General features: G+C 40.3%; 1 protein-coding gene across 1 annotated transcript; it reads left to right on the top strand.

Annotated features, from left to right (window-relative positions):
• The first annotated feature begins 33506 nt into the window (after window positions 1–33506).
• LOC132816072 (DNA-directed RNA polymerase II subunit RPB1-like) lies at window positions 33507–70681 on the top strand. Its single transcript, XM_060825501.1, has 4 exons — window positions 33507–33613; window positions 61331–61410; window positions 65938–66501; window positions 70284–70681. Exons 1-4 carry the CDS (start codon window positions 33589–33591, stop codon window positions 70335–70337), a joined length of 723 nt encoding a protein of 240 aa, XP_060681484.1. The 5' UTR covers window positions 33507–33588; the 3' UTR covers window positions 70338–70681.
• Window positions 70682–70965: the final 284 nt, after the last annotated feature.

Here is a 70965-nt window from a genome sequence, read left to right as displayed (position 1 = left end):
ACCTACACTCTTGTGTATATGTGTGAGGGAACATCTGTGACCAGAGTGCATGATGGGAATTACCAGAGTCTGTCTTCACCCATGGTGCCCTAAGTAACTGGAGAATACTGAAGTGTACACAGCAAATAATTTTAATCTTTCATTTGTATTGCTCAGCAATTTCTGTTCTTAATCTTTTATCACTGTATAAATTTTCTATTCTTATATTTTATAAATGTTCATTATCCTGTCCACTTCTAGCTTTTTATGGTAAAACCTTGTGTTGTGCCAGTAAACATTGTTTCTGCTATTAAAGAGTTGCTTCATTGACAGGGAAACATTCACTGCTATAAACTAGTCCAACGAGTTAGAGCAGGATTTATTTTTGCATGCTTAGGGAGTCCAGGATATTTACATTGTGGAAGCTCAGAAGTACCTGTATTTGCCTTTGGACTGATGGGGTGTGATCCATTGTATTCTAATTTAATAAAAACACTCTTACACATAGTGTTTTCTGTTCAGGAATTTAGGATAGTTTATAAATTTTGGAATTTACAAATTGTGTCATGCCTTATTTTAAGTATGTACTGTAGTTTGGTTAAAAATTGAGGGGGAATACAACATTAAAAGAGCCTTGCTGTAAATGTGTCTTTATTTTATAATGAAGATTTAATCATTTGCACCTATTGCTAATGAGATATTTTGTATCGATTGTGAGTTAATTTAACATTAACACTTAGTTTGGGAATCATTCTGACACCACTAGAGACCTGTACAGTGCGGTGACCTCAAAACACCATTTGAATTACTTTGTATAAATCCTGACCTAATTCAGGATTTAGATGTATTCAATGTATGAGACAAAACAATGTTCCAAAGTCACCCTTTAATTACCTACAAAGAGTTTGTCTCCAATTTCTGCTTAACTTTTGCTCAGTCATCAGATATGCAAGTAGATAGAAGACTTTCCTGCTGGGCAAGCCTGTCAAAACCTATTATGCACAAAACTAAGGTGTAACTGATGACAGGTAGGTTAGCCGATTACTTTGCAAATATCTGATCATTTATTCACGTAGGGACCGTGATGTCACACCATACGGTGCCCACTGATTAGGTCTTTTGCAACCATTTAATGTGTTCCTTGTGTGCTTTCTTCATGCTGATCATTAACAAGGAACAGCATGCAATGAAACAAGGCACACTTGGGCAGCATTTATTGTGAGAGGCATCACAGTACGTCATCATTAAATTCTTGTTTTCTATGGACAAAGTCTTACTTTGGCAACACAGTATTTCCCGCTCTCCCTCACTTTCAAATAAAAGGCAACCACTGCATATCCTGCAAGATTCCCATCCTTTGTCTGTACATTACAATACAAATTATGGTTACCTCGGTAAAGATGTCAGCAGCAATTAACTGCGTCCTTTCCTGTGTCATATTAGCCTTCATCAACACAAATCATTGGTAAATTCCAAGGATCCTACAATGAACTTGCTTTTTCTCAATGTCTTTATCCTCGCAAACTTTCTAAGAACTGCAAGTATGACAGGCAGTTAACTCCTCATTTTTAATAGGAGGCTTATGGAATTGAAATGGCAACCCCAACTCAAACAACAGCTTGCTGCTCACAGCGAGATGATTCTGGTGACAACCTTGGAGCAGAGTGCAGAACAACGTAGGGTTGTAACCCATATACCTGAAGTGTGAGCCAGAAAATAGAGACTTGGCAGTCATTTGAAAGATCACCGAGTTGAAATTAAACTCTTTTTTTCTCTCTACAGTATTTGTTTGATCTGCTGAGTTTTTCCAGCCTTTTTTGATCTTATTTCATATTTCCACCATCCGCAGTACTTTATTTTTGTACCTGGCATGTGCTAACATGCTGAGAGATAATACTATCAGATGGATGGCATCTGTCCTTTGCTATTCCATTAAGACTTGGGGCCCTAAATTACATGGGCAATCATAAGGCAATATAGCAATATGGGAAACATGGCATTAATTAAAAAATGAGATCCTCAACATCAAGAGCAAACACTCATCTGATTTGGTTCATAGGATTTGAATGGCCTGATATCCTAAATTAATCCAGTCCCATTTGCCAGCATTTGGTCATATCCCTCTAAACCCTTACTACTCATTGACCCATCCAGATGGTTTTTAAATGTTGTAATTGTATCTGCCTCCACACTCCCTCTGGGGGGAACTTGTTCCATGCACACACCACCTTATGTCTGAAAAGTTGCCCATTAGGTCCCTGTTACCCAATTGTAAAATCTTATTCCTGGGGCTTGGATACAGGCCATTCAGCCCTGCTTGGAGTGTTCAGGGATTCTGTATCCTTGCTGTTGGTGAGTGGAGATTTGGTCCTGCAGATCCAGTGCAATCAGTTTGGGGTTTAGCAGGAAGGCAGTCAGGGAGTTACTTAGTATCGGGGTTCTAATCATTGTTCATTGAGGCTGCCGTTCTAAATCTGTTAGGATGGTGGACCACAGTCAGTCCTGGGGATCCATTCACTGAAATAAAGGATACCTTTGCTGTGATAGGAAAGTTAATTGTGGGGATTGGAGGCAGCAAGGATTACAGTTGTGAAGGGGGCCAACACAACATTTAATGGTGGGACAGCACAAAAAGGCTTGAGGTACTGCAGGAGGATCATTGACAACCTATCTTCAACTGGAGGACAGTGCAAAACAGTGTTTGATATAACCAAGAAGTTTGCCAAGTATCTCCGACAAACTTGCTACTGCTCCTGTGTCAGCTTGTGCTTTTTTATGAAGTTATTAATGGCCATCATCATGGGGCCTCTCCTGCCTGAGACTGAGCAGATGCCTAATGTACAGCAGTTCTCTAACTAACGGCATCCTGAACGTCACTTCCTAGACCTGCAATGGAGATGTCTACTGATGTCTTCATTACAATACGCTCCTGAGTCTAATGTAGCTAATTTTTATCACCAAGGTGTCAGTATGTGAGCTGATGAAGTCTGCAGAAAATAGCATGTCAGTGCTTTCTCTAAGAAGTCTGGACTTCTCCTTCAGAAGTTGAGGAGGAGATATTGGCTGGAGGGGCTACATTTCAGGGTGGAGACTGTGCAGATCCACGGGTGTATGCACAAAACAAGGGAGAGAATGAGTGGCAAAATAGGGATAGAGTCTTGGTCATGTTAAGAACACACTCACAGTGGTCATAATGGCAAAGCAACCTACCACTTGTCAATCGTTGATGGGTCATAGAGGTCTTGGTATCATCTCATGAGCCAGCATGGCCCTCTGTCATGAAAGCAAGATTCTCTCCTCATGTAGGATGAGGAGATTTCACTGCCCATCTTGGCCCTCTTTGCCCTATTGGCAACTATTTTCTCCTAGAATGAAATGAGAGTGAGATGAGTTAAGTGACATGAAAGTGGATGAAACAGCTCATGGTGCTCTTGTAGGTGGAGGGAATGATGATGAGGCATCCTAAGTGAGTGAGTAGTAAAGAGAGAGGGCAGAAATAATTATTAGTCTGGGAATTGGGTGGATGAGACTCATTGAGGGAAGTTATAGCATGCAAAAGATTTAGATTCCTGGAAGAGAATTAAAATTGGAGGTAAACAGTGTAGGTGCTACTAAGTCTCCAAAAAATATATATTTACTTGCTGTCTTCTTGGTATAGAGGTTTTGCTGTAGACAAAGATATTGAAGCAATGTACAGAGACACATTATCAATTAGGAAGCTAAGTATTTGCTCCTTTCTAGCCAAATTATGCCTAGTCTGATGCAGATCTATGCTGTCTGAACAGCCATTTTACAAGGTACATTTTATATTTTAATGAGTTACGTCCACTTTACACTGATTCTACACTAATGGCTACATTATTAAGAGTACAAAAGCAAAAAACAACTGACACGTTTTTGTATATTTACTTTTCCAATCAGAAATCACTTTTCATCGATGTAAAGGTGATACAATTCACTTCATAAAAATTTGAAAGCTATGTTTTATTTAGAAAAATCGTGTTGTAATGCTTAAGGGATTCAGCGTGAATTCTATGTAATCCATAAATAACTTCCAGGGGTAATCAGTGTACTTTACAATTCATTTACAGGTAGATTATTATTTCAGCACTGCAATAATCAGCATAACGTGAATGGTTGTGAATGAATGATAAGGTCTGTAGTGTAATCTGTGAGTATAATCAGTTTGTACTCTAGTTCAAACAGAAAGCAATAACTGAACTTTGAATCATGTTTTCACAGGGTCTGATCTCTGAACTCAGTCATTTGCTCACTCTCTGCTAATTTGTGATTTATGTAAATCACAATAGTAATAAAACTAGCATGCCATCGGCTAAAGTGCAAATTAAATTGCATGCTGTGCAAAAATGTTGCAATGTCATCATTTCTAAATTATAGCCATAGTGTGACTTCCATGAAAAAAACTGAGTAGAAGGGAAATTATTGCCCACATCATCATGAGCAAAAAAAATTGACTCATGTTCAGCAAGATGTCCAACTTGAGCAAACTGCATATAAATTCTTGTATTTTCATTATACCAAATATAATTGGCATTATATTAAAATATATAACTTTTTTTCAACGTTTTTCAAATAATGCAAAAGTTGAAAAAGAAATCTTTTGCATAGTGTGCTTGTCAATCACGCAACCTTTTTTGGAAGCGATTCCACAATCTTAGCGAGAAACAATTCTCACAAGGCAAACATTTCAGGCAATTACAGGATCACACAAATTTTCATAGATCAAAATTACAGGCTGACACCTGCCATTTCCTTGGGATTGACCATTCTAAAACCAGTATTGCATCCCAACATCATATGCAACATTGAAAAGGTTTTGTTAAGAGGGTTGTTGCAAAGACCACTAGGAATAATTTTACCTGCCAGTGAAAACAGAGAGACCTATCCACCAATATCCCCCACCATTCTTAGTGAGTAGTTGATGAAGTGAAGTCATCATGGTCCTCCTCTAAGAAAGCAATTCAGAGTTTATTGATGTAATTGAGTTCAAATTTTAACTAGGGAAATCATCATGTGATTTTTAATCTCCCCACTAGCTCCAGACCAACGGTTCTTCAAGAGTTATCTCCACAGGAGAAATCTCTAAACCAAGAAGACAGTAAAGCAGGTGGTACAAATGATATTTTTTGGAGATTTAGTAACACCTACAGTGTTTGCCTCCCACCTACATTCTCTTTCAGGAGTCTGAGTCATTAACTTGCTGAGTCCAAAGGAAAGAATAGAGGGTTGTAAGAGTAAATGGGCATCACTGTCTTGGGATGGAGGAGGTGGAAATATTCGTCTTTCTGGAAATTCACAGAAATATATGGCCAAGAGTGTAATTATTAACCACAAATACAGCACTGATATTGGGTCCAATTTTAACTTGACCTCAGCAAGGAAGCCATTAAGTCTTTCCTAAAATTCCTGGTCTCATTCCCCCCAGCTCCACCCCCATATGCCATGAGCATGATATAGAAATTGGATCAAAAACAATCAAGACAAGCCATTGTCTATTACCTTCTTTATACTCTTTGACAATCATGTGGATCAGGACTTTCACAATAGATTTAAGTGGTCATCCATATTATAGAGTCATAGAGATGTACAGCACAGAAGCAGACCCTGCAGTCCCACTCGTCCATGCCGACCAGATATCCCAACCCAATCTAGTCCCACTTGCCAGCACTTGGCCCATATCCTTCTAAACCCTTCCTATTCATATACCCATCCAAATGCTTTTTAAATGTTGTAATTGTACTAGCCTCCACCACTTCTTCTGCAGCTCATTCCATACACGTACCGCCATCTGTGTGAAAAAAAAATTGCCCTTTAGGTCTCTTTTATATCTTTCCCCTCTCACCCTAAACCTATGCCCTCTAGTTCTGGACTCCCCCACCCCAGTGAAGAGACTTTGTCTATTTATCCTCTCCATGCCCCTCATGATTTTATAAACCTCTGTAAGGTTACTCCTCAGCCTCCAAAGCTCCAGGGAAAACAGCCCCAGCTATTCAACCTCTCCCAATTGATCAAATCCTCCAATCCTGGCAACATCGTTGAAAATCTTTTCTGAACCCTTTCAACTTTCACAACATCCTTCCAATAGGAAGGAGACAAGAACTGCACACAATATTCCAGCAGTGGTCTAACCAATGTCCAGTACGGTCGCAGCATGACCTCCCAACTCCTATACTCAATATTCTGACCAATAAAAGAAAGCATACCAAACGCCCTCTTCACTATCCTACCTACGTGCGACTCCACTTTCAAGGAACTATGAACCTGCACTCTAGTGTCTCTTTGTTCAGCAACACTCCCCAGGACCTCACCACTAAGTGTATAAATCCAGCTAATGCTTGCTTTCCCAAAATGCAGCACCTCGTATTTATCTAAATTAAACTCCATCTGCCACTTCTCAGCCCATTGGCCCATCTGATCAAGATCCCAGTGTAATCTGAGGTAACCTTTTTCGCTGTCCACTACACCTCTAATTTTGGTGTCATCTACAAACTTACTAACTATACCTCTTACCTCGGTGGTGGGCAAGTTGTTGGAGGGAATCCTGAGGGACAGGATTATATGTCTTTGGAAAGGCAAGGACTGATTCGCGTAGTCAACATGGCTTTATACATGGGAAATCATATCTCACAAACCTGATTGAGTTTTTGAAGAAGTAACAAAGATTGATGAGGGCAGAGCAGTAGATGTGATCTACATGGACCTCAGTAAGGTGTTCAACAAGGTTCCCCATGGGAGATGATTAGCAAGGTTAGATCTCATGGAATACATGGAGAACTAGCCATTTGGATACAGAACTGGCTCAAAGGTAGAAGACAGACGGTGGTAGTGGAGGGTTGTTTTTCAGACTGGAGGCCTGTGACCAGTGGACTGGGACCTCTACATTTTGTCATTTACATAAGTCATTTGGATATGAGCATAAGAGGTACAGTTAGTAAGTTTGCAGATGACACCAAAATTGGAAGTGTAGTGGACAGCGAAGAGGGTTACCTCAGATTACAACAGGATCTGGACCAGATGGACCAATGGGCAGAGAAGTAGCAGATGGATTTTAATTCAGATAAATGTGAGGTGCTGCATTTTGGGAAAGCAAATCTTAGCAGGACGTATACACTTAATGGTAAGGTCCTAAGGAGTGTTGCTGAACAAAGAGACCTTGGAGTGCAGGCTCATACCTCCTTGAAAGTGGAATCGCAGGTAGATAGGATAGTGAAGAAGGCGTTTGGTATGCTTTCCTTTATTGGTCAGAGTATTGAGTACAGGAGTTGGGAGGTCATGTTGCGGCTGTACAGGACACTGGTTAGGCCACTGTTGGAATATTACATGCAATTCTGGTCTCCTTCCTATCAGAAAGATGTTGTGAAAGTTGAAAGGGTTCAGAAAAGATTTACAAGGATGTTATAGAGTCATAGAGTCATGGAGATGTACAGCATGGAAACAGACCCTTCAGTCCAACCCGTCCATGCCGACCAGATATCCCAACCCAATCTAGTCTTGCCTGCCAGCACCCGGCCCATATCCCTCCAAACCCTTCCTATTCATATATCCATCCAAATGCCTCTTAAATGTTGCAATTGTACCAGCCTCCACCACATCGTCTGGCAGCTCATTCCATACACATACCACCCTCTGCATGAAAAGTTTGCCCCTTAGGTCTCTTTTATATCTTTCCCCTCTCACCCTAAACCTATGCCCTCTAGTTCTGGACTCCCCGACCTCAGGGAAAAGACTTTGTCTATTTGTCCTATCCATGCCCCTCATAATTTTGTAAACCTCTTGCCAGGGTTGGAGGATTTGAACTACAGGGACAGGCTGAACAGGCTGGGGCTGTTTTCCCTGGAGTGTCAGAGGCTGAGGGGTGACCTTATAGAGGTTTACAATATTATGAAGGGCATGGAAAGGATAAATAAACCCCAGCACAGACCTTACTTATGTACTTGCTAGACTGATTCATGGATCAAAACCTGTTACAACTCTAACCTTTCCCAAGTCTGAGGAAAGGTCATTAACCATAAAAGGTAACTCTGTTTCTCTGTCATAACCAGCTAAATACTTCCAGATATTATTTCAAATTTTCAGTATCTGCAATATTTTGTTTTTTGATTAACAGTTATCTATCTTACATGGATAGTGGCTATTCAACATTAAGCACCTTCTATTTTCCTATAATCTAGAATATAAGTGTCATCAACAGAAATACAGAGTGGAGCTACAGAGTCACATAGCATCATGACCAAACTTGGGTCAATTTGAATCTGCCACACTTTATACAGTACTTTATGGCCATCACTCCTGGCTTAGCTAGAATAACCATTGCTATTACTATGCAACATCTTATTTTCTAAGAAACAGCGTTTGAGGAAAGGTCATTGGATCTTGAACATTAACTCTGATTTCTCTGCACAGATGCTACCAGACTTGTTGAGCTTTTCCAGCAATTTCTGTTTTTGTTTCTTCTTTTCCAAACGTGCTTTTTCTCGTGGCTGACTTGGTTTATTTCAATTGCAGCTAATACATTTTTCCTGGTTGCCGATGAGTTAACATACAACAGAGGACACTACAGCACAGTACAGGCTCTTTGGCCCTCAATGTTGTGTCAACCTGTGAAACCAATCTGAAGCTCATCTAATCTATACTATTTCATTCTCGTCCATATGCCTATCCAATGACAATTTAAATGCCCTTAAAGTTGATGAGTCCACTACTGTTGCAGGCAGTGCATTCCATGCCTCAACTACTCTCTGAATAAAGAAACAACCTCTGAATTTGTCCTATATCTATCACCACTCAATTTAAAGCGATGTCCCTTGTGCTAGCCATTGCCATCCAAGGAAAAAGGCTCTCACGGTCCAACCTATCTAACTCTCTGATTATCTTATATATTTCAATTAAGTTGCCTCTCAACCTCCTTCTCTCCTACGAAAATAGCCTCAATTTCCTCAGTCTTTCCTCATAAGATGTTCCCTTCATACCAGGCAACATCCTAGTAAATCTCCTGTGAAACTTTTCCAAAGCTTCTACATCCTTCTTATAATGCGGTGACCAGAATTATATGCAATAAAACTGTGGCCACACCAAAGTTTTGTACAGCTGCAGCATGACGTCATGGTTCTGAAACTCAATCTTTCTACCTAACACACCGCATGCCTTCTTAACAACCCTATCAACCTGGGTGGCAATTTTCATGGATATCGAGATCGCTCTGTTCATTCATACTACCAAGAATCTTATTATTAGCCGAGTACTCTGCATTCCTGTTACTTCTTCCAAGGTGAATCACTTCACACTTTTCCTCATTAAACTCCATTTGTCGCCTCTCAGCCCAGCTCTGCAGCTTATGTATGTCCCTCTGTAACCCACAACATCCTTCAACATGAGCCACAACTCTAATGACCTAAGTGTCATCTGCAAATTTATTAACCCATTCTTCTGTGCCCTCATCCAGGTCATTTATATAAATGACAAACAACAGTGGACCCAAAACAGATCCTTGCGGTACACCACTCGTATCTGAACTTCAGGATGAATATTTCCCATCAAAGACACCCTCTGACTCCTTTCACTGACTAATCTCTGATCCAAACTGTTGAATCAACCTCAATCCCATGCCTCCATATTTTGTGCAATAACCTATCTTGGGGAACCTTATCAAATGCCTTACTGAAATCTATATACACCACATCAATTGCTTTATTGTCATCCACCTGTTTGAACACCTTCTAAAAGAACTCAATAAGATTTGTGACCTACCCTTCACAAAACCCGTGTTGACTATCCCTAATCAACTTATTCCTTTCTAGATGATTATAAATCCTATCCCTTATAACCATTTCAATACTTTACCCACAACCGAAGTAAAGCTCACAGGTCTATAATTTCCAGATTTGTCTCTACTACCCTTCTTGAACAAGGGATCAACATTTGCTGTCCTCCAGTCTTCTGGCACTATTCCTGTAGACAATGACGATATAAAGATCGATGCCAAAGGCTCAGCAATCTTCTCCCTGGCTTCCCAGAGAATCCTAGGATAAATCCCATCCAGCCCAGGGGATTTATCTATTTTTACACTTGCCAGAATTGCTGACACATCCTCTTTGTGAACCTCAATCCCATCTAGTCTAGTTGCCTGTACCTCAGTATTCTTCTCGACAACATTGTCTTTTTCCCGTGTAAATATTGAAGAAAAGTATTCATTTTAACGCTTTCCCATCTCCTCTGACTCCACACACAACTTCCTACTACTGTCCTTGATTGGCCCTAATTTTACTATAGTCATTCTTTTATTCCTGATATACCGATAGAAAGCCTTAGGGTTTTCCTTGATCCTTGGCCTTGATCCAACAACTTCTCATGTCCCTTCTTGGCTCTTCTTAGTTCTCTCTTTAGGTCTTTCCTGGCTAACTTGTAACTCTCAAGCACCCTAAACGAACCATCACATCTCATCCGAACATAAGCCTTCTTCTTTTTCTTGACAAGAGATTCAACTCTCTTAGTAAACCATGGCTCCCGTGCTCGATAACTTCCTCCCTGACTGGTACATACTTATTAAGGTCCTACAGTAGCTGGTCCTTGAATAAGCTCTACATTTCAATCGTTAAATATGCTATTTGTCTAGAATGCCTTTTGCTGCCAATAAAGTAGACTTTGCACATTCCTCATCAGGGCTTTTTCTCCATTTTTTCTTTCATCCTTAGCTGAAAAATGTAATACTTTTTTTTCTACATCTAATTTGAAAAAGGATCCTTGTGTATCTACTTCATAATTTAGAAATCCAGTGTATATACCTCTTTTCATTTGGGTTAAGAGTTATTTTAATCAACCTATTCATAAATGCTCTGACACATACCCAGGACAGGTCAAACTTGAATCCAGGTGAACTGGCTTAGAATTAGGAACACAACTCTGCTGCAAGAGCCCTTCATTTGGACTGTTAAATAGCTTTTGCTGAGGTTCTACATTAGCAAATATGGTTCTCAACACTTGGTGGTGCTGCAGTACTAGAGAGAGTTGAATTTTGTTCAGATCAGGGACTCACCATTGGAAACTAATATAACAGTGCTTTAAATAGTTCCAATAAAGTAAACCGTAATGATGTACCAAGAACTGAATCAGAATTATTCAATAACCATGGATAGATACCACTAATGGCTGAAAGTAGATAGCTCAGGCTCAATTTTGTGGTCCTGATTCAAATCCACATGGAGCCAAGAAGGGGAGCAAAATGGTGGCCTGAGCATGACTCCAGAAGTCCTATATTTCCATCTCTGGCAGTTTTCAGTAATGCAGGAACAAGAGTGGTATACAAAACCCAAATGCCCAGATTCAAAATTTCAATATTTCTGAAATTTTCAGCGAGGCAGCTGTATTTTCAAAGACTTGGTAACTCACCCTTGGTGAGTGAAGCTGTGAACAATCAATTAGAGCCAATAAGACTCTAAAGCATGAATGAAAATTGTGTTTCTCTCAGGATTTACATGCATTTAGAAAGGCAAGAACTGATTAGGGCTAGCCAGCATAGCTATTGTGTCTCACTAACTTGATTGAGTTTTTTGAAGAAGCGGCAAAAAAGATTGATGATGGCAGAGTGGTGAACGTTGTCTATATGGACATCAGCAAGGCATTTGACAAGGTTCCACATGGTCGACTGGCTAGTAAAGTTAGATCACATGGAATCCAGCGGAAAATGGCCAAATGGATATAAAATTTGCTTGAAGATAGGAAACAGAGGATAATGTTATTCATGATTTCATTTTGTTTTTACCCTTTGATATTTGTGTGAAATACAGCTGTAAATAAAAGGATGTGGAATTCAGAAGCAAACACCTTATTGATATTCTAAGATCTTGACAGGAAAGTTATAGAGCTGACATTGCTACTACTTTATTCAATGCAATCACCACATAAAGCAAAAGACACAGTTATGAATACTGAAATTTTAAAGATCAATAATTATATAAATAAATTATATAATGCCAAATTGACTAATTAACTCAATCTCGTGTTCTCAAAAAGAGTCATACTAGACTCGAAACATTAACTCTGTTTTTCTCTCCAGATGCTGCCAGACCTGCTGATTTCCTCCAGCATTCTCTCTGTTTGTTTCAGATTTCCAACATCTGCAATATTATGCTTTTATTTGTGTTCTCAATCTTTGTCACAGCAACTGTACCTGCGTTTATCAATTCTGCATGATCAAACTGAAATTCAGTTCAATTTGGATACATTGTTTTACAGGTGGATGGGCTTCAAAGTGTAAATATATATTTCAACCCAATCTTTCACTTGCAAATTATACATGCTACTGAGGAATATTTTGGGCGGCACGGTGGCACAGTGGTTAGCACTGCTGCCTCACAGCGCCAGAGACTCGGGTTCAATTCCCACTCAGGCAACTGACTGTGTGGAGTTTGCACATTCTCCCCGTGTCTGCGTGGGTTTCCTCCGGGTGCTCCGGTTTCCTCCCACAGTCCAAAGATGTGCGGGTCAGGTGAATTGGCCATGCTAAATTGCCCATAGTGTTAGATAAGGGGTAAATGTAGGGGTATGGGTGGGTTGCGCTTCGGTGGGTCGGTGTGGACTTGTTGGGCTGAAGGGCCTGTTTCCTCACTGTAAGTAATCTAATTCTAATTTGCACCACTCAAGCAGGAGACAATAACCATCTCCCACAGGAAGTATCTGACCATCGCTCCTTGACATTCAATGGAATTGCTTTTGTTGAATCCCCGATTATCAAAAGCCTGATAGTTGCCGTTGACCAGAAGCTGAATTGGACCAGCCATATAAATGCCATGGCCACAGTGATAGCTCTGTGGTGAGTAACTTACCTCACATCTCCCCAGTGTCTACCCATGATCTACAAGGCCAAAGTCGGGAGTGTGAAGGGATACTTTCCACTTGCCTAAATAGGTACAGCTCCAATAAAACTCAAGAGGTTGAGGGTTGCTTTTTGGACTGGAGGCCTGAGATCAGCAGTATGCCACAGGGGCCGGTACTGGGTCCACTGCTATTATCATTTATATCATTGATTTGGCTGTGAACATAAGAGTAATGTTTAGTAAATTTGCAGATGACATTGAAATTGGAGCTGTATTGGACAGCCAAGAAGGTAATCTCAGAGTACAGCAGGACTTTGATCAGATGGGCCAATGGGTCGAAGAGTGGTAGATGGAGTTTAATTTAGATAAATATGAGGTGCTGAATTTTGTTAAGGCCAATCAGGGCAGGACTTATACACTTAATGGTAAGATCCTGGAGACTGTTGCCAAACAGAGAGACCTTGAAGTGCAAGTTTGTAATTCCTTGAAAGAGGAATCACAGGTAGACAGGATAGTGAAGAAAGCATTTGGTACGCCTTGCCCTTATTGGTCAGTGCATTGAGTATAGTAGTCAGGATGTCATGTCACTGCGCAGGACATTGGTTAGGTTACTTTTGGAATATTGCATTCAGTTCTGATCTCCCAGCTACAGAAAAGATGTTGTGAAACTTGAAAGAAATCAGAAAAATTTTACAAGGATGTTGCCAAGGTTGGATGGTTTGAGCTATAGGGAGAGGCTGAATATGCTGGGGCTATTCTCCCTGGAGTGTCAGAGGCTAAGGTGTAATCTTTCTAGAAGTTTATAAAGTCATGAGAGGCATCGATAAGGTGAACAGGCAAGGTCCTTTCCCCAGGGTAGGGGAGTCCAAAACTAAAGGGCATAGGTTTAAGGTGAAAGGTGAAAAATTTAACAGGGACCTAAGGGTCAATGTTTTGACATAGAGGGTAGTGCACATCTGGAACGAGCTGCCAGAGGAAGTGGTGGAGGCTGGTACAGTAACAACATTTAAGAGCCATCTAGATGGATACATGAATAGGAAGGGTTTAGAGGGATATGGGCCAAATTCTGGCAAATGGGAATAGATTAATTTAGGATATCTGGTTGGCATGGACGGGTTGGACAGAAGGGTTTGTTTCCGTGCTGTCCATCTCCATGACTCTAAGCTCAATACAATCCAGGATAAAGAAATCTGCTTGATAGATACCCCATCAACAATTATCAATATTCATTCCCTTAGCCACCCAAGCACAGTGAGATCAGTGTGTATCATCTATACAATGTGCAGCTGTAACTCATTAAGGGTCTTCTGACCTTACCTTCCATACCTCCAACCTCTATTACCTACAAGTTCAAGAGCAGCAGATACATGAAAACACAACCGCTATCATGTCTCTTGCCAAGTCAAACACCTTTCTGACTGTAACTTTATCACTGTTCTTTTATAGTTACTGGGTCATACTTGTTAACAGCATTGTGGCTGTACCTACAACTCAGGTACTGCAGCAGTTCAAGAAGACAGCTTACTTTCTCCAGGGTAATTAGGGATGGCCAGTAATGCACACATCACATGAATCATTTTTTAAAAATTCTCCATCTACTCAGGTCAAGAAATTCCACCATCTTTAAACACTTTAATATTTCAAAAAAGTGAAACTGAAGAATCCATTGGAAGGCTTCTTTTTTTTAGCAATGTTTAATAAATAGCTCTGCAAGTTTGTTGTGTGTATAAATGGCAAAATGGTACATTTATTTTAGGATGAATAAATAAATTTCGGGCAGTATTTTCCTCTCTCATTCAAAATTGTTTATATCAAGAGTTCATATCAAACATAATTGGGCACAGATTTGAAACGTGAATGTACTCCTTTCCTTGACCCAACTAGTTTTCATATTGCAATATTTCTTTAACTGTGCCTCACAAAAGGTCAGAGTGTTTCAATGCAATGCCTGATGCACAGCTAATAATCATTTTTAAGTTGATGCATCTGTCATACGTATCATTCCTTCTAGCATTCCACAGATAACTAACATACTGGAACAACAAACTAAACCTAAAATGTGAATGCTGGCCCCACCAGCATTGTTTATACCCCAAGAATGTTTAAAATTACTGCAATAACTTTTCCAAGTTTTCCAATAACTGGTGGTAACTTATTGTAACGTATTCTCCAACATATAGAAGAGGTTCCACTGCATTGGATTTTTTTCTGTACTCTTTCTTGGGATGTGTGTGTTGCTGGCAAAGACAGCATTTGTTGCCTATTCCCTCTTCTCCACGAACTGAGTGGTCGCATCAGCCATTTCAGAGAGCAATTAAAAGGCAACCATATTGTTTGTCTGGAGTCACATTTAGGCCAGACCAGCTAAAAATGGCATGTTTCTTTCCCTAAAGGACAATACTGAGCCAAATGGTATTTTTACAACAATCAATAATATTTGTCATGGTCACAATCACTGAGATCAGCTTTATAGCCGGGTTGTTTTCATTAATTGAATTCAAATTCAAAGCTTCTATTGCATAAGTTGAATCCATATCACCAGAATATTAGCCAAAAGCCACCGGTGAGTACAGTTTTTACAGTTTTAAAGTTCAAACATGCTCATGGGTTCATTTTAATCTCACACTGCTAACTGACAGAGCAGTGAACCTACACACTTACTGCCTTTGCTGATTGAATTCATCTATCGCTGGATATCAGAGTGCGTCTGGGAAAATTAACAAACAATGAAATTCACAACTAGTTGTGGAGGAACCTGTTTGAGAGATGTCACAGCACAAAAATAGGTAAGTGAATATTTTAAGCGAGGCCTTACAGTAAGTCTGCAGTAGTGAGTAAAGTGGGTTCTTTCTTGATTATATGTTTTATTGAGATATGTCTCTTGTTTAAAGTTAAAAACATAAGACGTAAGTATTAACTTAACCTGGAGCAGTGTTTTGGAAAGGAATAAGACAGTACTATTTTCTTGGTCTGTAGATTGAAAGGAGCAAATATTGCCCTAGTAGTAGAGTGATATGCTCTTCTTGTCGGATGTGGGATTTTAGAGAGAGTTTACTTGTTACTGAGGATTATATCTGCAATAAGTGCCTTTGGTTTCAAATTCTATCAGACCAAATAGATAGGTTGGAGAGACAGTTAGAGGCAATGACGAATTTACAAAAGCAAGGGGTTGTGTTGGATGGAAGTGATAGGAAGGGGGAAAAGTCGCAGATACAGTCACATAGATGGGTTAACTCCAGGAAAGGTAACAGAGGCAGGCAGGTAGTGCAGGAGTCTTCTGTGGCTATCCTCATTTCAACCAAGTATGCTGTTTTGGAAAATATAGGAGGTGATGGATTCTCAGGGGAATGTAGCACGAAAAGCCAAGTTTCTAGTATCGAGACAAGCTCTAATGCAATGAAGGGTACATGGGACTCCAAGAGATCAATTGTGTTAGGGGACTCTCTAGTCTGAGGTACAGATAGACGTTTCTATGACCAGCAGCAAAAAATCAGAATGGTGTGTTACTTCCCTCGTGCCAGGATCAAGGATGTTTCAGAGAGGATGCAGAATGCTCTCAAGGGGGAGAGGGGCCATCAGAAGGTCATTATATATATTGGAACCAATGGCATAGGAAGGGAAAGGGTTGAGATTCTGAAGGGAGATTATAAAGAGTTAGTAGGAATTTAAAAAGGAGGTCCTCGGAAGTAGTAATATCTGGATTACTCCTGTTGCTACAAGCTGGTGAGGGCAGGAATAGGAGGATAGAGTAGATGAATGCATGGCTGAGGAGCTGGTGTTTGGGAGAAGGATCATTGGAATCTCTTTTGGGGTAGAAGTGACATGTAAAAGAAGGACGGATTGCACCTAAATTGGAAGGGGACTAATATACTAGCAGGGAAATTTGCTCAAACTGCTCAGGAGGATTTAAACTAGTAAGGTGGGGGTGGGGAGGAATGGTGGTTGGGTGGTAGGTCCCAGGGAGATAGTGAGGAAAGAGATCAGTCTGACATTAGTACAGTTGTGAATAAAGGCGAGTCAAAAAGTGAGGACAGGCAGGCACAAAGCAGACAACAAGGTCGGACTGATAAATTAAACTGCATTTATTTCAATGCAAGAGGCCTCACAGGGAAGGCAGACGAACTCAGGGCATGGTTTGGAACATCAGACTGGGATATTAGAGCAATTACAGAAACATGGCTCAGGGATGGACAGGACTGCCAGTTTAATATTCCAGGATACAAATGCTACAGGAAGGATAGAAAAAGAGACAAGTGAGGAAGGGGAGTGACATTTTTGATAAGGGTAGCATTACAACTGTACTGAGGGAGGATATTCCTGAAAATACATCCAGGGAAGTTATTTGGGTGGAACTGAAAAATAAGAAAGGGATGATCACCTTATTGGGATTGTATTATAGACTCCCGAATAGTCAGAGGGAAATTGAGAAACAAACTTGTAAGGAGATCTCAGTTATCTGTAAGAATCATTGGGTGATTATGTTTGGGGGTTTTAACTTTCCAAACATAGACTGGGACTGCCATGGTGTTAAGGGTTTAGATGGAAAGGAATTTGTTAAGCGCATACAACAAAATTTTCTGATTCAGTATGTGGATGTACCTACTAGAGAAGGTGCAATATTTGACCAGCGAACATAATTCTATTAGATTTAAAATAATGATGGAAAAGGATAGACCAGATCTAAAAGTTGAAGTTCTAAATTGGAGAAAGGTCAATTTTGACAGCATTAGGCAAGAACTTTCAAAAGCTGATTGGGGGCAGATGTTTGCAGGTCACGGGATGGCTGGAAAATGCGAAGCCTTCAGAAATGAGATAACGAGAATCCGGAGACAGAATATTCCTGTTAGGGTGAAAAGAAAGGCTGGTAGGTATAGGGAATGCTGGACAACAAAATAAATTGAGTGTTTGTTTAAGAAAAAGAAGGAAGCATATGCCAGGCATAGACAGGATAGATCGAGTGAATCCTTAGAAGAGTAGAAAGGCAGTAGGAGTATATACTTAAGAGGGAAATCAGGAGGGCAAAAAGGGGCCATGAGACAGCTTTTGCAAATTGAGTTCATGAGAATCCAAAGGGTTTTTACAAATACATGAAGGACAAAAGGGTAACTAGGGAGAGACCAGCAAGCCTGATGTCGGTGGTGGGCAGGTTGTTGAAGGCAATCCTGAGGGACAGGGCGTATATGTATGTGGAAAGGCAAGGGCTGATTCAGGATAGTCAACGTGGCTTTGTGCATGGGAGATCATGTCTCACGAACTTGATTGTGTTTTTTGAAGAAGTAACAAAGAGGATTGATGAGGGCAGCTTGGGAGATGGGATCTATATGGACTTCAATAAGGCATTCAACAAGGTTCCCCATGGGAGACTGATTAGCAAGGTTTGATCTCATGGAATACAGGGAGAACTAGCCATTTGGATACAGAACTGGCTCAAAGGTAGAAGACCGAGGGTGATGGTGGAGGGTTGTTTTTCAGACTGGAGGCTTGTGACCAGTGGAGTGCCAAAGGGTTGGTGCTGGGTCCACTACTTGTCATCATTTATGTAAATATTTGGATGTGAGCGTAAGAGATATAGCTGGTAAGATTGCAGGTGACACTAAAATTGTTGGTGTAGTGGACAGCGAAGAAGGTTCCCACAGATTACAATGGGATCTTAATCGAATGGGCCAATGGGCTGAGAAGTAGCAGATGGAGTTTAATTTAGATAAATGCAAGGTGTTGCATTTTGGGAATGCAAATCTTAGCAGGACTTATACACTTAATGGTAAGGTCCTAGGGAGTGCTGAACAATGAAATCTTGGAGTGCAGTTTCATAGGTCCTTGAAAGCGGAGTCGCAGGTAGATAGGATAGTGAAGAAGACGTTTGGTATGCTTTCCTTTATTGGTCAGAGTATTGAGTACAGAAGTTGGGAGGTCATGTTGCAGCTGTACAGGACATTGGTTAGGCCACTGTTGGAGTATTGAGTGCAATTCTGATCTCCTTCCTATCGGAAACATGTTGTAAAACTTGAAAGGATTCAGAAAAGATTTACAAGGATGTTGCCAGGGTTAGAGGATCTGAGCTATAGGGAGAGGTTGGATAGGCTGGGGCTGTTTTCCCTGGAGCGTTGGAGGCTGAGGGATGACCTTATTGAGGTTTATAAAATTATCAGGGGCATGAATAGGATAAGTAGACAAGACCTTTTCTCTGCTGTGGGGGAGTCCAGAACTAGAAGGCATAGATTTAGGGTGAGAGGGGAAAAATATAAAAGAGACCTAAGGGGCAATGTTTTCATGCAGAGGTGGTACATGTATGGAATGTGCTGACAGAGGAAATGGTTGAGGCTGGTACAATTGCAACATTGAAAAGGCATCTGGATGGTTTTGTGAATAGGAAGGGTTTGGAGGGATGTGGGCCAGGTGCTGCCAGTGGGACTAGTTTGGGTTGGGATATCTGATTGGCATGGACAAGTTGGACTGAAGGGTCTGTTTCTGTGCTGTACATCTCTATGACTCTCTGATTCTATGACAATACCAGTCACACAGACAAAAGCCAGAAGCTTTGATAAAAATAGTGATTTCCAAAGGTAGAAGTGGTAACAGCACACATGTGACAATTAAAGCACCATCAGGACCATGCACCCTTGGAATTTTACAAGCCCAGAGCCATCCTCCACCTTTGCCTCATTCACTGGTGTGATGTTATTGATACTCAAGCAGCTCCTCTTCTAGAGTTGTGTAAATTGCCAAGCTGGGTTAGCCACTCTTGACCTTGCCCTGTCTTGGGCATGATGTGATCTTTTCTCCCTACCAATAAAAAGGGGCATTTTAATGAACACACTGTGGAAAAATCAAGCTTTCAATTGTGTGGCTAATATGTCCTTTGTCAGCAGTCAAAACTTCTCAATGGTCCTGGGGTTGCACTGGGACACCACAGAATCCTCAGTGCCTGGAATTGCATTACATCTGGTTCATGCCATCTTGGATACATGGCTAAGACATGAGGCAATCCCACATGAGATATGCATCACATCCTTACAACCTTACATCTAGGTCCATCTACTGAATGTTTATATGCACACCCTGGCAGACCCACAAGAGGTCATTGAGCTTTTTATAGCACGACAGACATGTCTTATGGATGACCCAATGATTGTTCACTGCCTCAGTGACCTTTTTAGGGCTAGGGTTAGAGTTAGGGTTAGGGTTAGGCAGGTTTGATCTGACATGATGGGTTCTGCTTCTCAAGAAGCATGAGGACTCCCATCGATTATTGGCAGCCTGAAGGACAATTCACACTATGTCATCATCAAATTGTATGGCGATTTTTGAGTGGAGCCACTCAACACTTGGCCTCTCTATTCTTTCTGGAATATCGTGTGCATATAGAGCTAGATAGGTTCTAATTACTAAGGGGATCAAAGATTACAGGAAGAAGGCAGGAGATTGAGGATAAAAAAACATATCAACCATGATTGAACAACAGAGCAGAATTGATGGACCGAATGGCCCAATTCTGCTCCTATGTCTTATGGTTTTATAATATGATGGCATCTGTGAAATTGACAGAACAGGTGCCAGACTGCAACATGCCCAACCCTTTGTCTGATCACACCTGAGCATTTAAGTCAATGCAAAGTAAATCAGCCCTAAGAGAAACAAAGCAGCTGAGATGCACCCAGTCAAATTCATGAGATGTGTTCTTGTGTCTGTGTGCAACGTGTCCTCACAGCAACATTACAATGATATGAGCCACTGTACTCCAAAGTGAAGCATTGAAGTGCAGAAGTGTACTCTTATTAGAGTCAGAGTTATACCATAATGGTGCAGGAAGGTTGAACTTGTCGGTTGCCAGTGGCCATGGATATAGGGTGTGTACAGCTGCTGTCTGTAGAACAAGTCCTGAGATATTGGGGCTGGATGCCCACAATGGTAGCTCTGAAGAGTAAATGGAGAGCTGGAGTCACCAGGTATCATTCTGACTTTTATGTTGTGAATTATCACTATTTTCTATCCAACACTTGGTAGAATGGGCAACTGCATATCAATAAAGTCAGATTAGGTGATAATAAGATGCTAATACAGGCAAGGTTATACAGGGGTGTCAATAGGCCTCTTGACACTCAATAGCAAGATTGGTTGCAGAATCAAACTTTTCCTCTTTATGTCAAAAGTCACATTTCTGCTGATCTGGCCATTTTTGCCAAACTGACTCACCAATGCTCATATCATTCGGGGCTGGGATGTTTCTACTAAAGATCTTCTTTCTGGTAAAAAAAAGAGTTAGAGATTTAGATTTAGGTTTATGGTTAGATTTTATTGTCATGTGAACTCAAGTACAATATCACAGGAGTACAGTGAAAAATTTTCAATGTCACCACCCACAGCGCCATCTTAGGGACAAGTACCTCAGTACAAAAACTTAAGAACAAGGTAGAAAGAAATAAGGCGCAAAGTTAAAAGCTAATCATTACAATCACTCTTGGTATAGTGTAAAAAAAAATAAAGTTAAATATTGTGGTCCTTCTTATTCTGTAGTCTTAAGTGCTCAGCCATGCTGGGACTGCACTTCCTACAAGGGCTCAATCTCCTCAACTTTGACATGCTTTCCCCATACTGGCTTGATCTCCCCAGCTCCTGTCATTATTGTAGATGTCAGGGGAACCTTGATTGTCGTGTTGGGCTCGCTCCTGGGATCTCACACTGCCAAAAGTCCTGATGCAGGCCTTTAGCCACTGACATACACCAGATTGCCAAAAGCTCTGATTCAGGCGCCACCCACACTGGGCCTCGGCCTCACCTTCAGGCCACACATCGGGCATCAGGAACTCACCAAGAATCCTGGGTCAGGCTCCCAGCCACTGCCTCACACTGGGCATATAGCCAACCATCAAATTTAATGAGGCGAAAGTGAGGACGGCAGATGCTGGAGATTAGAATCCAGAGAGTGGTGCTGAAAAAGCACAGCAGGTCAGGCAGCATCCGAGGAGCAGGAGAATCAATGTTTCAGGCAAAAGCCCTTCATCAGGAGTCAAATTTAATGAGCCCAATATTGCCACTGCCTGGAAGGTAAGTTCATAAAAAAAACTTCAAAAAATACTGTATCAAAAAAAAACTAAATAAGAGAAGAAGAGAAAAGGGAAAGGGAAGAGCGGGAAAAGTGGATGAATGTAATCCACCACCAACTTGTAGAGATGCCAATTCGAGTGCACACTTGGCCTGCTCGTCGATCTCCACAAGTCTGTGTTGGGCCAATCACCAGCCATTACAATTCCGCGCTGGGCCTACTCGCCAACTGACTCGAGTCCACGCTGGGACTCCCTGCCAACTGCCACAGATCCGCGCTGGATCCACTGCCACTACCAATACTCTTACCACGATTGAGCTCTTCAACAAGAGGTAAGTAAAATAGGATTTAAAAAAAGAAATGAAATGAAAAAAAAAGCGGAGGGAGCGGAGGAGTCCCAGGCTTGGAAATTATCCTGCATGGCTATCTTACCAACCATTTTTAGCTAGCCACAAATTCTGTAGTTGACACATATACATTGTTTAATTCTGATTTTTATCCAGATCAAACAATTTTAATGTTGTTGAAGACATACATCTTCTTAAATCTAGCTCCTTTTTTAAATTGAAATCTATTTCTCAAATCCAGGCTGCAGTATAGATGTATTGATGTTCTGAACAATTGGTTGACGTACATTTACGTGTATTGATTTCTTCCGCTAAGAACAACAGAGGGGAGAAATAAATGTGCATTTTTCTTCACATCCATTTATTGTGTTTCTATTTAAATCAGGCAACTCACTTTGCCTGTTTTCCTTCTTCCATATTCATTTTCAGTATGGCTCTTGACTGTTTGGCTTCCAGCCAGATGATAACTGTGAAATTTCAAAATTATCAGTTTAATAGCAATGAATGCCTACGACTATTGTTCTACTGCTAAGCCTGATATACCAGTACAGCTGCATCACAAGCTCGCTTGAACATTCATTTACTTTTACTGGAACTTACAAAATGTCTTTGTCATTTGAATCACAGATTCCGAGAAATATGTGTTGCAGTTGGTGATCTTTCGATTCTGCCCGAAACAGAGCAACTCGTCTCTTCCCCCAGGCTGGAATTTTCTGTGTCATTTGGAAGTTCTGAGATTTTGCGAAGAAGTGGGTGGGAGACTGGGGATACAACAGAAAATAGCAGAATAGAAATCTGATGGGCTGAATCACCTCCTTCTGCACTGTAATACTTCTATGACTGCTTCTAATGTTTTTACATCGGAGCCAGATTTTTTTGAAGGGTAGACATTATGATGGGAGGCCAGAATGCTGAAATCAGTGACAGTATAATTAGCATAATTCAATTGCTAATTGCAAACCATTTTGATGGGGCATTTGAATTATACAGAAAGTGCCTCGATGGGTATATAAGAGACTTTAAGCAAGCCTTTAATGCTATCCATGCAGTAAGCCATCACTGTTTGTCAGAGAGTGTGGAGCTGCTTGGGCTGTCAGATGCCTGAAACACCGATTTTCCTGTTCCTCGGATGCTGCCTGACCTGCTGTGCTTTTCCAGCAGCACACTATTCTGACTGTCAGATAGTTGGGGACTTATCTTCTAGTACTGCAAGGCATGCTGTCATTGTACCTTTTGGGAACTGGCACTTGTGCAGGTTAAACAGAGGAGAAGAGGGAAGAGCATTGGGTGGGTACATGGAGGCTTGGCACAACAATACATGGCATCCTGCTTTCCAGAGGTTGGATAAATGATGATAGGTAGTTGAGTGGAAAAGGTGTGTAGCGAAAGGCAGCAGTACAGCAGTAATATCAGAACTAACCAGGCCAACTAACCTCACCTGTGAAAAAAGGCAGGCCACTAACTTTTCTGCCCTATGACTTGCATTGACATTGGTACCATCTTCTAGCAGCCTGGGACCTGACAGATCCTGGCACACTGAAGGCATCTGCATAGATGGAGTAGTGTCCATTGTTGGTCCAGTTACATGAGGTGCTGGTCTCACTGACAGAGGGGCTGAGGAGCTTCCAAGGACTGAATGCAGCCTCTCCTCCTCATCAAGGCATTGACAAAGCACCCTACTGACCAGCATAACAGGATGAAAAACCAGGCCCTCGTTCCCCTTTTGATGTATAATCACTCCATTCCTATCATGGGTCAAAATCCTGGAATTCCCTCTGTAACAGTATTATGAGTCTGTCAACAGTACATAGTCTGCAGCACCACAAAAAGGCAGCTCACCACAAACTTCCCAAAGGCAATCGGGAATGGACAATAAATGCTGGCTCAGCCAACAATACCACATGCCATGAATGATTAAATAAAACACTTGTGAGTGTTCTGATGTCACACAATCTACGATGGAGAAGCCAATATGCTGCCAAACAGGGAACATTCTAATTTAAAGTACAGATATAGACTGATTGGAGATGTAGGCCCTGCCTGAGATGAGGATAACCAAATGCCTCATAGAACAATTGACGGGACCGAACAAAAACTTGTCCAATGATGTGGGAAGGGCATGGGACCATGGGGAATATGAAGCTGGGGTAGTGGGAGGGGCTGGGGGGAGGTGGTGGGGAGGCAGTGGGGGTTGGTTAGGCTCAGTAAGGAGACTATTAAATTTCTAATTGGATGTTGACAGTTTGCAGGGTAGTGGGGAGAGACTGAAGTGTTGTAAAGGGAACATGAAAAGGTGAGAAGGTTGATAGGTACAAGCACAAACGTGACAGGAAGAAGGTGGAAGGTAATAAATTCTGGCATAAAATTGATAATGACCATTTTTGCAATGTCTTCAGAGAGGTGTGTGTGTGTGTGTGTGTGTGTGTGTGAGAGTGTGTGTGTGTGATACCTGGATGGGAGCTCAGTGTAGGAGGGACCTTACATGAAGGATGGATGAATGTTTCGTTGTGGAAAACTGAACAAATTGAAAACCTCACTGTTCATTGGTGAAATTTGTGTTTCTCAACTCATTGTCAGCTTTCTTAATGCAGATTAATTGCTGCAATGCCTTGTATCAGGAAGCAGGAGAGCAGGTGAAGAGGATGCAGCAAAGGAGGGTTTTTTTTTCTGGTTAACAATAGGGGCTATAACACCAGCAGCAAAGGTGAAGGATGGTCAGGATCCAAGGACAGTACTGGAGAAGGCAGACCCTGGTGCTTGACAACAACATTGTGATCCAAATACAGAACTTCTTTATTTGTCCAATAGGCTCTTCCACCTTAGTGTAGGGTCAGCTGTCAATGGCTTTCACCAATGAAAAACATACCCTGCAACATAATTCTATATCTCACTAGAACACACTGATGGCTCTCCTAGTTTTTTACTGGAATTGCCTGGAAACCAACAAAAGGGTGTAAGTGCCACCAACTTCCAGTTCTACCTTTAGAAATGGTATTCCACAAATAAAATGCAGTCTATTAACTCTGTTTACCTCTCCACAGAGGCTGAACATTTTCAGTATTTCTGTTTTTGTAGCATTTCAGATTTCCAGCATCTATAGTATGTTGATTTTGCATTTTTAGCTAGCAATTTGAATTTGTGCCCTGCTATATTCAACTCCAAATGCAGTCACTTGGAATTTATAGCAGAGTAAATGTTCCCTTTATGAGCCGGGAGCATCAGTATGTAATAGGTGCATTGGAAAGAGCTGCATAATTATGTGAAAATGTAACACAGGCAAGTAATAGATCTAACAAGGTGATCATATTCAATTTGGCAAGTATGAATGTTCACTACTCTGATCTTGCCAGTTCAATCACCGGATCAGATGACATATGCTCCTGAGTTCTAATCCGAGTGTACATATTACAGATAAATGCAATAAATTCCCAAAAATTGCTGCAATCCTTGATACAGGTTGAACAGTCTGGATGGTTTTAAAATCAATTGAAGCTCCCAGCTCATGAAGGGAACATTCTTTCTGCTATAAATCCTAAGTTACTGCATTTGGAGCTGAATTTCATGGCCTTGGGAGTCAGGACGACAGTGCTTGTAAAATTGATGGCCATGGTGCACAGATCCGTCATCTACTTGCCCTTACCGTTCACATGGATATTTTACCTGCAGCAGGACAAGAATCACATTAATATCCACTTGTACACAAAACTGAAGACAATGAGATTCAAGGACCAGTGGCAACATAGATATGAAATTAACCACAGCACGGAAAGTAGAGACATGTGGAAAAGTAATAGGCAGTAAGGAGAGTAGCAGCGTAGTCAGGTGACCATAAACTGATGAAATGGGTAGACCACGGCAGATAGAATGATAATGTATGTAAGAATTCATTTTTAAAGGGAGAATGAGAGGAGGTCATTTAAACTAAATGATACAAGTTGTAAGGAATGCAGGAACAAGGAAACATGGGGTTTTGGACATAAAGTTATTTGAAGATGGCAGAACAAGTTAATAAGAGGCATAGGATTGAAAAGAAAGTAAATTATTTTAAATATTTCCTAATGTTTGGTTAGGCCTTAATTGATATATAATGCTGCTTTTTATTTGGGGAGGCAGGTTTTGCTCCCCTCCACAAGAAGAGGCAACTACCTTCCAAAATCCAGAAGCCTGCTCAGCTATAATATTCTGCTGACGTGCTAATTGCTCTTTTAGTGGACTTGCATTCCAGTATTCAAGTGGGGACTCAGGCTGCACCAGAGCTCAGTAGTGGGTACTCCCAGGAAGGAGCTTGAAGAGAATCATAGCTGTTGTGGTTCTGTTCGCCGAGCTGGGAGTTTTTGTTGCAAACGTTTCCTCCGGAGGAATCAGCACAGAAGCGCTTCACAGGAGGCTCCCAAGCACTGAGGATGTCACCTAGAAAGGGGACGAAACATTTGCAACAAAAACTCCCAGCTCGGCGAACAGAACCACAACAACGAGCACCCGAGCTACAAATCTTCTCACAAACTTAGAATCATAGCTTTCCAGAAAGATAAATATAGTCATAGAGCCATACAGCTGGAAACAGTCCCTTCAGTTCAACTCTTCCATGCCAACCAGATATCCTAAATTAATCTAGTCCCATATACCAGTATTTGGCCCATATCTCTCTACACTCTTCCTACTCATATACCTATTCAGATGCCTTCTAAATATTGTAATTGCATCAGCCTCCACCACTTCCTCTTGTAGCTCCTTTAATACACACACCACACCTCTGCATGAAAAAGTTGCCCTTTAAGTCCCTGTTAAACCTTTCCCCTCTCACCTGAAAAGTATGGTCTCTAGTTTTGGACAACATGGGGAAATGACCTTGGCTCTTCACACTATCCATTCCCTTCACAACTTTATAAACCTCTATAACACCACCCCTCAGCTTCCGATGCTCCAGTGAAAATAAACCCAGCCTGTTCAGCCTTTTCCTATAGCTCAAATCTCCCAACCCTGCCAATATCCTTGTAAATGTTTACTGAATTCCTTCAAGTTTCACAACACCTTTCCGATAACAAGGAGACCAGAATTGCAAACAATATTCCAAAAGTGCCCTAACCACAACATGACCTCCCAACTCCAAATCCAATGCACTGACCAATAAAGGCAAGCATAACAAACACTATCCTATCTACCTGCGACTCCACTTTCCAGGAGCTATGAACCTGCACTCCAAGGTCTCTTTGTTCAGCAACAGTCCCCAGGACCTTACCATTAACTTTATAAGTCCTACCCTGATTCGCCTTTCCAAAATGGAGCACTTTCCATTTATCTACATAAAACTCCCTTTGCCACTCCTCAGCTCATTGGCCCATCTGATCAAGATCCCATTGTACTCTGAGGTAACCTTCTTTGCTGTCCACTGCACCTCCAATTTTGCTGTCATCTACAAACTTATTAATCATACCTCTTATGTTCACATCCTATCCCAGGCGCTGGTGGAGGGTCAGGAGTGAGGGGTTACAGATGGGAGCTGCAGGTGGAGGTAATGGCTGCTGTGAAGGGGATGGTAGGGTGCTGTGAATGTGGTGAGGGGTCTGTAAAATGAGGTGGGGAGGGCAGATAGAGACGGGTAGGGGAGAGATAAAGTAGGAGGGGAGAGGGGGGTACAAGGGAAGAAGAGGGGACGAGAGAAAAGAGAGCGAAACAGTGAAGAAAGGGGGGAAGGGAAAGATATGATATTTAAATTTTTGCAATCAGAGTTCATGTGCCTGGAAGAGCTATCAGTGAGTCACACAGTGTCTACTGATACTCTATGATTCTCCTCTCCATTGTCTGCAGTTGGCCATAAATATTTGCCTCCACTTGTCATAACTTAACCATCCTGAAATACTGATGTGGAGATTGAGAGTGTAGTGCTGGCAAAGCACAGCAGATCAGGCAGCATCCAAGGAACAGGAGAATTGACATTTTGGGCATATCGGATGCTGCCTGACCTGCTGTGCTTTTCTAGCACCACACTCTCGACTCTGATCTCCAGTATCTGCATTCCTCACTTTCTCCTCCCTGAAATGCTGATGTATGGACATGTCAAAGAAATTCAGTCTTTGTGCACACTGTCCTGTGTACACTGCCTCCTGTAAGCTATGTTCCTTCACTCCCACCCTCTTTGCTCCTCTATTCTAAGCTAAGCTTGCACTGCTGTGTTTCCTCTCAGCTGCTTTTCTTGCTGCTTACCAGCCAGAGGTCTCTCAACAGGAAGTCACTACTGCTGCTATCTTCCCATTTTGCTTCTCCTTTGAGGTCCAATCGAAGCCAGCCAAAAGGACACCCATCCTTACTTTATTCAGAAAGTTTCCAAAGGGTAGAAATTTACTCACTAAGCCTCCTTCCAAAGCACCATCCAAACCTGCTATTTCTACCACCAAGAATAACAAAAGGCAGCTTCCACGTTACCTCTATGTCACACACCATTTTGACTTGGAACTATATTGTCATTCTTTTACAGTAACTGGGTCAAAATATTGGAACTCTTTCTAAAATAGTACTCCGTTCCTACACCTAAAGACTGTAGCAATTCAAGAATGTAGCTTAGCACTACCTTCTCAACTAGGGATGGGAATAAGTGCTGGTATAGCCAGTAATAACCATATCCTATGAATGAATTGTTAAAATACTCACATCAAAACACATCTGAACAAATCCTTTCCAACAATATGTAAGAAATCAGTTGTGAGTGCACGGTACTGAGATATGAGACAATTGATGTTGATCACATGACTATCAACAGTAGAAATTAAGACATGAAAATGAAGTCACTGTAGAGTTGCTGCTTTCTCATTGGAGAGAGACAATGGGCAGTGGTTTAATGCTTCAGACAACGTGAAGGAGGGACCTTCAGTCAGGGCAGGAATTGAACCTGCACCACTCTGCATCACACAGCAGCCAACTAAGCTAATTGACCACCTCAATCCTAGAAGCATGTAAAGAGAGAGTCTTAGACACTACACAAGAAAGCTATTATAATGCAGCAGGAGGGGAAAAGCCTTACTTAGTAGAACATCAAGCCTCAGGGACAGAACATGTACAGACACCCACAGTCCAAGATACTTGAAAGTAGCATCTCAACGTGCAAAAGCTGTATTGGCTTAAAGCACAGGGTAAAGGATAAGTACTGAATATTTCCTGCAGTTTGAACTTTACAATTGTATTCTCATCTGAATTTCACTGGGTGAGCTTCAGATGTTGTGAAACCTGAAAGGGTTCAGAAAAGATTTTCCCAACAGTCTCGGGCAATTGTCGTGTGGAGTCTGCATATTCTCCGAGTGCTCCGGTTTCCTTCCACAATCCAAAGTTGTGCCGGTTAGGTGAATTGGCCGTGCTAAATTGCCCATATTGTTCAGGGATGTGTAGGTTAGGTGCATTAGTCAGGATAAATATAGGATAATAGGATAGGGGAATGGGTCTAGGTGGGTTACTCTTCAGAGGGTTGGTGTGGACTTGTTGGGCCAAAGGGGTTGTTTCCACACTGTAGGGATTCTATCAACAAAATAAAACTGGAAGTGCCATCACATTTACAAGGATGTTGCCAGGTTTGGAGGCTTTGAGCTATAGGGAGAGGCTGAATAGGCTGGGGTTGTTTTCCCTTCAGCGTCAGAGGCTGAGGGCTGAGGTTTATAAAATCACGAGGGGCATGGACAAGATAAATAGACAAGGTCTTTTCCCTGGGGTGGGGGATTCCAGAACCAGAGGGCATAGATTTAGGGTGAGAGGGGAAAGAGACCTAAGGGGCAACATTTTCCCACAGAGAATGGTGGGTGAATGGAATGAGCTGCCAAAGGAAATGGTAGAGGCTGTTACAATTGCAACATTTAAAAGGCATCTGGATGGGTATATGAATAGGTATATGGGCCAAGTGCTGGCAAACGGGACTAGATTAGGTTAGGATATCTGATGGATGAGTTGGATCGAAGGGTCTGTTTCCGTGTTGTACATCTCTATGACTCAATGTCCGAGAACACACACATTCAACAACACTTGAAGGGAGCACTGATGATGGCAGGGGCACAGAATGTTCTCTGGTAGGACATTTCAGTACTCAGCACCAATAATTCAGCAGCAATTCTACTATTTGAGCTGGTCAAGTTCTTTGGAACAAACCTAGACCGAGTCTGCGGTAGATGCTGAGGGAATCAACAACAGGGAAAAAGCATACTTGACCTCATTATCACCAGCCTGCCTGCCAGAGATCCATCTGTCCATGACAATATAGGTAAAAGAGACCACCCGTACAGTGCTTGTGGAGGTGAAGTCCCACTTTCACTACAGTAATACCCTTCTAATAGGGCTGACTTTGAACCAATCTAACAACTCAAGACTGGGCCTCCATGAGGTGCTATGGCCATCAGTAGCAACAGAATCACATTCCAACAGAATCTACAAACTCATTGCCTGGCATATCCCTCACTCCAGCATTACCATTAAGTCAGGGGATGTACTCCGGCTCACTGAAGAGAGTAGAAGGGCATGCCAGGAGCAGCACCAGCACCAGCACCAGCACCATGACACCTAAAAATGATATCACCTGGGATCAGCAGTAAAGTGATGATGGGCGTCATTAGCAGTAGTATCAATCAGCGCCTGCTCAGCAATAACCTGCTCAGCAATGCTCAGTTTGAGTTCTACCAGGGTCAGTCAACTGCTGACCTCATTACAGCCTTGATTCAACATGGACAAAAGAACTAACAGTGGTGAGATGAGAGTAACAGCCCTTGACATCACGGCCACATTTGACTGAGTGTGACATCAAGGAGGTCAGAATGTGACATCAAGGAGCCTAGGCAAAACTGGAATCAGTGGGAATCAGGAGGAAAGCTATCTACTGTTTGGAATCATACTTAGCACATTTGAAGATGGTTGTATTTGTTGAAAGTCAGTCATTGGGTTCCAGGGCACCTTCCACGAGTTCCTCAGGATACTGTCCGAGGCAGCTTCATTAATAAACTTCCTCCTATCATAAAGTCAGAAGTGGGAATGTTCAGTGATGATTATATGATGTTCAGCACCATTCAAAACTCCTCTGATACTCTGTTTCTAGTCCATGTCCAAATGCAATAAGACCTGGGCAATATCCAGATCTGGCTGACAGTGGCAGGTAACACTCATATCACACAAATGCTATTCAACAGCCAACATCAATAGGAGCCAATCTAACCACTGCTGTTTGACATTGAAGGGTGTTATCATCACTGAATTCCTCCACTAGCAACCACCTGGGGGCTACCATTCATCTGAAACTGAACTGGACTAGCCATATAAATACATGGGCTAAAGAACATTTCAAAGGTAAGGAATCCTGCAACAAGTAACTCATCTCCTGACTCCCCAAAGCCTGTCCATCATCTACAAGGCACAAGTCAGGAGTGTGATGGAGTAGACCCCACTTGCCTGGGTGAGAGCTACTCCAGCAACACACAAGAAAATTGACACTATCCAAGACAAAGCAGCCCACTTAATTGCACCACATCTGCAAACATTCACTTCCTCCGCCACTGACAGTCAGAAGCAGCAGTGTGTACCATCTACAAGATGCATTGCAGAAATTCAGTAAAACTCCTTATACAGCACCTTCTAGACCTACAACTACTCCCATCTAGAAGGACAAGGACAGCAGCATTAGTATACCAATAGCTGCAAGTTCCCCTGAAAGCTGCTCAATATCTGGACTTGGAAAATGTCACTTTTCCTCCCATGCCTTAGGTACAAAATCTCTCCCTAACAACGCGGTGGGTCTATCTATTGAACATGGACGGCAATGGTCAAGAGAGCAGCTCATCATCACCTTCTCACAGGCAACTTGGAATGGGCAGTGAGAGCTGGCCCAGCCAGCTGAACATAAAAAGAAATTAGTCATCAAAAATAAGCAGCAGTCTGGGCTGTTGTATGACAAGGGTATTATAACAGCAAAGAGCAAGTTGGGACAAAGGATCAATTGTTGCTGATTATGTTGAACAGAAATTGCTTCACCACAATTGTTCATAGGTTTTACACATGGTGCCCATGTGGCAATGAATTCCAGTCTTCAATTCCCCGATCCTATCAGTTCTGCTTTATTGATCTTTCATGTTGCTTCAGTTGTGGATGTGGAAAAGTTGTTGGAATTCAGTTTACTGAGCAGAACATCCATGACCTGGCAAGAACAAAATACAATATGACTTTGTTTTAATGCTTGGAATCCATGGAATGTGGGTTCCATTGGCAAGGCTGGTATTTGTTCCACATCCCCAGTTTTCTTTGCACTGATTGACTCTCTAGATCATTTCAGAGGGCATTTAAGAATGAACCGTAATGCTGGGGATCTGGCGTGACATGTAAGACAGATCAGATAAGGACAGACTTCCTTTCCAAAAGGTCAATACTGAAACAGGGGAGTTTTTACACAGTGGACTCGTTCTCTAATAGGCTAACTTTTTGAATCAAGATGATATTGATTTCATTTTCCATTATTTCCCAAGGTGGAATTCCAATCCATGTCACCAGAACATTAACCTCAGCCCCTGGATTACTAATAGTGACATGATTAATGTATCAACACCTCCCCGCAAGTGATATCGCACAAGTTTCCTGAAAAGAATGCAAAGGTTAAAACAAAACGAAGATAGTTTTTACTGCCATAGACAGAGCCATACAGGCGGAGGTTTCACTTCTGGAACACTTGCTTCAGTGGCACAATTCCCCACTCATGCCTTCCTCTGAGGAGTGGGTTCCCAAACCCCCACCATTACTGAAGACATTCACAACAGATAGCTCGGAAACGAGAGATGGGTAAAATTAGAGTGGTGCTGGAAAAGCTCAGCAGGTCAGGCAGCATCCCGAGAAGCAGGAAAATCGACGTTTCGGGCAAAAAGCCCTTCATCAGGAATGAGCTCACTTTTGCCCAGTAAACGAGAGATGTCCATTAGGAAATAGGATGCCGATAAGGATTTAGAACAGCGATTCTTTCTGATACGGTTACTTATCAGGGGTTAATATCTTAGAAATAAATATGTTTACAATTCCACGACTGCAGTCCGAAAATGTATAATCTGCATGGGACCTCAACGATTTACAAAAAAAATGCACGATGCACAGAATTTGTTTGCTGTGAACGGATTAAGTCTAAGATTTCACAGCTATGTCACAACAATGTGAAACAGAATATGATTAATTAAATGTCATTGATCTTAGTTCTAATAGTAATTTTAAACACCAGGAAATACACTGAATTCTAATTGGGTGCTCGATAAGTTTGTTTTTGCACGATTTTCTACCCCTCCCACTTTTCGCTGACGAAATGTTGTTGTTTCAAACCATTGTAGTCCGGAAGCCGGACCGTGGTGTGTGCTTATCCAGTTTGTAGAACGCGTTCAGTTCCTCCGCAATGGCAGAATTCGGGAAAATAACAGGTATGGGATCGAGAAGGAGTGGGGAGCGTCTCAGTCTTTTTGTTTTGCAAGCATTTCTTGGAAATGTCCTTATTCCGAAACAAAATTGACTTGAACTTCCTTAAAAGTCGCTGGGTTCTAGTTATGTCGTTGGTATCAAATGCTTGTGGGATTTGTTCTGGGGAAACTGGCTTATGAGTTCTGAAATGTCAATGTGGTCACTCCGTGTTCACAACTACAATTTTTTAAAGAAATAATTTCGTTATTAACTTGGTTATAATATCTGTACTTCTGTTATCTTTGTGGATTATCTGAACGTAGGAAACTTAGTAGCAAACAGTCTTCCCAAACTCAAGTTAAAAATCACACTAGACCAGGTTTTAGTCCAACAGGTTTAATTGGAAGCACTAGCTTTCGGAGCGTCTCTCCTTCATCAGGTGGTTGTGGAGGATACAATTGTAAGGCACAGAATTTATAGCAATGTTTACACTGTGATGAAACTGAAATTATACATTGAAAAATACCTTGATTGTTTGTTGAGTCTTTCATCTGTTCGATTACTGTAACACAACAGTTAACCTGAGAATGTAACTGTGAAAGAAGTGAAACTAACATGGTCATTCTAACAGATGAAAGACTCAACAAACAATCAAGGTATTTTTCAATGTATAATTTCAGTTACATCACACTGTAGACTTTTACTATAAATTCTGTCTTATAATTGTGTCCTCCACAACCACCTGAAGAAACGAGTGGTGCTCTGAAAGCTAGTGTTTCCAATTAAATCTTTTAGACTAAAACCTGGTGTTGTGTGATTTTTAATTTTGTACACCCCAGTCCAACACTGGCATCTCCAAATTATTCCCAAACTCTACTGTCTTAATTCCAGTCCCATTGACCAACAATGGCTCTTTCATTAATGTTCAATGGTCCCTGGTTTAAAAAAAATCTGTGCCTTCATTTCAAAATTCACATCATTATTTATGAAACTCCTCCCTATTGCTGTTATCTATTACAATACTTAGATATGTGCTCCTCTAATTCTGGCCTCTTAAGCATTTATAATTGAATTGATCCCACCGATCGTGACTACCTATATCTGAGGTCTAGAATTCTCTACCCAAACTGGGACTACCTTTCTGCATCTGTTAAAGGAGGAAAACACTTTTTTTAACATTTGATTTTAAACCAAACTTTTGGCTGTTTCCCTGAATATCTCATGCGGTGTCACATTTTACTTTATAATGTTCTAGTTGGAACATTAAGGGCACAGATAAACCTAAATAATTGTTGTTGACATTGTGGATATTACAGTATATTCTAGTGTCCTTAAGTAGAGAAATAAAATCAAAGAGATCTAAAATCTATTATAGTGAACTTTTTAAAGTGAGAGTTCTGGAACAATTTGCCCCATTGAATGGGTATGCAAGGGTTGCCAGCATATGTTACAGCCCCCAAGGGAGGAGTTGGTATGACTTGGGTCATTTTTGTTTCTTCACATGAAATAGTTTAACAGAAATATGTTTCTCATCCTGTTGGGAGATGTCAGTGTCAGTAGCTAGGGCAGCTTTTATTGCCCATCTCTAACTGCCCTGAAGAAGTTGTACATGCTGCTATGAATCCCCCACTGCAGTCCATGGAGTGTACGGACACCCACAATGCTGTTAGGAAGAGAGTTCTGGGATTTTGAAAGAAATTCAGAATGGTGTGTGACTTCAAGGGGAACCTGCGGGTGCTGATTTTCCTTTACATCGGCTGTTCTTGTCCTTTTAAGTGGCAGAAGTCACAAGTTTGAATTGTTCTGTTGAAAGTACCTAAGTGAGTTTCTATTGTGTATTTTGTAGACAATAAACACTGAGGCTGCTGTACATCAGCTGTAAAATTAGTGAAGTCGAAGATAATAGATGGAGTACCAATTAAACATGTTGCTTGTTCTCCATGATATCAACCTTTTGAGTGTTTTTGGAATTAGTACACGCATCTAAGTGCAGAGAGTGTTACATCATACTCCTGGCTTATGCCTTGTAGATGGTAGACATGCACTAGGGAGACAGGAGGTAGGCTACTCAATGCAGAATTCCTTGCCTTTTTCCCGCTTTTGTAGCCACAATACAAGAAGGTGTTTAGTATGCTTTCCTTTATTGCTCGGAGCATTGAGTATAGTAGTTGGGAGGTCATGTTGCGGCTGTATAGGACATTGGCTAGGCCACTTTTGGAATGTTATGTGCAATTCTGGTCTCCCTTGTATAGGAATGATGTTGTGAAACATGAAAGGGTTAAGAAAAGATTTACAAGAATGTTACCACGGTTGGAGGGTTTGAGCTATAGGGAGAGGCTTAACAGGCTGGGGCTGTTTTTCTTAAAGTTTCGCAAGCTGAAGGGTGACCTTGGAGGTTTACAAAATCATGAGGGGCATGGATAGGTAAATGGATAAAGTCTTTTCCCTGGGTTGGGGAAGTCCAGAACTAGAGGACATAGGTTTAGGGTGAGAGCGAAAAGATTTAAAAGGGGCCTAAGGAGCATCCTTTTTCATGCAGAGGGCGGTGCGTGTATGGAATGAGCTGCCAGAGGAAGTGGTTGAGGCTGACAAAATTATAACATTTAAAAGGCATTTGAATGGGTAGATGAATCGGAAGGTTTTAGAGGGATATGGGCCAAATACTGCTAAATAAGACTAGATTAGGTTAGGATATCTGGTTGGCTTGGGCGAGTTTGAACAAAGGAGCTATTTCTGTGCTGTATATCTCTATGATTCTATATGGCTGCTCCAGTACAGTTTTGGTTGTTGATAACCCCCAGCATGTTGATAGTGGGGGTTTCAGTGGTGATAGGTAAATTCTTTCTTGGAGATGGTCATTGCTTGGAGGTTAGTGTAGTACAAATGTTACCGACCACTTCTCAGCCTAAGCCTGGATGCAGCCTAGGTCTTTCTGCATGCAGGTGTGACAGCTTCAGTATCTTGGTGTTCAACCTGGTAAAATCATCAGTGAACATTTCCACTTCTGACCTCATGATAGTGGAATGTCATTGATGAAGGAGCTAAAAATGGTTGGGCCTAGGACACTGCCCTGAGGAACAGTAATCCTTGTGGCGCAGTGATAGTGGCCATAATTTCTAGGTTCACATCTCACCTGCTCCAGAGGTGTGCATTAGCGATTCCGAACTGGTTGATTTGAAGGAAAAAATACCTGAGGAATGCCTTTTTTGGGGTGCTGAGATGATTGATTGCCAACAGCTACCATCTTTGTTTGTGTTTGATATGAGACCAATATGGGAGTTATTTCCCTGATTCTCGTGACTCCAGTTTTGCTTGGGCTCCTTGATTCAGTACTCACTTGAATGCAGCCTTGGTGTCAAGAGCAATCGCTCTCCGTTAACTCCATGTATCGTAGAAGAATAAATGAAAGGCACTTCCAAAGTGTACTTAAAATATAATTGCTGGCGTATTTTAGACTGGAGGTGGAATGTGTGCAATGTTCCATCACCAGTTAATGGGATTAGCTTGTGTGGTCTAAATGTCACCTCTTACCCTCCTTTACATGTTCAAATATCCTGCCTCTTCAAATTTTTACACTGTATTACAGATCAGAATCTAAGGAAACATTTTCTGAACCAGCTAATGTCTGTTTTTTTTAAAAAACTGTGACATCTATGGTCCTGGATCAACATGATAACTCTTCCAAAGCTCTAATTTATTATTTTAATCATGCAGCTACATAATATAGGATCGTGATTCTCACTTGAACAATTGTGCCCATGTATTCAGATCTAGATGTCATCCTGATTGGACCAGTTGTTTTTATTATTAAGCCTATGGTCTTTCTATGTATTCTTCACTACTTGCAGACTTCGAAAATTCACCCGTGTGTGTTCTTAACAGGGATTTTAAAAAGATCACGAGACAAAACAGCAGCTGGAGAAAAAAAAATCCAATTAGGCGAGATCCCTGAAGTGATACAGCGAACAACAAATATAATTGAAGTAAAAACAGAACAAGTATAGAACAACATAAACACAGAACAGAAAATAAACTCCCACAGCTCCCATAACAGAAAATAAACTATAGGGAGTAAGGGGGAAAGTAACAGAGCAAGAGAGGGAAACAAGAGGAGTTGAAATTATCTAGATTCATAGGGAAAGTTTAATATTTTTGAAATTAATGAAATTAGGAACTTCAACAATAGGGAGTGAGTAACAGATGTTTGGAAAGTGTAGCTTTCATGACCATAGGGAATCCCTACTTTGTATATTACATTCTAGCCTTTTATAAATCAAACATTAATGAATAGCTTTTGCTTCTTATATGGAAGAACTTCGTCTTTTAGAATAAGATTGATAAAATGAAATTCATGCCTGAGGTAAAAGGTTCAAATCAAAACATTTTTAATTCATAGTACACTACAACAATACTTTCCTGTGCAATAGGTTTAATCAATTCATAAATGTGATGTTTGTAAACCTGCATGAATTTACATAAACTGGGAAAATATTTGCAGAAATATTTACTCTGTCGGAGTAATTTATTTAGTAAAAGCTTTCATATGGACCAGATAACTTTCCTCAAAGTACATTTAGAAGATAGCGTGGACCCTAGCCTTTTCTTATTTTTAAGGCAAGAGTAAGGCATTGCATTCCAGAAGAAATTTTTTTTTTGAGTCAGAACATAGGCGTTCTGCGATGTGATCACCCGATCCTATGCTTCATTTCTCCAGTGTAGGCTCTGAGCTTGCAGTTCTCGACCACTTGAACACACCACTTTGTTACCTGGCTAGCAGCTCAGTCTCAGATTTGCTGCAGTGCTCCAATGCAACTTAGCGCAAGCTGAAAGAACAACACCTGATTTTACACATGGGAACTGTACAGCCTTCTGGACTCAATACTGAATTCAACAATTTTTAAGGCTTGAGTAACCTTGTCCCATGGCCTTAAGCAAATTCTCATACATCAGGTCTTGTTATCACATGGTCTACTATTACACACAGCTCATTGTAAGCCACTAATTGTCCCCATTAGTAGCTAATCATTCTCCCAGGCTGATCATTGTCCACTCCTTTCTGTCCCCACTCTTTTGGGCTCTGGCTCCACCTATCTTTTACACCTTATCCCACCCACCCCCAACCTATCTCCTGCATAAAAAACAACATTTCCTAGCTACCATCAGTTCTGAGGAAAGGTCACTGGACCCAAAATGTTAATTCTGATTTCTCACCACTCATTGTATCCCAATTTTTAAGAATATCCCCATTATCCAACTTAATTTGAGGAACATCCAATTCAGAAATACCTGAACTTGGTTCTTTGCTCTGTTCAAGTCAGTGACACATTCTCCTTTTGCTTTCCTTTTCGAGAAAAATAGCTTTTGAGCATATTTGCATGACACACTCTGTAAGACTTCTTTCTATCTGGCATTCTTATCAAATAATTCACCTCATCAAATTGAGAAGGAATTGAATAAGGCCCACTAAACATGCCTTTTAAGTTTTAAGTCCCACTGAGAGTAACACTAACACTTTATCTCTGCTAGCAAGATTAGGAAGTTTTGATCTCTTGTTTGCTTCCTGTTTCATCACATGCTGTGCTGCTTTTAAATGCTGTTGAGTGTGTGTTGCTGAAAAAGCACAGCAGAGCAGGCAGCATCCAAGGAATGGCTGATGAAGGGCTCCAGCCCGAAATGTCGAATTTCCTGTTTTTCAGATGCTGCCTGACCTGCTGTGCTATTCCAGCAACACACTCTCAACTCTGATCTCCAGCATCTGCAGACCTCACTATCTCCTACTTTTAAATGCTGTCTAGCCATCTCACCTGCTGCATTTAATCTTTCCCTAAAATGTGATACATCGTGCAAATGTGTGGTCTCTGAACGCTGATTCACAGAGTAAATATTTCTGCAAATATTTTCACCAACTTCTGATTCACCGATTTCTTCTTAATCAATTTCAGTGGTCCTGTCACAATGCCTAAAAACTATTTCAAATGGACTTAATTTAGTTGATTCATTAGATGCATCCTTAATTGCAAAAATTACAGATGGAATTCCTTTATCCCAACACTCTGGATACTCTTATAAACTGCAACATCCTTCAACGTTCCCTGGTTTCTCCTCCTGTTTCAAGCTGTGGTTTTGTGACTTTATTAGCACACAGTCAGGAAAAATCCCAGGATAGTTGCCTGATTTTCCACTAACTTCTTAACCACAGTAGGCATGACTGTCAACTGTGATCCAGCTATATCATTAACAAGGATAAACTGTATTTCTGGAACTGAGAATTTCTCCTACCACCACTTCACCACTTTTCATTGGACTCTTTATCCTCATCTTATAGAATGGAACACTACTCTTCTCACCATCAATTCTTCATATTACCATTTTTCCCTAAAATACTCCTTCTGAACTACATATCTCCTCATCTCAGGACCGATGATTGACTTGCTCCCATATCTCTTAAAATTTTAATTTCTTTATGTGGCCCACATAAGTAAACCTTATTCACACAAGTAAATTCTTTAACGAAATCTGGCACTTTCTTCTCCACCAATCCCCTCACCAGGTTGTACCTTTTATTTTACAGCTTTTTAGCTTCCACAATGCTTTCCTTTACCACTTCAACAAAACTCAGTGGCTCATCCTGTTCTCCCACATCTGTTTTCCCAGTGATTTTTCTGATTCACTAACACTGCAACTTCATGCAGTAAACTTTATTACAGTGAAAACACCTGAGTTTTTTTTTACTTCTCTTTCCCACTCATGGGTTTTTTTAAATTCCTCCAAATAATCATCTCGCTCAAAGCACCATATATTTGATCGATTTTCAGTGCCCTTATTGACCTATCAAAATTACTTTGATACTTTCAAACTCTGTGTATGTTACAGATTCTTAACATGTTGTCGGTAGGCTTCTGACACTAGCTTGTATGTACTTAAGATGGCTTTTTTCGCCTCATCATACTTCCCACATACCTCCTCTGCTAGAGATGCAAATACCTCATTAGTTCCTCCTCCCAACTTTGTTTGGATTAAGAATACCCATCTGGTCACTGGCCATTTCATTTGTTTAGCCACTTTCTCAAATTAAATGAAAGGCTTCAACATCCTTCTTAGTGATCTTTGGCAATGCTTGGACATATTTAAACAGATCCCCGTGATGATAAAATTACTCTCCATCACTGTCCTCATCACTACTCCTACTTTTCACCTCTACTGACACTAAGTTGATTTTGGAGGTAGGAGCTGAAAACTCCAAGTTCAAAATTCCTCCTTCTCCTCACCCCACCCCCCACCCCTTCCCTTCTCCTCACACGTCCCCTTCCCTTCTCCTCACACGCCCCCTTCCCTTCTCCTCACACGTCCCCTTCCCTTCTCCTCACACGCCCCCTTCCCCTCTCCCCACCCCGTCCATCCTGCCGCTTCCTCCCCCTCCCCTCCTCCAATAGCCCCCAATTTGATTTGGGCCAAAGCAAACCCCTTCAAAATATGTTAGGAAGATAGCCTTACACCTTAACTATTTCTTATGCTCAAAGTAACTGTAAAGCATTGCTATCCAGATGTAATTCAATTGATCAGACTACTCAACTTTACACAAAACACACTGTATTTTACACTGCAGTTAAAATACAGCCAAAATAAAATAAAAGAGGTGGCTTAACTGTAGCTCTATTGAAACACTTAACAAAATGATCTGTACATATTAACTATTACTAATTAATTGTTCCAATATAGCAATATCTCATAAAGATACCCTTGGCAAAGGTAAATTCAGTAAAATAGATTTTCTTATATGCAATTCAAATAGCAGAAATGGAACCCCATCTTTTAGCTATAACAAGAGGAATAAGGGCTCTTACATCCAGCTTCAAGATCCCAGAAACTATAGAGAGCTAAAACTAAAAATCATGGTACTGTTGGAGCTTGACCCATTCAGGCTGCTTCTGTTGTTCCAACTTTCCATCATTTTTTAAAAAAAAGACACAATGGATTTAAGAGGTGTATTTTATCATCACTGGTTGTACTGAAATATGGAATTGTTGGCATCTTTATTACTGGTTTAATCCTATTTACAATCCTCTTAATCTTCCAAACACAAAAATTCGCAGAATAGCTAAATGGAGCTGTAGACTTTTAAGTGGAACAATTTTAGGATTGCAGGATTTTGCCATGAGCTTGTAGTAAAACGTTTCCATTCTGTGTGCTTTAGCTGAAATTAGGTCCTTGATTCATGGTCTAATTGACATTCTGTTTTGGGGACAATCCATGGTGCAGCTAGGTCAAAATTGTTGGACAGAAATGTTAACATCCAGATTTGACCAACTTGACACCAAGCGGCAAAAATGTAGGCAAGTGCCTGAGGTTGTCAGAATCAGATTCCCTGATGCCCAGCCCAACACCACACCATGCAACCAAACCGCCTCCCCTCCCCTTCCACCCATCTCTCATCTACTTACTTCTGTGTGCTGTAGCTCCTGAATTATGAGAGGCAGTACAGTATGTCTGCATTCCATTTTAAAATAAAAGTTCAGTGGATCAAATGTGAACATTGGGCCTTTTGAATTGCATTGATCAGGCACTACCTGAAAATTGCCAATATTGTATCCATTCTTATTCAACCTCTGGGTGTAAACAGCTCTACAGTGGTTCATCAAACTTCTTGAGTCCAGTAACAGGGTAAGTGGAAGTGTATGCAGTGAGGACCAGACAGGAAATAACATAGCGTCAAAACAGCAGAATTAGTGTCTTCAGACAAAAATCTTGCCAGTGCAGGAAGAAATGTCAAAGGCTTGATAACACAAGGTTAGTTGATTTGAATAGTTTGCTGCATGTGGGTCATGTGCCATGAGTACCAGGCCTGGAATCTCTGAAGGCTGAGTGGGATTGTTGTGGTGCTGGTGGTCAAAGGTAGCAAATGCCCTCTTCCATCAGATTTAAAAACAGCTTCTTCCCGGCTGTTATCAGATTATGAACAGTCCTCTCATGTATCAGAGCTGATCGTTCTCTGCAATCTCTCTGTCGCTGTAACACTACATTGTGCATTCTGTTCTATTACCCTGATATACTTATGTACTGATGTACTTATGTAAGTATGATTTGACTGGTTAGCATGCAAAACAATACTTCTCACTGTATCTTGGTACATGTGACAATAATAAATCGAATCTAAAGGAAGCTGGTTCAGGTAGCCAGGATTTTATTATAAAGCAAGTTTTAATTTCAGCCCTTCTTTATAAATATTTGTGCCTAAAAAGCTTTGCGTAGCGATTTGTACCTCCTTGTGAAGTAGCTTCCCATTATTCCTCAATCTGCCGTGCAATAAAAATCATCAGATTTGGTGATAAGAGTTCTGGCCAGTTTCAGAGTGCTAGTTCTATTGATAGCAGTTCTGCAATATATAAATGATGAGAAAATGCAGTTTGTTGGCCTCCTACCTTATTTTACTCCAGCCAATCATATAAATAGCAATGACTCTGATTTGTGATCCTTTTACATTGAGGTGTATTGCAAAACCAAAAAAGAGCAGTCAGGAAATTTTGTGTGACTTTTTATTTGTTTGGACTGCATGTGGCTTGCAGACAAGAGCAGGACTTGATATTGCTTTTTCCTTTGCACATCGAGCATAAAAATTCCTGAAGTGAACCTGTGGCGAATCACAATGTTAGAAAATGATCATATCAGTTAAGGAGTATCTCTAGACTTAGGAGTTCTCAAAAACTATGGTTTGTAGCCCTCACTGAAGTCATGGAATGAGATTTGGGGATTTTACAATTTCCAACTGAGTTCTAACAGCTATTTAGCCCCTTTTAAATGGTTGGGTTATTTTCTGTTGGGATTAATCTTCTGTTCTGAGGCTTGATTGTTGCTACAACTACAGCCTGCAAAAAGGTAAATCTTACTCTATTTTCAGTGCAGACCCAGCAGTTTTAAAATGTCATCCTACACCTTCAAATTTCACTCTGACATAACATCAAGTCTGAAGCATTTGAATAGGGTAACAGAAGGCAAGTTTGAGAAGCAGTGCTCTAGTGTAAGTCCACCTATAAATTTGCAAGTCACGTGAATTAAAGTTCTCTTACCAAAATTATAGTGCGCAAAGCTTGTTTACTGATTGCATTCCAGACATTTATCAAGTTATGTTTCCACGTGGGAGCACCACCAGTCAAATGTTAAGAATTTAAAAAATGAAAATTGTAAAGGTTGCATTGCAATATGTGGCATATCTGCTGAACTTGTCACAGCATCAGTGACTAAAAGAGAACAAGTTGTGGTTCAGCCTGTTTGAGGAAATGAGGCTATCTGAAAAATTCCCCAATTTGTAATAACTTGTTAGAACTTGTTTTCAATTTAGCTTGAATATCAAATCATTTCTGTTTGCTAGAATGGGGGGAAGGAATAAACTAAGTCTTATGTAATATAATTTTCAAATTTCTTCTTTCTTTTACCTCTTCATCTCAGTCTTAACATCCTATTTATTCCTATGATTGGTTGTCATTTATTTCTCACAACTATAGTGACTTTTCCTCATTTCAAAAACATGAATGTTGAGAGTCAATTTTTAACAATGATCCATGTGCATGTAATCCAGCAAGGAAACTGGATGGTGATCAAAGGTGGAAACCCAACAGTTTATATCTGCATTGCACCTTAAATGTAATAAATCATCCCATTGAAATGGAGGCAATTGGATGGCTACAGTGTCCTGTGGGGCCATGTGTGGCTGCTGAGAGCCACCAACCCCAATTTGCGTATGACCAACACCTCTCCCCCTAATTTCTATTCCACAAGACTCAAAGAAAATGGTCAAGCTTCTCATCAGTTGATCTATCCTGGGTGTCCAGCAGTTATCTCTGAGAATCAGAAGCCGGGCAATACTTTGCTACCGAGACCCATAATTTGTTAAGAACCTCTTAAAGAACTAAGTGGAGTTTGATTCTGTGAGCTTTTCCTGTTGGGCAAGGAGTCAATCATCTCAGAAGAACTTCACCCTAGAGTAAAATGCATGGAAGACTAAATTTTTGTCATAATTAGTTTTGTGTGTGGTTCTTCACTGTACTGGATACTGCATTTCTTTGTTTGGGGAAGTGTGCAGTTTCCTTTCAGAACTGAACATTTTTGACACTTAAAAGTCTTGAATGAGATTTCATTATTTATGTATAGGCTATCTGTTCCTTTGATTAAACTGAGATTTTATGCAATGCTTTTAAAAGGTGAAGTTTAACAATAAACATTTATCATATTACAACGGATGTGAGAAACAAGGCAAGTAGAAATTTAGTTAATCCAGTACCTGTATATCCATAGTATACGTTCTTTTACCAGGCACTAATTTGAAATATATATAATATCACAAGAATGTTTTCTAAGAAAAAGAACGTCATTGGATAGTTGAAAAAGTTGGGAGGAGATTTGATAGAGATATGCAAAATCATGAAGGGCCTGGACAGAATAGAAAGGGAGAAACTGTTCCAACTACTGGAAGATTTGAAAACAAGAGGGCACTGTTTTAATGTAATTGGCAAAAGAAGGAATGAAGACATGAGAAAAACGTTTTCCACACAGTGAGTGATTCAGATCAGAAATGCACTGCTTCAGAACATGGTAGAGGCAGGTTTAATCAAGGCATTCAAAAGGCTAATTGGATCATTATCTAGAAAGGAAGGATGTGCAGTGTTGTCTGGAGAAGGTGGGGAAATGACATTTGGCATAACCATAGGCCAGAAGTCCAGAGTGCCATTGACATATTTAACATATAAATCCAAAATGTATTTTTTAAAAAAGTATTAATATAGTTGAGTCAGATAGAGACAGGCATGTCATGGAATGTAACAGCTAAAGATGCAAAAGGATATTCAAACAGCAGTCCTTCAAACCAGGAAGAGACAAATCAAAATAGACTGGATTGTGATTTTTTTTTGTGTGATTAATGAATAACAGCAAACGTTTAAACCCCTGTTCAACAGCAAACCATCTCTTGTAGATTATGTCCCAAACTGCAGACAGAATATACCCAAACATTGGTTATTAAAGTCAGTTTCAACTGTAATGGAGTGCACTGGTAGAAATGAATATATTTGTCTAAGCCAGAGAGCTAAAATATCTATGTATACAAGCTTGTGTTCAAGCATCAGTATACTCTGAATGTCACAATCATAAGAGCCACTCCTAGTCACTCTTACTTTGTAAGTAAAGAAACGGAATGCTGGAAGTCAACTAACTAGTAAACTAGACAAAAGGAATCATCACAACAAAAGAACTGTCTCAAATTATGAATGATGGAATTCAGTCACGGTTGAAAAGAATCTCATCATATCCGCAAAAGATTGCAAAACACTGTTCAATTATCAATGTTGTCGCAGCCGATAACTACCACTGCAACATTAAACTATCTGCTCTTTGAAAACAATTCAGAAATTAATCCATGTATTTCTTTTAAAACATTTATCTGTTTAGGCTAACCTTTTATTTCTAATCGGTGTATATGTGTAGCTTTACTGATTTTTCTCTCATTAATTAATAAACTCACTCTTTGCTAATTCAAAGTCTGTCTAAATTAGGTCCTTTTAAAACAACTTCATTTGGTTTTGGGTGAAAAGTTTCAACAAATGTAAAAGCATCCATTTTAAATGTGACCTTGTTACCCCAAGGGGGTAGGTGAATAAAGAGGGGAGCCACTTTGTCGACCCTCGCCCTGGAGCTTAACAGTTTGGGGTGTCTTATTGGAACGGTTACAAATTGGGGAACCTCGCCTGGGTTCTGTGCAAAATATGCTCAGTGTATTGCTCATTCTGAGAGTTAACATATGATGGACTGAATGGCCTCTTTCGTACTATAAGAATTCTAAGATTCTCTAATATATGATCAGTCAACTTCCACTTCACACAAGGTAGTTGTGATAGTGAAAATTCAAGGAGAGACATGAGAACTGATTTGCATACTGTATTTATAGAAAGTATCTCTACTTTCACCTCCTGACTATGATTTGTCAGTCAGTTACACCTGATTCTCAAACAAACATGAAGCAACAAGTTCAGTTGGGTTTATTCCAATTTGTTCAAACTTGGATGTTAAATTGCTCAATTATCACGTGACATATAGAGGCAGATTTTTGTAGAATTACTCTCCCTGAATTTTACCTTTGACTTTCCACATTGTCTGGGCTACAGTGCCAGGGACCAGGGTTTAATTCCAGCTTCGGGTGTCTGTCTGTCTGCGTAGAGTTTGCACATTCTCCCTGTGTATTCCTGGGTTTCGTTTGGCGCTTTGGTTTCCTCCCATGATCCAAAAATGCGCAGGTTAGGTGAATTGGCCTAGTGTTCACAGATGTGTAGGTTAGGTACATTAGTCAGGGGTAAATATAGGGTAAAGGAATGGGTCTGGACAGGTTACTGTTCAGAGGGTTGGTGTGGACTTTTTGGGCTGGAGGGCCTGTTTCCATGCTGTAGAGATTCTCTGAGGTGTCCATTTGAGGTGAGCTATTTAATAGGGTCAAGCATTTTTCTGAATTTCATTTGCAAGTACCTAGTCTTGCATGCAACAGAAACATAATATTAAAACCACTTAATGTCTAAAATGAATGTCCACATCAGTTAGCAGGCTACAATTGCCATAAGAACTAAAATTATGTATGTGACTTTTTTTTTTAATCATGGAATGTAAGAATGTTAAATCACTTCCCGTGTGGCAATAAGATTCCTTCTCAGTATTTGAAGAAGAGCATGGGAGTTTCGTTTCCCAAGCAATTATCCCTTGATTAACATTACTCAGAAAAATCTGATGCATCTCATTGCTATTTGTGGGAATTTTGTTGTGTAGAACTTGGATACCATATTTCCTTCCATTTCAACAATGATTGTAGTTAAAGTACTTTATTGGCTGCAAATGTTTCAGTACATCCTGATGTTGTGAAACGCAGTGTATATAAATGGAAGTATCAATACCTGCAAAGTTCAGGGAATTTAGTTTATTCAATTATTTTGTGCTCTGACAAAATGTACATTTTGTCTGTGCTGAAGGTTCCACTTGTATAGCCTTGCTAATACAAAAGCTCTGCATGTTCTGGTCTTCAATGAGCTGAGGTTTGCAAAGCATGGAATATAAATTATGCTGCAGCAGATGGAGGTCGGTTAATATGTATGAGGACAATGTTACTTTTACATTAATGCAGGCTAAATACAGAGATGTTCGGCTGCAGTTTCACCTGGAATATTTCACCAATATCAAGTATTGTAGTAAAAAAAGTAAATTAGGTTGACCGCCCATCCACATCAGCACCGTGGATTTCCCTGCCTGAAGTGAAATCACCTAGCTGTGTGTGAGGGTTGAGTTGTGGGGCTCAGTAACCCATCCAGTTTCCATGCCTGTCATTGCAGCCACCAGTAACATCCAGGACAGCCATGGGAATAAACATCAGAGCAACTGTGATAATCGCATTCAAGAGAATGTTGAGTGAGAGAGTCTTTTTGTTTGTAAAGTTGTTTGTGGAATATGAGTGTTGCCATCTAGCATTTATTGCCCATCTCTAATAGCCCAGGGGCATTTAAGAGTCAACCGCACATCATTTATGGAATAAAATTGGCCATCCTCAACCAATCTGGCCTATGCACAACTCCAGGCCTGGCCAGATTGGTTGAGCATGGTCTATTCATTCCATAAAGAATATTAGTGAACTCTGCATTTTGTTTTTTGCTGACCAGTAGAAAAGCTGGATACATGCCACAACTTTGATATGTTCTACAAGGTGACAGGAGATTTTTGAACTAAATTTCAGCACTTATAGGCGGGGTTTGGCCTCCACTTGTTAATTCTCTGGTGAGGAGTTCAACCAATTTTCCAGATCCTAATTTGAATCATAGACGGACATCTAATCTTGGGGTGGAGTAGGAATGAGGTAAAAATGTGGAAGAAGAAAATAGGACATTTTTTCATAAGGTATTTTGAGATAAAACTTTCAGTAGTTTTGCAGATGCATTTTCTGGTGGCAAATTACGATTGGTTGTAGTCCTAAATCCTCGGGATGAATTTCCGCAGAATTTCTCCCACTTTGTTCACAAAGTTCCATGGAAAAGCCGTAGAAGCCCTGGGGGAAAGAAAACAGTATTTCCAACATATAGGCAATTTATCCAGAGGAACTGTAGCTCTTCAGCCAAGTTTACAGTGACTTGTGGGAGAACCCCTGTTAAAGTTCAACTTCCTGTTCATCTTTGGTTAATATATTTCCTGTTGCTTTCCTTTGAGTCTATCAACAGAGTACTCTTGCACAAGACTTTTTAATATACACCTGTTACTTTTAGTAAGCCATAAGATATTCAGTGTCATCAGATCCAGGAGTGTAAAATGATGCAAAGCCAATCATATTAAGTTGCAAAGGTATATTATTATCACTTTAAAGCCGGTCTAATTTTACATGGAGCTTCAGATGATTCAGAGCTCACGATTGTTTGTCAGCTTTGGGCTCCTGCTAAGAAGAATGCATATTCTCAAGGATGTTTTCTATCTATAATCAAATGTAATATGTACAATGTGGCATATTCTTCGTAATATTCCTGCTTTTTGTTGCAACTGCTGGTGGCAAGCAGTTGCTGGGCTGTCTGACATCTCCTCACCAATCTTACTCCCTGCTGGTTTCACTGATTCCTAACTGTTCCTTGTAGTTTGTCCATTCATTGCATTGCCTGATTCTGGCCTGATTCTAATTAATATTACTTTTGATTTTAACCAATCTCTTTGGCCCTGCCCACCTTTTGATAATGACCTGAGGTTGAACCAGACTAAGTGCAATTGTTGTCATATTTAAGGCTGAGGTAAGCTTCTGACCACCTGCATGCTAGCTTTCAGAGACGATTGGACAAGGACAGCCCAGTTCTCTTTCGATATCAACATTTCCAATCCCTTTCCATTTAAGAAATACTGTGTACCTCCATTCATCCTACCAAAGTGGATAACCTCACACTTCTTCACGTTATATTCTATGATGCACTTGCCCATTCACTTTTTCTGTCAATTTTATCATCTGCAAACTTGGAAGTATTACAATATGTCCCCACATCCTATTCATTGATGTGATTGTGAATAGCTGAGGCTCAAGCACTGATCATTGTGGTATCCTGCAGCTCACTGTCTGTCAATGGGAGAATTACTTTTTTTATGCCTACAGTTTTCTGCCATGAAGCAATTCTCAATCCATTCTAATATGTCCCTGATCCCAAGTGCTTTAACGTTGTTTACTAATCTCCTATGTCAGACTTCATCAAAAGTCTAAATCCACCACATCTTCTGATTCCCCCAATAGATTCTTCTTGTAACAAACTTTTTTTAAAAAAAATCTCTATCAAGTTTGTCATGTTGTCTCTCTGTACAATCAGACAGTTATTCTCTAAAGTATTATAGGTTCTAGTACCTGTCCCTACCATTAACATCACACTAATAGGGTGTCTAATTCCTTGCTTTCTTTCTCCTCCCTCTTTTGTTAAACAGGTGAGGTTACTTTACAACTATTCAATCTCTAGTTATTATTATCTTCCAAAATTTTATTAATTCAGCAATCAATGTATTGACTCTCTTCTCCAATCATCTCTTTGAACACTCTAGGGTGAAGATTGTCATGTTTCAGGAGTTTTGTCAACATTCAATCCCATTAACTTTTCAAATTTTGCTGATATTAATTTCTTTCAGTTCCATATTCTTCGATCTTACCTTTTTCAGGGAGACCTCATGTCTATTATTTAATTAGCTTTTGTTACTTCTCTATTACTACATACAAAAAAATCTCAATTTATAATGGGCCCATATGGTCTTTGTTAATCTTTTTCTTTTCAAATAAATCTGTGTAGAAAGTTTTTACAATCAGTTTTTATGTTTCTTGCTATTTTACATTCATAGTCTATTCATTTTCTTTATCAGTTTCTTTGACCTCCTTTGCTGAATTAGTCTTAAAGTCATACAGCATGAAAGCAGACCATTTGATCCAACCATTTCCTTGCTGACCGCAATCACAAACTAAACTAGTCCTATCTGCCTGCCCTTCGCCCATATCCCTTCAAACGTTTCTTATTCATGTGCTTATCAAAATGCCTTTTAATTGTAACTGTACCCACATCCCCCACTTCCTCTGGAAGTTCATTCTACAAAGAAGCACTTTTTAAAATCGTTTTCCTCTCACATTAAAAATATACCCTTAGTCTTGATATTCCCCCACCCGAGGGGAAAGACACCTGCCATTCACCTTATCTAAACCCCTCATTATTTTCTAAATCTCTATTATATCACCGCAACCTCCTACATTGCAATGAGAAGAGGTCTCATCCGAATTAGTCTCTCCTTATAACTCAAACCCTCTATTCCCAGCAACATCAAGGTAAACCTCTTCGTAACCCTCTCCAGCTTAAAAACATCCTTCCTATAATAGGGTGACCAGAACTGAACACATTACCCCAGAAGCAGCCTCACCAATATTCTGTACAACCTCAATATATCACCCCAACTCCTATACTCAAAGGTCAGAGCAATGAAAGTAAGCATACCAAATACCTCGTAACTACTCTTTCTATATGATGCAAACTTCAAAGAATTATATACCTGAACCCCTAGGTTATACAACACTACCCAAAGCCCTACTTTTAATTGTATCAGTCTTGCCTTTGCATTTAGGTAAAACAAAGAATACCTCACATTTATCCAAATTAAACTCCATCTGCCACTCATCAACCCATTGACCCAATTGATCAAAATCTCTTTGTAATCTTAGATAACCTTCCTCACTGACCACTATACCACCAACATTTGTGCTATCTGCAAGCTTACTAACCATGCTTTCTATATTCTCATCTAAATCATTTATACAAATGACAAACAAAAGTGGACCCAGCACTGATCCCTGTGGAGCACCACTGCTCACAGGCCTCCAATTCTCCCAGTATTCTTTGACAATGTTTATAAGCTACCTGCTCCTTCATTCTAATTCAATGTTTATCTTACCTTGTTAGCCATGGTTCATTTGCAGTTTCTGTTGTATATCTTTGCCTTTTATGGGAGTGTATGTTTTTGTAACGTAAGCATCAATTGTTCAAATACTAGTCATTGTCAATCTACCATCAAATATTTTAACATATTTTTCCAGTCCACTACAGCCAACATTCTCCTCATACCTTCAGTTTCCCTTGTTTAGACTTTAGGTTCAAGTAGAATTTTACATTAAGTTTGAAAAAAGATGTAGTTCAATCATACTATGGTTCCTGTTGACAGAATGATTTTTTATTTATTATTTAGTCCTTTTGCATTGCACAATGTCAGATCAAAAAAAGTCTGTGCTCTAATTGATTCCTCAACATTTACTCCAGAAAATATTCAAACAAATTTCAGAAATTCTTCTTTCATAGCACCGGTGCTCATTTGATTTACCAGTCCATATGTAATGTTCCATCAAAGTGGTTCCCTCTAACCACCTGTATACAATGACGGATGTCACCACGCTGATTGCATTGTTGGCTTCTAGTTCCAGAGTTGCTGCTTTGCACAGACCCCTGAAGCCCATGCAACCTATATGTAAATTGATGTCACCATTGATTACTGCATTCCCCTTGCTACAGGCACCACGATTTCCTGATTTATGCTGTGCCTTATATTACCAGTACTGTTTGGCAGCCTATAAACCACTTCTACCTATGATTGCTACTCTTTGCTGTTTCTCAGTTCTTTTCAAACAGATTCTGCATTCTGCTTTTCCAATCAGAGACTCTCTCCCATTAATGCATTGAACTTTTTTCCTCATTATTAGCACAACTCCATCTCCTCCTTTTACCTTTCTACATAGCTTTCCTAAATGTCAAATATCCTTTTAATATTCAGTTCCCAGTCATCTTCATCCTGCAGCCATGTCTCCATCATAGCAATTAAAATTTTTATTTAGTTCTTCTTGTAGAGTTAATTCACTTATTGTGAACGCTATGTACATTCAGATAAAGCTGCATTGTGCTTTTTTAACATTACTCTGTAATTTTATCTTGATTTAATTCTAGGATTTGTTTCTGTAGCTTTCTACTTCGACTTAACAGCTTTTCTACTTCCTATAAGCAGCATTCTTCCTCTATCAGAAATTCCCTCTCGGGTTCCCATCTTCCTGACAAGTTAGCTTAAACACTCCCAAACAGCACAAGCAAATCTATCCATGAGGATAAAACAAAGATCTGTGGATGCTGGAAATCTGAAACAAAACAGAAATTATATAACTCAGCAGCCTGTCAGCATCAGTGAACAGCAGTTACTGGAATTGAAATTTAACTGTGTTTTCCCTCAACAGATAGTGCCATACCTGCTGAATTTCGAGGGATTTCTGTTTTGATTTCTACCAATGAGGATGTTTGTCCTGATCCTGCTAGCCTGTCCTTCTTATGCAGATCCAACCTGCCCTGGAATGATTTCCAATGCCCCAGAAATCTAAAGAACCTCCTCCATTTTTTTTCCACTTGCATGTCCATTCACTCAAACTATGGGGAATAGGTGTCAACTGGATTAGTGATCCAGAACCCCTGGCTAATATTTTGGGGATAAGTGTTTGAATCCCGCCATGTGAGATGGTGAAATTTGCGCTCCAAGTTTGGTTCATTAAAGCACATTCATGAGCCAGATAGGTTTTCAGAACAACAATTACTAGTTAACTATTAGACGAACCATATTTTTAATTTGAGTCTCACCATTTCTCATGGTGGGTTCAGAATCCATGTATCGATAAAATGTGTGGAGATAGAAAAAGCACAGCAGGTCAAGCAGCATCTGAAGAGCAGGACAGTCAACATTTTTGAGCATGATCTATGATCCCAAATGGTGACTGCATAACCACTGTGTGGGGTGGGGGGGGGGGGGGGGGGGGGTGGTTTGTAAAAATCCGCTTGGTTCGCTAAGTTTTTAAGAGAAGGATAGCTATTACCCTTCCCTTAACTAGCTTATATGTGACTCCAGACCCATAGCAGTTGTTGACTCTTAGCTGCCCCCTGCATAATTAGGAATGGGGCAGCAGAGTAGCTCAGTGGTTAGCACTGCTGCCTCACAGTACCAGGGTCCCAGGTTCGATTCCAGTGACTGTGCAAACTCCACACAGACATTCTCCCCGTGTTTGCGGGGGTTTCCTCCAGGTGCTCCAGTTTCCTCCCACAGTTCAAAGATATGCAGGTCAGGTGAATTGGCCATGCTAAATTGCCCATAGTGTTAGGTGTAGTAATCAGAGGGAAATGGGTCTGGGTGGGTTACTCTTCGGAGGGTCGGTGTGGACTGGTTGGGCCGAAAGGCTTGTTTCCACACTAGGGAATATAAAAAATGTTGACCTACCCAAAGCCACCCATATCCCACAAACAAATATTTAAAGAGCAGACTCTATCCCGTGTCTATAATTTAGTAGAATGATAGAAGGAGAATCAGCCAAGTTTTAAGAGAAAAATACATACCGATCAGCCTCTGAAAAGTTTGTAAAGAGCAAATACTTGAACAGCTGGTACTCATAGCATTGTTCATCTTCTAATGTCTATCAACTTCCTAATCTTTAGTTTTGCAGATTGGTTGAGGTTCTGTAGTTCTGTTGCTTTTTGCCCATTAATGAGTTCCAGCATTCAGTGTGAGAGAGAGTCTCTTGTTTCCATTTTAAATGATTTGTAGTACTTGGAGTTAGAGAGGGTCTCTACTTGCAACATGGGCATAACTATGGAAGTTCTTTGACTAATACCTTCACACTGAAACCCAGGTAAAAGTGTTCAACCCCATGACTGTATTCTATTCCAGTAGATTAAAAATTTTTTTTAAACTTCTTTGCTGGAGCTAAAACAGCATGTCTACAAGAAGTGGTTTTCTGCCAAGAAGGCAGTAACAGTTAGCTTATTGTTACCTGTTCTTGTTAAGTGTCTCCCGGTTTGACATTTCCTTCATAATTTACTTGTGCAACATGCCATGAGTTTCACACAGGACTTTGCCAGACAGTCACTACATTTAAATCCATAGTACATTTATTTTCTGTTGCAGACCTCCCTTATAAACACAATGTCTGTAAATAGTTTGAGGTTGTGATAATAGAATGACCGGTTAGAATGTTAAACAAAAAAACTGGAAAAGCTCAGCACCTTTGGCAGCATCCATGGGGAGAAATCAGAGTTAACGTTTTGGGTCTGGTGACCCTTCCTCAGATTAGAATGTTTGTTGTATTCTTGACAGAAATATGTACGAAGAACAAACTGACTAAATTGTTGGCACAACATCAACCTAGAAGGCATGATGTGGTAGCCATTAGAGACATGGCTGTAAGGCACTCAGGACTGGGAATGAAATGAGATCATAGCTGATCTGATGATCCTCATCTTAATTATCCTACCTTTTTCCTGTACCCTTGATGTCAGCCTTGAATATACTTAATGACACAGCCTTAAAAGCCCTCTTCAGTAGAGAATCCCCTGATATACTTCCCTCTGAGGTAAGAAATTCCTCCTCATTTTTGTACGTCCACAGTGTGGCATTTTAAAAGCACTTCGTGTGAGACAGAACAAGTTTAAACCACCATGAGGCAAGAGCTTGATGGTCCAAATAGGACAGCAGTGAAGAGTTATGTAAAGAAATAAGAAGCAAAAATGAAAATAAAAAAAACTTACAAAAGTGTAAAGGATGACAGTGAGTGAAAAGGTGCAAAGGATGATAAAACAGAAGGCAAAAGTTACCAATAAGATTATGGGGAAAGGGACATCAAAATCAACATTTTTCTTCTTCATTCTTTTGGAAAGAAGATAATCATGTGGATCCTTTAAACCAATATTAATATTGTCAATAAGTAAGGAAATATTGGATATGTTGAATAGTTACTTAGCATCAGTACTTACAGTAGAGAAAAGCTCAATGCAGGACATTTTTAAAACAGAACTAATATTGAATTGGGAGAAAATTAACATGAGAAAAGGATCATTGAAGACGATAGCGATGTTACCGAATGACCGATACCATGAATCGGGTGGGTCCAATCCCAAGTAAGTGAGAATATCACAGATGTACTATAATCCTCCAAAGTCCACTCAATCCAGGAACAGTGCCTTTTTTAGATTGGAAAATAGGGAACTTTACTGTTTTTTTGAGAAAGGTGAGGTGAGGGGGGGGGGGGGGGGGGGGGGGATGGTGGTTAGGGGAGCTAGAAAATTACAAATTAGTTATAGAGTCATCTAGATGTGCAGTTTGGAAACAGACCCTTCGGTCCAACCCGTCCATGCTGACCAAATATCTAGTCACACCTGCTAGCACCTAGCCCATATCCCTTCAAACCCTTCCATACACATACCACCCTCTGCATGAAAACGTTGCCCCTTAGGTCCCTTTTATATCTTTCTCCTCTGACCCTAAACCTATGCCCTCTAGTTCTGGGCTTCCCCCACCCCAGGGATAAGGTTTTGTCTATTTATCCTATCCATGCCTCTCATAATTTTCTATACCACTATAAGGTCACCCCTCAGCTTCTGATGCTCCAGGGAAAACGGCCCCAGACTGTTCAGCCTCTTCGTGTAGCTCAGATCCTCCAACCCTGGGAACATCCTTGTAAATCTTTTCTGAACCCTTTCAAGTTTCACAACATCTTTCCGATAGGAAGGAGACCAGAATTGCACACAATATTCCAACAGTAGCCTAATCAATGTCCTTTTCAGGCGCAACATGACCTCCCAACTCCTATACTCAATACTCTGACCAATAAAGGAAAGCATACCAAATGTCACCTTCACTATCCTATCAACCTGCAACTACTTTCATGGAGCTGTGAACCTGCACTCCAAGATCTTTGTTCAGCAACACTCTCTAGGACTTACCATTAAGTGTATAAGTCCTGCTAAGATTTGCTTTTCCAAAATGCACCACCTCACATTTATCTGAATTAAACTCCACCTGCCACTTCTCAGCCCATTGGCCCATCTGGTCAAGATCCTGTTGTAATCTGAGGTAACCCTCTTCGCTGTCCATTACACCAATTTTGATGTCATCTGCAAACTTACTAACTGTACCCCTTATGCTCGCATCCAAATCATTTATGTAAATGACAAAAAGTAGAGGACCCAGCACCAATCCTTGTGGCACTTCCTTGGTCACAGGCCTCCAGTCTGAAAAACAACCCTCCATCACCACCCTCTGTCTTCTAACTTCGAGCCAGTTCTGTATCCAAATGGCTAGTTCTCCCTGTATTCCATGAGATCTAACCTTGCTAATCAATCTCCATGGGGAACCTTGTCAAACGCCTTACTAAAGTCCATATAGATCACATCTACTGCTCTGCCCTCATCAATCCTCTTTGCTACTTTCTCAAAAAATTCAATCAAGTTTGTGAGACATGATTTCCCATGCACAAAGCCATGTTGACTGTCCCTAATCCTTTCCAAAGACATGTACATCCTGTTCCTCAGGATTCCCTCCAACAATTTGCTCACCACTGACGTCAGGCTCACTGGTCTATAGTTCCTTGGCTTGTCCTTACCATCTTTCTTAAACAGTGGCAACACGTTTGCCAACCTCCAGTTTTCTGGCACCTCACCTGTGACTAGCGATGATACAAATATCTCAGCAAGAGGCCCAGCAATCACTTCTCTAGCCTCCCACAGAGTTCTAGTGTACAACTGATCAGGTCCTGGGGATTTATCCACCTTTTATGCATTTCAAGACATCCAGCACTTATTCCTTTGTAATATGGACGTTTTGTAAGGTGTCACCATCTAATTCGACTACTTTCCGTATCTTCCATATCCTTTTCTACAGTAAATACTGACGCAAAATATTTGTTTAGTATCTCCCCCATTTTGTGCGGCTCCACACAAAGGCTGCCTTGCTGATCTTTGAGGGGCCCTATTCTCCCCTAGTTATCCTTTTGTCCTCAATGTATTTGTAAAAACTCTTTGGATTATCCTTAACTACATTTGCCAAAGCTATCTCATATCCCCTTTTTGCCCTCCTGAGTTCCCTCTTAAGTGTACTCCTTCTGCCTTTATACTCTTCCAAGGATTCACTCGATCTATCCTGTCTATACCTGACATCTGCTTCCTTTTTCTTAACCAAACCCTCAATTTCTTTTGTCATCCAGCATCCCCTATACCTACCAGCCTTCCCTTTCACCCTAGAAAGAAATATGCTTTCTCTGGATTCTCGTTATCTCATTCCTGAAGGCTTCCCATTTTCCAGCTGTCCCTTTACCTGTGAACATCTGCCCCCAATCAGCTTTTGAAAATTCTTGCCTAATACCATCAAAATTGGCCTTTCTCCAATTTAGAACTTCAACTTTTAGATCTGGTCTATCCTTTTCCATCACTATTTTAAATCTAATAGAATTATGGTTGTTGGCCCCAACGTGCTCCCCCACTGACACCTCAGTCACCTGCCATGTCTTATTTCCCAAGAGTAGGTCAAGTTTTGTACTTTCTCTAGTAGGTACGTCCATATAATGAATCAGAGAATTGTCCTGTACACACTTAAAAATTCTTTTCCATCTAACCCCTTAACACTATGGCAAGTCCCAAACTATGTTCGGAAAGTTAAAATCCCCTACCATAACGACCCTATTATTCTTACAGGTATCTGTTAATTGTTGTCAGGCAATCATGCTGGTTAGCCAAACGTTTGTTGAAAGAAAATTATTCAAATCTGTTTTTAAATATGGAATTTTTGAATATCTTAAAATTTCAACTGATCAGAAACAACCAACAAGAGTTTATAAAATAAAATAAATTCTTCGAGAAACTCAGCCAGTCTGTCACATCTAAAGAGAGACTGAGTTAATGTTTTGAATCAATACAGCTCAATATTAACTCAGTTTCTCCTTATACAAGTGCAGCCAGATCTGCTGAGTTTCTCCAGCATTTGGGTTTTAATTCAAAGCAGCACAGTGCTTACCTTTTTCCAAATTCATCAAATAAAAGAAATACCATGCCTGACAAACTTGTTCCTTTCTAAAACAAAAGCCTATGGATTATATTTATATGGACCAACAGAAGGCTTGTTCTTGTACAATAGAATAGATTTAATGTTAAGGCAAAAGAGTTTGCCTGATACTGAACCAACTCTAGCTATCACAATAATCACGTGCTTTTGCTTCCCTTGTCCTTTGCTTGGAAACTAAATGAAACTGTAATATTGCACAGAGGTCAGTTAGCTCAACAGCTAAATAATCCTTAGGAATTGATGGTTAAATCCAACCCCCACTTTAACATGTGATTGCTCCTGTAGGGCTCTTTAAATAAACATTGGAGAGAAACTAAGCAGTATCCAGGGAGGTGGGGGAAGTTGGTAGGATGAATGTTAGCAGTGATCTTTGTATCTCAGGATAGGGTCCTGCCCAAGTACTGCATGAAACATGCGCAGGATGTACCAGAAAGCAGGTAATTTGGTCAATAACTAATTAGACAGACATTGAAATGTTTGTTACTGTCTGCAGAAAGGAGGCAAATTTAATTCATTGAGTAGTTTGCCTTTCATTTTTCAGCTCACTCTAAGTTGGTTGCATGTTTGTTTTCTTCTGTCCAATTAACTTGCCTGTTTTGTTGCTACCTCTAATTCCAGGTTTCTTACTAATTCTACAGTGACTTTAGATCAGGATGTTTCCTAAACATTTAAAAGGTACAAGCTACACTCTCGCATGCAGAGATGAAATTAATATTTTGGATCAATACAACACACTTATTTTAAATAAAAAGAGAAAATGTTTTATGTACTCTGGCAACATCTGTGGAATGGGAAACCGAGTTAACATTTCCAGACAAGTTACTTTCTTTCCCCCAGACCTAATTGTTCCCAAAACTTGAGCATTTTCACAAACAAAACAGAAATTGATGAAAAAAAACTCAGCAGGTCTGACAACACCTGTGCAGAGAAAGCAGGGTACTGAAGAAGGGTCACTGAACCTGAAATATTAACTCCGCTTTCTTTACACAGATGCTGCCAGACCTGCCGAGATAATTTCTGTTCTTGTTTCTGATTCCCAGCATCTGCAGTTTTTTTTTGTTAAACTTTTTCAGCTGGATCAATCTTAACTTTTCGTGTGTTTCTGCTGCTTTTAGATTATCCAAAGGTTCAGAACAGCAAGGAAAATCCTAGTTTTAATGTAAAGAACAAACTGAAGAGTGTCACCTTACATTTACCTATTGATGTGTAATTATCACAGATTGTGTACCCAAGCAATGCTTTCACTTAAAGCTGCTAATCAGAGTTGTCTTTATTTAAATTACAAACTGTAACCCGATGCCACTTTCGAGTCAGTTGGAAGTTCTTAAAAGGTAATGGAACATTAAAAAGTTGTTAGTTAATTAATTGCATATATTTGTTCTTGTATTAATTGTGCTTCTTTAAGGAGCAATGGTACCTGCCTGCAGTAAGCTTAGCACTTTAAAATGCTATAATTAAGTTGGCATTACTGCAAATAGATAATAGTTAGACTTATATTTTAAGTAGATAATTATATAAATATTTGAAGCACCAAGGACTGTGGATCCAGCACAAATAGGTGCTGGTGCGAGAGTGAATAGCTGAAAATGTGTTGCTGGAAAAGCGCAGCAGGTCAGGCAGCATCCAAGGAGCGGGAAAATCGACATTTCGGGCATGAGCCCTTCTTCAGGAATGAGTGTAAATATCAAACCAAAATCAGGGTTTTGCTATGCCTAATGTAGGAAGCATTCAATGTGAAAAGTGTTTCAGTTACAATCCATCTTACAAAATTCCTTCAATTATTTCTGACGAGCTCTAAAGTGTGACCTGAGGTCCCAATGTTGGACTGGGGTGGACAGTTAAAAATCTCACAACACCAGGTTTTCATCCAAGAGGCTTGTTTGGAAGCACTAGCTTTCAAAGTGCTGCTTCATCAGGTGTTTGTGCTCTAAATAAGCTCTAAAGTAGGAATATCACTTTAATGGTATAGCGTAACAGTACAGAAGCTCTAACAAAATGTGCTGTGGAACAATGATTGCTTTTACAAAAGAGCATTATCCTGTATTTAATTGTGTTGTGGCTTCCTGATTTATGAGGGCTCCTTTCTGGCAATAACAAAGCACAAAACATTAAAATAGTTGTATATCTCAATTGTGCAAAATTAGAGAACAGTGCAAAATTGAGTGACATGATTTCTTTGGTTAATGATTTTTGTTTTTTAAAAAAAGTGCTCCTGTAAGTGATTTTTGACATCTCTTTCTGACTTGAATGTAAACAACAAGAATAACTATGACTCTAAAATAACTAATCACTGTGTACATTCTGTTAGGTATTGGACACAGCATCTTGTTCTGTGTATTTCTCCAGAATGTATTGAGGTAATCATCAAGTTCAGCCAATTACTTGGAAAGAATTCTTATGTCATGATGCAACACTTTATTGATCTTGGCTTCTCTATGCAGTGCCAACAAAGGTCAGCTATTAATTTCTAAAAATGAAGACTTGCAACAGCTTCTAAATTCCACCATTTCTGCACTGAAACAGGTCACTGGCAAACTTGAGTTTTAATTATTTTCACTTATGTAGTCTTTCCTTGCATATCAGTAACTTGTCCCTAATTGTCACTTTTTTTTTGTTCTGAGACTGGCAATACTCGCTATTGGAATTGTGGGTTCAATCTTCAATCTTTGTGATAGTTATGGGATACCTCTTACACAATGTACACACTTAATAATATTATTATTATTATTAATAATATTATCAGTAGTAGTAACTCATATCTTTAAATGGAATATTATGCATATATATTCAGCTTAATGTTTCCAATTTATCTTATTACTTAGATGTGAGAACAACAGCAGATGCTTTTGGAGGCATTCCACAACCACCCCTATATGGTTTGCACCCACCACCTTACTCTGCGGTATGCATCAAAAATCTATTTCTACTGTATCAATCTTATTATAATACTTTGAAGCAATAGAAAAGAAATCCAGCTTATTTTTTTCCTTTGCAGAACCATTGATAGTAACTAAAATATTTAAAATGTGCTTTCATAAAAATAAGGATGCAACTTTTCACATTTCACTAATTCTATTAATTAATTCAGGATGGAACTCTCTTGGGGATTCCCATTCAATTTCAATCTAATATTTAAGATTGATGTATTGATATATAAGATGTATAATTATGCAGTAAATTATTTTATATTCAGGTGAGCTTCCAGAATTTAGTTTTTAGGTGAAATCATGTAAGGGTAATAAAATAATCTCCAATGTGTTCCAAGCATTCTTCTCATCCTAGCTGCATGCATAAAGACATAGCTGTAACTGTAACCATTGATAAATAATTTGACAAAGTAAAGACTCACCTGATTAACATGAATATTCAGATCACTAATAAATTAGTCATTGTCTTTTGTTTTGGAGGTACAACTTTCCTTTCAGTATCTCTGACTCAGATTGATAAAAGTGATGTAGAAATACCATCATTTCTGGTTCTTCAGCAGCCCACTTGGAATCAGTAAAAAAAAACTACTGGAGACTGATCAAACAAAAAAGAAGAAAAAAAAAATTGAGCATTAGATATTAGTGGCTTCACCAGATGTGATTTTGGCAGGTTGGCATGTAACATAGGGCAGGAGGCTTATGACCTAACTCTGATAAGGTGGAGATGGGCAAACAAAACCTGAAGTCAGCAAATAAATAATTAAGGGCCAAAGAAACTTGTTAAAAGCTCAATTAACTAATAAGCATTACACAGCTCATCCCATCACATGGTCTGCATGGGCAGGCCCCTGCTAAAACAAAGGTTTACAAAGTGACATGAAGAAATGTGAAAATGCTGTATTCTTTGACACACAGCAGCCCCCTACCTTCAGACTATGATCTACACCCCAACACCTTACAACTGAGCTTTTGATGTTGCTGTGACTACTTGAGCATCTTTCCCAGTGGGAAACAGAAGTCTGACTCTGCAGCACATCAGCTCATGCGCTGCTAATTATGGCTACGGGAAACAGGCTTCATTCCAGCCCCTGCCAACCTTCCTTCTGGTTGTGGGGTGGGGGCGTGGAGGCCTGTCCTTCTCTTCCCCCTCCCCGCCGCCAAAAACCCCATTCTTGTTGTAGCTTACCCTGAACATGACTGTTTTGTGAAGTTGGAAGAAACATCAGTTCTCTTCCTGTGTTTGTAAAATTCCTGCAGGCTATTTGCCAGGAAACCCACGCCCCCATGTGACCTGGTCCTTACCCTGTTCATGAAGTAGGAACAGATCCAAGCAGAGTCCAGAACTGGCAGGTTAAAAGGCCCATCTCTATTTTAAAGAAGAACTCTTGAATCTGATAGTAATTACAGCTTTTCCATTAAAACTGCATCTTCTGAACACTTTAAAACAAAACCCTTGCCTACACCTCCTTTGCTCCCCCAGGCCAGCCTGACCCCTTTGTAAACCTCATCAGCCACATCATAGCAGCTAAAAACTATTGACTATACCATAGACCCCCAAGCAAACAACTAAACTCCCCACATAACTTTATAAACAATAGAAAAGACAATAGTTAGGCACTTGGATGGTAGCAAAGAGCACATATAGCTCCCAGAGTAAACATACAGATTTATGAATTAGCACAATTGTGGATATCTAGGCTGAATATCTAAAAGCAATGGGGAATTATGGAACACTTACGTTTGGGTCTGAATTATGCTGGCCAACTATGGACAGGAAATACAAACATGGTTCTGTAAATAAATATTGCCTTTGGCAATATACCCACTGCCAATCCATCTATTCCCTTTACAATTCTGGGAAAGTGTTTCCACCTGCCACTGGCACAATTGAGGCCCTGCATGTTTACCTCCGAGAGTTGTTGCTGAGTGAATGTGGAGAATCCCTCTTTCCAGAGCTCCTGTGTCAATTGGAATTCCCAATCCCACAGTTTTCCCCTCTATGTCTACCCTGCCCTCTTACCCTGTCAGCCTGGCTTCAGTACAAACTCAGACTCACCCATATGTTTGTATCCATCGCTAAAAGTAATCTCTTCAGCATAGTTGCAGGACTGGCGCGGCCACGACTCTTCCCTAGCACTGTTAGTCATCAGCTGGTTGGCAGGTCTGAGATCCTGGTCATTGTCTTCAAGATGGATAGAACTCCTGCCTCATACTAATTAAAGTCCATCATCCAAAAATAATAAAGCAGTGTGAACCATTTAGGTGGAAATTGGCTTGTCCCTGAAATTTATTCAGAGATCAGGGAGACATCCTTAGTGCAGCATCTAGCCCTTGATTATAATACTACCTACCCTTTCAATAGATAAGAATATATTCTACCTTGTTGACTCATCTGATGACTTCTCAATTAAAATGTCAATCTTTTAATTTACTGCTATTTAATTGCAGCTGCAGCAATCTGACAAACACACTATTCACCTCTTTCAATCACAGCACTGTCATGAAACAAATACAGAGAAAGCCTGAGAAACTCAGCAGTGCCTGTGGAGAAAGAGCTAAGGTTTCTAGTCTAATATGACTCTTCTTTAGAATTGCAAGGAGTTGGTAAAAGGTGGTTTTTGCACTTTTGACGGGGCAAGAGGAACAAATGGTGTGGAAGCCCTGTGCAAAAGACAAAGGTGTTGGTAATTGAAAGAGAAATAGAGATATAAAATGGGTGTAAATTAAGCTGCAAAAGGGAAAGAGTCCTCTTCGCTGAGAGGAAAATAAATAAGTCACAAATAAGATAAGCCCGTGGTTTGGTGGAGGACTGGTTCTGAAGTTGTGTAATTCAGTACTGAGTCTGTATGCTGTAAAGTGTCTAAGTAGAAAATGAGGTGTTGTTGCTTGAGTTTGTTGTTGTGCTTTGTTGGAACATTGAGGCAGGGCCAGGACAGGGAGGTTAACATAAGAGGAGTAATGTGGTTTATTGAAATAGCAAGCACATGGGAGATCATGGTGATTCCTCTAGACAGTAAAGTGGTCACCCTGTCTGCATTTGGTCTTAACAATGTAAAGGAGACCACACTGTGAGCAGCAGATATAGTAGACTAAATTGAAAGAAATCTAAGTAAAATGCTGCTTCACTTGGAAGGTGTGTTTGGAACGTTGGAGAGTGAAGCGAGAGGAGGTGAGCAGGTAAGTGTTGCACTTTCTGCAATTTCATGGGATAGAGAGTGAGGAAGTGTTAGGACTGATGGAGTGGATCAGGGTGTTATAAGAAATGGTACCTGCAGAATGCTGACTGTGAATGGAACATTCACTGGGTACCAGCTGCTAAAATGGAGGAGATTGCAAGGATGAATGCAGAGGAAAGTTGGCTGGAAAGCGAGGATGAAGGGAACCCTTCTTTGTTCTAGGAGGGACAAAATGTGGAGGCAGAAGTGTGAGAGAGAGGTTAAATATGGCAGGGCGCCCTGCCAACCACAGTGGGGAGGAGGAGTTCTTGGTTGAAGAGAAAAAAGATCATGTCAGAGCCCCCCTGGTGGCAGGTTGTATCATCAGAGCAGATGTAATTTGCAGGAGCCTGTATTTGGGGTATAGTCCGATAACTGTATGTGACTCTGTCAGCATATAATGGATATTGGTGGGCAGTCTATCTTCAGAAATGCAAACAGAAGTCAAGAAAAGGGAGAGAGGAGTCAGAGATGGACCAGGTGAAGATGAGAGAAGGATGGAAGTTGAAAGCAAAATGGATGGATTTCTCCAGTTCCAGACAAGAGCAGGAAGTGGCACCGTTGCCATCATCTATGTATCAAAGTGAGTTGGAGGTGAGGCCAGAGTAGGACTGGAACAAGAAATGTCCTGCATAGCCCACAAAGAAATGGGCATATCTGGGATGCATATGGGGGCACATGGGCAGACTTTTGACTTGGGGAAAATGAGATGAGTTAAAGGAGAAGTTGTTGAAAGTGAGAACAATCTTTGCCAGGTGAAAGAGGATGGTGGCGGATGAAGACTGTTCAGCCTTCCTTTCAAGAGAGAAGCAGAGAGCCCTCAGACCATCCTGATGGGAAATGGCATGTAGAGGAAGTGCACGTCCATGAAGAAGAATTGCAGCATGATTCAATGGTGGAATCATAATCCAGGACATCGGAGAATGTGTCTGAGAATTGGCATTCAGCATCAGCAGGTTTGATAACAAAGTCAAGATAGAACCCAAGAGAATGGAATGCTGCAAGTCCAGAGGGAAACAGGTTGGATTAGCTGAGGAGAGCAGAGAAATTAAAAAAGCCGATGTCACATCATTGAAGAGAATAATGAAAGAGATTACCATCATGACTTACTTTATTGGACACATACAACTCCGGTTACAGTATCTTGCTATGAACTGTATAGGAGGTTGATGTCATCAAGGTTAATTATTTCCATGCACGACAAACAGGAAATTAATTTAATGTGATAAAGCAAGTAATTTCCAATTATAGAAAATTTTGTTTATTTCATTCTTTGATTTCTTCTAGATTTCGTCCCCCAATCCCTCTGTACTTCAGACAAATGAAAACTATGCTCCTCCTGGATATCAACCCAACTACCCTGCATCTCCACCATACTCACCATATCCAACATACCCAACAGCACCACAACCCTCAAATGCTCATCCACAATATGCTGGCTATCAGAATCCAGTTGTTGCAACATCTGTGGCTTTTGCTGCACAGAATACTGGTGCTGCAGCTGCTGCTCCAATTTTATCTGACTTTGTCAACCAGCAGCATCCTACTTCAGTTCGTGTCTTCAATACACAAAGTACTGCATCAACATATGTTGTCAACCAGCAGCAACATGGATCAACATATGTTATCAACCAGCAGCAAATTGCACCAACATTTGTTGTTAATCAGCAACATCCTGCAGCACCAGTGGTTCTGATTCAGTCTGGTAATGTTGCAGAAGGAAATCGTATAACCAGAGGTTATCCAACAGAAATGACCCTTCAACAATCTGCACAAAATGTATCCAAAGCTTTAGCAAATATTGCCTTGTCTGATATAGGACGTGCAATACATTCTTCAACAAGAAATAAGGTATACAAAGTTGCATTGCATTGCATTTAATATTTACTTGTCAGACATTTCTTCTTTTCAATCTTATGCTTCAAAAACACAATGTAAGTTCAAATTCATTGGCATTTTAAAAGGGTTTTTTAAAACATTATTACCTATTTGGTTACAGCTTTGTTGTTGAAGATTCAGTCACATTTTGCGTCAGTGTTGTAGTGCTGTACAGTATGGAAATAGACCCTTTTGGTCGAACTCATCCGTCCTGACTAGGTATCCTAAATTAATCCAGTCCCATTTACCAGCATTTGGCCCATATCCCTTCAAGCCCTTCCTATTCATATACCCATCAAGATGCCTTTTTAAATGTTGTAATTGTACCAGCCTCCTCCACTTCCTCTGACAGAATAATGCATCAACTTAAAAATCTTAAGTTTCTTTACAGAGACACATTTAACAAGGGTCAAAAAAGCAGATTTTGAGACGTATAAAAATATTGGATTACAGAGGTGACTTTAAAGAGGGTCTTGATGAAGGAGGAATAATGATGACACCCACGTTTATAGGAGGGAATTCCAGTGGATGGGATTGTACTGCCTAAAGCACAGTTAACAATAATTGAGTGGACAGAGGAAATATGTAGAAGAGGCCAGAGTCAGGAGAAATGGAGGCTAGAGGAGATTGCACAGATGAGGGAGGATCTTCCATAAATATTAATCCAATATCCAGCAAGGGGAGACATCATGTGACGTTGAATTGAAAGAAAATAAAACCTAATAATAATTGTGACTCAAACATGTTTGATAGTGGAAAGGAACCACCAATTCATAGAACCCATTCAAAATATTTCAGTCTCAAATGATTAATAATTTTAAACCTAGTCTCATCTCTTCTGTTCAGACGTCCCATTAAAGATTGCTAATCCTTTGACAATGACATTATTATTACAGCTGTTGGGGAAATAGCAACAAAAAGCCTTTATTCTTTTTTGGATTAGTGGTGCTGGGAAAGCACAGCAGGTCAGGCAGCATCCAAGGAGCAGGGAAATCGACGTTTTGGGCAAAAGCCCTTAATCAGGAATAGAGGCAGGAAGCCTTCAGGGTGGAGAGATAAATGGAGGTGGGGAGAAGGTAGCAAAGAGTACAATAGGTGAATAGGGGTGGGGATGAAAGTGATAGGTCAGAGAGGAGGTGGAGTGGATAGGTGGAAAGGAAGATAGGCAGGTAGGACAGGTGTCCTGGGGACAGTGCTGAGCTGGAAGGTTGGAACTTGGTAAGGTGAGGGGAGGGGAAATGAGGAAACTGGTGAAGTCCACATTGTTGCTCTGGGGTTGAAGTGTTCTGAGGTGGAAGATGAGGCGTTCTTCCTCCAGGCGTCTGGTAGTAAGGGAGCGGTGATGGAGGAGGCCCAGGACCTGCATGTCCTTGGCAGAATGGGAGGGGGAGTTGAAATGTTGGGCCACAGGACGGTGGGGTTGATTGGTGCGGATGTCCTGGAGATGTTCCCTAAAGCGCTCTACTAGGAGGCTCCAATCTCCCAATGTTCTGTTCTTCCTAGCCCATGCCTCAATCAAAAGATGAGCAAAAGGTTTTTTTAATTCTTACTGACTGTTGCAGCCTGTTTTGTTTAAAGTGCAGAACATTTTAAACAAAACATTGATTATGACCGTTACATAGACCATATCCATTCTAACCACCACCCTGAAGAGTATTTCCACCTACTCCATTAATATGTGATTGCCAGATTGCAGAGTAAGGTTGCTGTCGCAAACAAAGTGTGGTCTGTTGAATACAGCTCTCAGATCAAAAGGCTTTGCTAAGTTTAGCTTTCCCACGTGTACGAATCATGCCTTATCTTCTCTCACTGACAAAAATTGAATCTGTTATAAATGGTATAGATTTCCATAACCAGGCAAAAGTGAGGACTGCAGATGCTGGAGAATTAGAGTCAAGAGTGTGGTGCTGGAAAAGCACAGCAGATCAGGCAGCATCCAAGGAGCAGGAGAATCAATGTTTCAGGCATAAGCTATTCATTAGGAAGGGCTTTTGCCAGAAATGTCGATTCTCCTGCTGCTCGGATGCTGCCTGACCTACTGTGCTTTTCGGCACCACACTCTCAACTTTGATAACCAGGTCCTATAGGTCATTTTTTAAACTCTAGAAAAATCCACCCCTTGATTTTGGATGAGCTAAAATTCACAGCACATTCCCTTCCTCATAGTTACTTCATAATGGAATAGGCAAGTTAGAAGTAACAGTAGGTGGGCTGATATAGTAACAGAGATGGGTAATGTTACCAAGTCAGAATTATTGATGGTAAAGAGAAATTGGATTCAAAAGCATAACATGTCCAAGACACTAGGTTATAAACAATCTGAGCCTTAAACAGCTGCAATCAATATTGTGGTTTTAGGATTTAAGTATGCACATGGAAGCAATCCTTGTGTGTGCAGGTGATGTCGCCAAGAGGCACCATGTGAATAGGGAGAGGAGGAGTCAAGGAAAGTCCTTGAGGGACTTCAGATGTATTAGGATGTGGATGTACATTGAAAATTTCATTTCCGAAGGGCATCTCTGGATCTTGTTGCCTCCAGAATTGGAGTTTTCAAAGGAGAGGGGTAACAGTTCCTTTAAGCTTCTTGAGTAGCTTGTGATTGGGCAGGGAGAGCCGGAAGGTGACTTTCCTTAGCCAAAACCTGAACAGCCAGTGTGCACTAAAGAATAGCTATTGGGCCCACTGCTTGGAGCTGCAAAATTTGTTTTTTTTTGCCAGCTAGTGGTTTAGCACTGTTGCAGTCAGCTACCCATTTGATCAGTTTCTGGACACTGATGCTGCTCCTCTTCAAAAGTCCAGCCTCCTCTTTTGTGGAAGGCAGCTGCAAACCCCTTCATACTGCCATCTGAGTTTTGATACTGCTGATCCAGCAGGTAGTTTCCACCTTCTGGCAAAACTAGGAGCCGCTAATTGAGCTCCAAGCTCACCTCTAGTCCAATGAGGGCATTAAGAATATTTTAAGATTGCTTAAAATCTTAATCCTAAACCCATTTGAAAATCCAAATCCAGGTTGTGTCTTTTGACTCGGTGATAACCATCCCTGTGTGTCAGCCATATGGTTGTGGTTTCAAGCTCTACGCCAAAGGAGTGTTCTTTCGAGATCACTCCTGAATCCTGCACATTCTCTACCATGGGCTTTCTTGCCCCTCTCTAACCAGGATTATTTCCAGACTGCTTCCTGCAGTGTCAGTGTGTTAATGGTGTGGCAGGGACCATGTAACCCTGTTTTACTGTATGAGCAGTCATTTCCTGCAGACCTCCCAGATATTTAATCGGACCTGAATATTAATAATAACTGAACATCTATGGATGTGTTGCATAGACTGAATGCTCAGTAGGCAGTGTTCCTGCATGACACTCAACATTGATCCTTTTGCACAGCACTAACATTTTGCACTGCAAGTGGTAGAATATGAATTAGTCTGTGGTTTAAATTTCTTGCACTGAACATCTAATCTCGCAGATGGCTAAGGCCTTTCTTGGGGGAAATGGGTGAGGTAAAAGTGAGTGGAGGTGCAGGTGTACAGCAGACTTGAAATTAAGCACATCCCTGTAGCAATGGTAAACAAACTGGCCACCTTGGGCTGCTCTCATTTACCAGTTAATAACTGAGAGTAGAGAGAAGGTGATAACTCATTCTGTTGGGTCGTAAAAAGATAAATGATGTAGGAAGTGGGGAATTGGCTACTAATGTCTTATGATTTCCTGAATAGATAACTTTATCATGTTAACATTATGTCTCTGTTCTATTTCAGGAGAAGCAAGTAACTGTTACAACTGGAGGAAATCATGTGATCATATACAAGTGAAGGAAAATGGAATTAACTGTAGTGTGTATACACAGCTCGACAAAGAATGTTGCCTTTGTACCATATACAATATGCATAATTGTAAACTCCTGTACTTGTACTAATCAATAAATTCATAGCTTAAAATGCAAGATTTAAGCATAAAATATAAAAGATGTAAAATGTTTGAGATTAGTTTTGTAGTGCTCTGTAATTTCTATCAAGAGATGTAAATTGTAGGACTGTTTTTGCTATAGATTACCTGAGGGACTACACTGTGCAGATAATTTGAATTATTCTATAGGCATTTACCAGTTTTTTTAAAATGCATGTGGACATCGATATCATAAAGCAGATTAAAATTCAAAATCTTCAATAAAAATAATGAATTGTTTTTATTATGAAGAAATAGAGACTTGTCTTAAACTACTCATAATAGGAGAATGCAATTTCAATTGCAACTCAGCAAAGTTTTGAGATAAAGCTACTTAAAATAGAAAATAATGCAAAATACATGACGCAAATGTATTTCAGTCATCAATGTTCTAATTATCCAGTACCTTCCTAGCACTATTGTCTTTCAAAGAGTATTAAACTGTAATTGTTATATACTCATGGGAGTGTAGCTAAATTTAGCAGCTCATGGAGT

This window comes from Hemiscyllium ocellatum, chromosome 5 (assembly GCF_020745735.1).
Source record: "Hemiscyllium ocellatum isolate sHemOce1 chromosome 5, sHemOce1.pat.X.cur, whole genome shotgun sequence".
Classification (NCBI taxonomy): Eukaryota; Metazoa; Chordata; class Chondrichthyes; order Orectolobiformes; family Hemiscylliidae; genus Hemiscyllium; species Hemiscyllium ocellatum.
This window is presented reverse-complemented; position numbering and strand designations above follow the sequence as displayed.

What these genes read in the sequence shown, in the direction of transcription:
- LOC132816072 (XM_060825501.1), top strand. Translation starts at nt 33,589, where the DNA reads ATGGCAGAATTCGGGAAAATAACAG. An exon ending in AGAATTCGGGAAAATAACAG is followed by an intron (nt 33,614 to 61,330) that starts GTATGGGATCGA and finishes CTTATTACTTAG; the next exon opens with ATGTGAGAACAACAGCAGAT. An exon ending in ACCCACCACCTTACTCTGCG is followed by an intron (nt 61,411 to 65,937) that starts GTATGCATCAAA and finishes GATTTCTTCTAG; the next exon opens with ATTTCGTCCCCCAATCCCTC.